The 72,089-nt window shown below is 40.0% G+C and overlaps 2 protein-coding genes and 1 pseudogene across 3 annotated transcripts; 1 reads left to right on the top strand and 2 right to left on the bottom strand.

Annotated features, from left to right (window-relative positions):
- Positions 1–17,272: 17,272 nt before the first annotated feature.
- LOC144616063 (tripartite motif-containing protein 75 pseudogene) lies at positions 17,273–18,685 on the top strand (annotated as a pseudogene).
- Positions 18,686–33,652: 14,967 nt separating this feature from the next.
- Positions 33,653–35,140, bottom strand: TRIM61 (tripartite motif containing 61). The gene has a single exon (XM_060655946.3). It carries the CDS (start codon positions 35,138–35,140, stop codon positions 33,719–33,721), a length of 1,422 nt encoding a protein of 473 aa, XP_060511929.1. The 3' UTR covers positions 33,653–33,718.
- An 11,576-nt stretch (positions 35,141–46,716) lies between these two features.
- On the bottom strand, positions 46,717–71,449 carry APELA (apelin receptor early endogenous ligand). 2 transcript variants are annotated; one of them, XR_009616100.3, is made up of 4 exons: positions 71,085–71,449; positions 69,615–69,704; positions 63,508–63,578; positions 46,717–51,267 (listed from the first exon to the last, which is right to left on the bottom strand). XR_009616100.3 is itself a non-coding variant. In XM_060653833.3 (3 exons), exons 1-2 carry the CDS (start codon positions 71,158–71,160, stop codon positions 69,616–69,618), a joined length of 165 nt encoding a protein of 54 aa, XP_060509816.2. In that variant the 5' UTR covers positions 71,161–71,425; the 3' UTR covers positions 46,717–51,267; position 69,615. The 2 variants fall into 2 exon arrangements, 1 of the variants encoding a protein (XP_060509816.2); XM_060653833.3 differs by lacking the exon at positions 63,508–63,578 and having other exon boundaries at positions 71,085–71,425.
- Between the last annotated feature and the right edge of the window lie 640 nt (positions 71,450–72,089).

Below are 72,089 nucleotides of genomic sequence, written 5' to 3'. Positions count from 1 at the left end.
CACCCAGGTGACCGTAGTGAGACACTGAATCTGAAGCAGCTTCCAGGCTCTGAGCTGCCAGCACAGAGCCCTGTGTGGGGTGCAAACCCACGAAATGTGAGATCATGACCTGAGCCAAAGTCAGATGCTTAAAAAAAAAAAGAAAAGGAAAGGGAAAGAAAGAAAGAAAGAAAGAAAGAAAGAAAGAAAGAAAGAAAGAAAGAAGGGAATGCAAGCTGGTGCAGACACTCTGGAAAACAGTATGGAGGTTCCTCAAAAAACTAAAAATAGAACTACCATACGACCCAGGAATTGCACTACTAGGCATTTATCCAGGGGATACAGGTGTGCTGTTTCAAAGGGACACATGCACCCCCATGTTTATAGCAGAACTATCAACAACAACCAAAGTATTGAAAGAGCCAAATGTCCATCAATGTATGAATGGATAAAGAAGATGTGGTATATATCTTCTCAGCAATCAAAAAGAATGAAATCTTGCCATTTACAACTACGTGGATGGAACTGGAGGGTATTAGGCTAAGTAAAACTAGTCAGTCAGAGAAAGACAAAAATCATATGACTTCACTCATATGAGGACTTTAAGAGACAAAGCAGATGAACATAAGGGAAGGGAAACAAAAATAATATAAAAACAGGCAGGGGGACAAAACAGAAGAGATTCATAAATATAGAGAACAAACTGAGGGTTACTGGAGGGGTTGTGGGAGGGGGGATGGGCTAAAGGGGTAAGGAGCACTAAGGAATCTACCCCTGAAATCATTGTTGCACTATATGCTAATTTGGATGTGAATTTTAAAAAATAAAAAATAAAATAAAATAAAAAAGAATGTGAAAAATTCTTCAGGACAAATGAACCAATATCCTCAATAAATATATAACATTATAAAAGGGTGTTGAGAGGCATATTAACCAAAAACAAAGCATGGCTCTTGATTGGATCTTGATTCAAATAACTAAAAAGACATTTTTTTTTTAGAGAAGAAAATAGAACACAGATTAGTAGATGATATGATTATTTGTAATGTTTTTTCATTATTTGTAACATTATTTGCAATGAAATATTACTAAGTCATGCTTTTTAAAAGTTGTTATCTATTAGAGATTTATATTGGAATACTTATAGGTGAAATGATACAATGTCTGCTATTTGCTTTGTGATAATGTACAGAAACATTACATAGGTTGGAGGGGGAATAGATAAAATAAGAATGGGAAATTGTTGGTAATTATTTGAGCTGGGTAGTGGGTAGGTAGGGATTCATTGTGTTATTTCAATTTTAAAATATGTTCAAATTTTTTCAAAATAAAAAGTTTTAAAAATTAAAAAAAAGAAAGAAAGAAAGAAAAACTGAGTGAAAACAAAAGTAAAATTTGCAGAGCATGTGACCACACTAAAAAGGCTTCTGATTGAAGTAGCAGAAAGGTGAGTTGCTCACAGGTACTGAATGTATCTATAACAGGTGTGAAAACCTAAACACCCCAGCCTTCTTTTCATACAAATTCAAGAAAAAATATATTGGTTCTCCTGAACAATGTTTTAACCTACAGAAAATAACCTGTTTAAGGTCAATTTGACACTAGAGATTGAAGCTGCTCCCCCCAGGCTTATTATCTCAGAAGCTAGAAAAAGTGCAACATTAGGAGAGGTGAGAACAAACTTTCCTTGCAATCCCAGCAACTTTACTGTTTTAGCAGCTGTCTTGAGTCTTCAGAGGATTGTTTCTGGCAGACATTATTTAAGTTTATTTATTTATTTTGAGAGAGAAAGAGATAGAGAGTGGGGAGAGGGCAGTGAGAGAAGGAGAGAGAATTCCAAGCAGACTCCACGCTGTCAGCATAGAGCCCAATGAGGGGCTGGAACTCACAAACCATGAGATCATGGCCTGAGTCAAAATCAAGAGTTGGTCGGTTTACCAGCTGAGCCACCCAGGCACCCCTCATTTTATAATTGAATAATAGGTCTCGTACCTATACTACTGAAACAATTAGAGAAAAATTTAGAGTTTATTTCTATATTGGACCTACTTCAGACCCTCTTACAATCCGTATAGTAACTCATGAATAAAGAACTACCTGAGGGGAGCACCTGGGGTTCAGTCCATTAAGCATCCAACTCCTGATTCCCAGTCAGGTCATGATCTCACGGTTCATGGGTTTGATCCCCAACGTCAGGCTCTATGCTGACAGTGTGGAACCTGCTTGGGATTCTCTCTCAAAAATAAATAAATATTTAAAAAATACATGTTTAAAGAATGACCCGGGGACCTTTGCAGGTTGATATTTTCTATTATTCATGCATGCCACTAGGGATATTAATTATATAATTACTAGTTATTGGGATGATATGATTTCAAGAATTATGGTTATTTGGGCTTTGGTTGTGTGTGTGTTTTTCCTTTTTTAAAAAGTAATTCTATATTCACAGGAAATTGCAAAGATAGTGCGGTTTGTTTTATTAACACCTGGAAGACAGTCATCTTTCACTGAAAAATAGTGCCTCTCTTTTACTAACTATAATGTATTACTTAGCAGGACTATTTCACGGAAACACAGCAGGAAACAAATGCAAAGTGTTTTTGTAATTCCGAAATAAAATTGTAGTTCTTGAGGCACCTGGCTGGCTCAGCTGGTAGGGCTTGAAACTCTTGATCTTGGAGTTGTGCGTTCGAGGCCCACATTGCAGGTAGAGTTTACTTAATGAAAAAAAAAATTTTTTTTAATTGCAAGTGCAGGTCTTTTTCTTACATTATCTTTTCAAATTTTCATAAATGCACTCGCAGCATTTATAATTTCCTATGTATTCTCCTTTTCTAGAAACCCGCCAGTTTATTAAATCATTTATAAATTCTATGTTTTAGAAGAAGAAAAGGGCCTTTTACTTTCGGTGTTGTTAGAGATGGAGAAACCCATTTAATGCCAGGAAGTTTTAGAGCACTTTTGTAGGAACTAGTGTTTGAGAGGGATGGTTAGAGTGGAGGAGTAAGGCGGGAAGGACACAGAGAAGGGAATGTGACCAGTGATGCTGTGACATTAGCTAAGATCCTCCAGCAAGAGCCGTGAACACTTGTCCCACAAGTAACCAGAAGTGGGCAACTCAGCTTAAACTGTCAGACATTCGAAAGGTCGGTGTAATTTGTCTTTCTTTATACAAGGTATTTACGGAAATCTATTCATTTTGCTTTTGCCTTACATTTTTGAAAGCCATGTTCATGGATAACCTCAAAACACCACATACCTGTGTAATATTACATTATGTTAAACTATCATTTTATTATTTTTTTAAACTACTGTCATTTTAGAAAATATTTACATTTATAAGCCTATATGTGTATTGTTTACAATTCTTGGTAAATAAGGGTTTTATTTTGTGCATCTGTAATTTTTGTCTATAATGTGAGGATGATGCTCAGGAGAATTTTTGAGAACCCCTCTCATTGAGGTAAGAGGACCCCTACATTGATCAGGATAATATGTTGTGCAGTGGATGTCTCAACTGCTTTGCAAGACAAAACCTAGTACTTTTTTTTTTAACGTTTATTCACTTTTGAGAAAGAGAGACAGAGCATGAGCTGGGGAGGGGCAGAGAGAGAGGAAGACACAGAATCCAAAGCAGGCTCTAGGCTCTGAGCTGTCAGCACAGAGCCCGATGCAGGTCTCAAACCCATGAACCGGGAGATCATGACCTGAGCCAAAGTCAGAGGCTTAACCGACTGAGCCACCCAGGTGCCCCCAAACCTAGTAGTTTTCATGTAAAGTGCAATGTGGGTCAGCAGGCCACTGCTCAGTTACTCCACCCAGCAATGTAACCCCGTCAGGCATGTGATAACTCAGCACTGGGTTACTGCAACTAGAAAGCGAGAATTAAAATGGCACACTGAGGCTTAAAAGCCAACACCAGGAAGTGACACACATTTTCAATAATTCCATTTTCTAAAATTAATTGCAAGGCCCCACTTATCTGCAAGATGGCTGGAAAGAATACATTAGGGTGAGGTGAAAAGCTACCATTTGCCACAATTCTTGAATCCACTTAGATATTAGTGAAATTCACATGAATGGTGAGTGCTAGAATTAAAATGCTCCAATTAGAATTTGTAAATAGGTTAACATAGAAATTGATAATAGTTTGGGCTTAATTTGACAGCAGTTATTTAATAACTTCCCCCACATCAAAGATATTTCTTTTAAGTAAAATAAGCATAAAAACACTCTTCATTGGGAGAATTATAAAGCACTATTATTTTTTTTTTTATTTTTTTTTTTTAACGTTTATTTATTTTTGAGACAGAGAGAGACAGAGCATGAATGGGGGAGGGTCAGAGAGAGGGAGACACAGAATCTGAAACAGGCTCCGGGCTCTGAGCTGTCAGCACAGGGGCCCGATGCGGGGCTCGAACTCACCGACGGCGAGATCGTGACCTGAGCCGAAGTCAGCACTCAACCGACTGAGCCACCCAGGCGCCCCGTAAAGCATTATTATTATGAAATCCTGGTTAATCATTAGAAGAATTGTTAAGCGGCTCCTGGGTGGCTCAGTAGGTTGAGTGTCCAACTTCGGCTCACGTCATGATCTTGTGGTTCATGAGTTCGAGCCCCGCATCGGGCTCTGTGCTGACAGCTCAGAGTCTGGAGCCTGCTTCAGGTTCTGTGTCTCCCTTTCTCTCTGCCCCTCCCCTGCTCACGCTCTCCTCTGCTTTCTGTCTCAAAATTAAATAACCATTTAAAAAATTGAAAAAAAGAAAAAGAAAAAGAATTGGTAAGAGTAATGTCCAAACACACGGGAACGCAAGCAAAAAAAGTCCTTTAATTGGGCAAGGCTTATGTGGATGAGGAGCCCAGGAGCTACTTAAGTGACGTTTTGCAGGCCAGGGGTAAGGTTGAGGTAAAGTTAGAAAAAAGCACACAGAGCTGGTTTCTCCTTTGCCTGGTTTTGATAGGCACCAAATCCATTCACCGTGGTTAGTGAAGTAACACAAAAACAGTTACCACAGTATATTTGTAAATGTTTATTTTGAGAGAGAGACTGTGCATGTGCAGGGGAGGGGTAGGGAGAGAGATTGAGAATCCCTAGGATGCCCAACCGACTAAGCCACTCAGACGCCCCCAGTTACCACAGTATATTAACTGTGAGTAACTCCATAAAGTCCAATGTATATATATGGACCCAGAAGGCAGAATTTTCAGCCACAGAGGGTTACTCTCAAGTCTTGAAACCTAAAGGCATTCGTTCGCTGGGTTTCAGAATTGCCTGGGACCAGTGACCCCTAATAACTTCAGCACAAATGCGTACAGCCACAACCTTGTGTGCTTCTCCGTAGCACATACTTTCTAACAGTGAAGCTCCCAATTTTAGCTGTTTTTGCAATCTGGATAGGCTGAGGACCTCCCAAATCATCAGGTCCTGGTTCCCTTTTTTCTGCCCTTAGTTCATCTCTTTCCTCTCTGTTTTTCCATAAAGCAGCAAGAAGGAACCAGGTCGCACCTTCAGTACCTTGCTTGGAAATCCTCAGCTAAGTACCCAAGTTCATCACTTCCAAGTCCTGCTTTCCGCACAACTTTAAGACACATTCAGCTGTGTTCTCTCCTGCTGTATGACAAGAGTCAACTTCCCTCCAGTTTCAAATAACGTGTTCTCAAATCTTTCTTTTTAATGTTTTATTTATTTATTTATTTATTTATTTATTTATTTATTTTTGAGACAGAGAGAGACAGAGAATGAGCAAGCAGGGGAGGGGCAGAGAGAGAGGGAGACACAGAATCCAAAGCAGGCTCCAGGCTCTGAGCTGTCAGCACAGAGCCCGAGGCCGGGCTTGAACTCACAGACTGCAAGATTATGACCTGAGCTGAAGTCGGATGCTCAACTGACTGAGCCACCCAGGCGCCCCCCCCTTTTTTTTTTTAAGTAATCTCCACACCCAACGTGGGGCTCGAACTCACAAGTCCGAGATCAAGAGTCACACGCTCTACCAAGTGAGCCAGCCAAGCACCCCTCCTCAAATCCTTCTGAACTCTCACTAAAGCACCTCTAAGTTTTATCTTTCCACTAACATTTCCCTATGACTATGTGTATGTATATGTAAGTATGTATATATATGTGTGTGTGTGTGTGTGTGTGTGTGTGTGTGTGTGTGTGTGTGTATAGAGAGAGAGAGAGAGAGAGTTTAGTTACTCTAAAACTAAACTTGTTTGTCATAGGTTCCTTGTTGGGTTGATTAATCCCATTGTTTGTAAAATGAATTACCATACAGATTTATACCCCAGGGAAAAACAGAATCCTGATGAAACTGACTTAGACAATTGTTCCACATTGAAATTCCTAGAAGAGGTGATTTGAAGAACTGATAGCTTTGTCTCCTCTTCAAACTTCAACTCAAAGCAAGCTGCCACCAGAGTTTATTACTCAGTTAACACTTTTTCAGTAATTTCATAAGTAGTCTGGCAGCAAAGTCACTTGAATACTAATGAGTCTTTATTTACTTTTCTTTGCTCACTCTGTTCCTGGCAATGAGATGGACAGGAATCAACGGTGACTCTACACCAGTTTTTTGCTTGCCAGGACTCACATGAACTTTCCCCATTAAAATTCTGTGGACTTCAAGTGGGAGGCAGAAGAGGAGAAGATACAAGCAGGGGCCCTAAGCAAGGGATGTGAGAAGGCAGTGACACAGTTTCAAACTAATCTCATGGGACTTACTGTTGGATTGATTGCTTGGGGTTAAGGAATTAGAGAATTCAAAGATGCTTCCAGGGATTTCTGCATTTGTCATTAGTCGAATGGAGGGTCCATGACTGAGCCGTGGAGATGGTTTTCCGATGTGCCGGAGGAGGCTAGTGGTAAATCAAGTGACATTTTTTCATGTTTGAGGGAAAATACTTCCAAAGACCCTGAGGCAGGACAGAGTGTGAGTGGCTGGAGCCAATGCAGTGGGGGAATTGCTGTTGTTCAGTCCTGTACTTCCAGCTCCTATAGTGGTGCCTGGTTACTAATAGTTGCTCAATAAATACTTGCGGTATTTTTTTAAAGTAATTTTTATGCCTAACGTGGAGCTCAAACTTATGACCCTGAGATCAAGAGTCACATGCGCTACCCACTGAGCCAGCTAGGAACCCCTATTTGTGGTATCTGTTGAGTAATTTGTTAACTATGGAATATACTAATCTTATACACCAAAACCATGGTACGTTGCATACCTTGCTAATTGATTTTGTCTTTCTGGTGTGGCTTATTAGGCCAACATCCCCTCTTCTTTACTATAAGGGTTAACTCAGCTCTCAGCTGTCATTGCAACAAAGAAACAGTGAAATCATCACTTCTCTGTCAGTCACTGCCACCTTCCATCTCCGATGTAGATCTTATTGATGCAAAGGAGAATGTATTTACCATGTGAGAAAAAAAATTTGCATTCATGGACCCACATAGAAACAAAATTCTTAGGAGTAATATGTAAACCTCATATGATGCACTGAGGAGGACGTGACATCACATATTTAGTATTCCTGCCTCAAATGCTTAACCTGAAACTAAAGAAGAACTAATCAGACAGTCCTGTCTGGGCCGTTGAGATCATTTGCAAAATAAGTGGCTTGGGTTCTGCAAAAATGTCAACATTATGAAAGATCATGAGACAGAAGAACTCCTCCAGATTAAAGGATAATAGAAAGAGCAACTAAATGCAATTTATGAACCTATGTTAGGTCCTGGATCAGGAAGAAAAAAAAAAATCTATACAAGGCATTATTGGGGCAACTCAGGAAATGTGAATAGACACTAAATACTCAATTATAATATAACCTATCATATCTCTGCTAAATTTCCTAATATGGTAACTGAATTGTGGTTAGGTGGGAGCACACCCCCATTCTTATGGCATATCTTTTGAAGTATTTAGCCTCTCAAATGGTTGACAAAAGAAAAATAAAAGTCTGTATAAACAGAGTGATAAAGAAATGGGGCAAAATAAAAAGCAGGCCCCTCTAAATGAAGGGTATACTATGCTCATTATACTCCTAACATTTCTGTGGGGGGAAATCATTGAAAATGAAAAATCTTTTAGGAAGAGTGAAAAAAAATCCGAATCTTTCCTTTAATATGGGAAATGTCCTCTTTCCAAAGACAACTGTAAAGGACAGGTAGGTATTAGGAATTTATAATATCGATGCATTGCTAGCTCTTCTCCTAGAAAACAACATCCAATACATCTTATTTCTTCTGGGTTCATGATTAGGTTTCTGTTTAATGACAAGCAACAGCTTGGTTTCCTTATTACCTAAAATTGTTGGTTTTCCACTTCCACGTCCACATTGGAATATTCTATTGGTGTGCAAAATGGGTAGTTGTTTAGAAAATTGCAGTGAAATAGTTTTTGTGCCAGTTATGCATGAATGCCATAAGTAAGCATGCATAACATTGTAATACTTTATTTTTTTAACTGGCTTGTTCAGTCAGAAGAGCATGTGACTCTTGATCTCAGAGTCATGAGTTCGAGCCCCACGTTGGATGTAGAGATTACTTAAAATAAATAAATAAATAAGCTTAAAGACAAAAGGTACAAACTTCCAGTTATGTGATAAGTAAGTCCTGGGGATGTAATGTATAGTTTGATGACTATAGTTAACAATAGTGTATTGCATATTTGAAAGTTGCTAAATCACTAAATCGTAAAAATTCTCGTCTCACACACACACATTTGTAACTATGTGTACTGACGGATGTTGACTAAAACTTACTATGGTAGGGGCACCTTGGGGGATCAGTGAGTTGAGCATGTGACTCTTGATTTCAGCTCAGGTCATGATCCCAGTGTTATAGGATTGAGCCCTGCATTGGGCTCTGTCCTGAGCATGGAGCCTGCTTAAGATTCTGTCTCTCTGCCCCTCTCCTTGGTTCATGCTCTAATATAAAAAATAAAATAAATAAAATAATAAAATAAAATAAAATAATCTTACTGTGGTGATTACTTTGCAATATTATGTTGTACACCTAAAAAAAATACAATGTTAAATGTCAATTATATCTCCATGAAAAGAATATAAAAAGGATGTCTTATTTAAATTGTAAAAAAAAAAAAAAACATGCAATAATATATATAGGGTCATCTCATCCCATTTATATATATATATGAAAATAATAATATATATAATTATTATATTATATATTATAATTAATATATAGTCATATAATTAATATATTATGTTATAATCATTATATATAACAATATAAGAAAATATAATAAATATATTATATATCATATTAATATTATATAATATATAATATAACATATACATAATAAAATAAAATAATATATAATTATTATATTATGTATTGTATATGTTATAATTAATATATAATTATATGATTGATATATTATATATTATAATTATTATATATAAATATAAGAAAATATAACAAATATAATATATTATTATATTATATATTATATTATATATTATTATATATACATACATATATATTATATGTGTATATAATATATTACAATATTGCATATGCATATACATATGTGTATATATAATAAATTATGTGTATATATTATATCATTATTAATATATGTGTATTATATATTATATACTATATATTAATATGCATGTATTATATGTCATATATAATATTATATATTATACATATAATAATTCTATATATAATATAATGTTATATATTAATTATAATATAATATATTACATATTAGTAATACATTATAATTAATAATATAATCATTAATAATATATTACTATATATTATTATTATAAATATATATAATATAATATTTTATATATATTTTGGAGGGTGAAAAAATATATTTATATATTTAAATGTATAAATACAAAAGATAGGGGCACCTGGCTGACTCAGTAAGAAAAGCATGGGATCTTGATATCTAGTTTGTGAGTTTGGGTTCCACGTGAGGTCTAGAGATTACTTTAAAATAAAATCTTTAAAAATATAATAAAATAAATTTTATTATATTTTTAAATTTATTCTTTTTTAAAAAAATTGTTTTTATTTTTAAATTTCTTTTTTAATGTTTATTTATTTTTGGCAGAGAGAGACACAGAGCATGAGCGGGGGAGGGGCAGAGAGAGAGAGAGACACAGAATCTCAAGCAGGCTCCAGGCCCCCAGCTGTCAGCACAGAGCCTGACTCAAACTCACAGACCGCGAGATCATGACCTGAGCCGAAGTCGGACGCTCAACCGACTGAGCCACCCAGAAGCCCCAAAATACTTCTCTCTCTCTTTTTAATGTTTTATTTATTTTTGAGAAAGAGAGAGAGACAGACTGTGAGCGGGGGAGGGGCAGAGAGAGAGGAAGGCACAGAATCCGAAGCAGCCTCCAGGCTCTGAGCCGAAAAAAAATTATTTTTAATGTTTATTTACTTTTGAGAGAGAGAGAAAGACAGAGTGTGAGTTGGGGAGGGGCAGAGAGAGAGAGGGCGACACAGAATCCCAAGGAGGCTCCAGGCTCTGAGCTGTCAGCACAGAGCCTGAGGCAGGGTTTGAACTCACAAACTGGGAGTTCATGACCTGAGCCAAAGACAGGCTCTTAGCTGACTGAGTCACTCAGGTGCGCCTTTTTAAATTTATTCTTGAGAGACAGAGAGCAGACATGCATGTGTGTGCGTGGGGGAGGGGCAGAGAGCGAGGGAAACAGAATCCCAAGCAGGATCCAAGCAGCCTCCGAGCTTTCAGCACAGAGCCTTAGGTGGGGCTCTAACTCACAAACAGTGAGATCATGACCTGAGCTGAAATCACGAATAAGATGCTTAACCGACTGAGCCCCTCAAGTGCCCCGTTATTATTTTTTAAGGTTTTATTTTTTTTTTCAACGTTTATTTTATTTTTGGGACAGAGAGAGACAGAGCATGAACGGGGGAGGGACAGAGAGAGAGGGAGACACAGAATCGGAAACAGGCTCCAGGCTCCGAGCCATCAGCCCAGAGCCCGACGCGGGGCTCGAACTCACGGACCGTGAGATCGTGACCTGGCTGAAGTCGGACGCTTAACCGACTGCGCCACCCAGGTGCCCCAAGGTTTTATTTTTAAGCAATCTCTACACTGCATAGGGCTGGAACCCACAACCCTGAGATCAAGCGTCGCATGCTCCACTGACTGAGCCAGCCAGACACCCCTAAGCCTGTTACTTGTTTTTATAGTACAAAACGTATAATATACTGGACTTTATTACCCAGAAATCCCCTGTGTTTGGTTGTCTATGATATACCAGTACTTACCAATAACAGCGTTTCATTTGAAGTGACTGATTTAATCATTTTTTCTGGTTTAACAGCAAATATTATCTAACCACAGGCAGTGAATTCCTGCTGATTTATAATGTACAGAATACTGTGTTCGTGTGAATAAAACTATGTATTTTCCCTACAAAATCATTTTACAAGCACTTCCTATTAATTTCCCCTACTAACCCTTGGAACACTGACATGAGAGACCCATTAAAATTGTAATGCCTGTGTGGGGTAGTGATGGAGTGAGTGCTAAGACCTTCAGAGAGGACCCAGGGTCTGGAGGCAAGAGACAGGGGCAGGGTGTAGGCTGTAATGTAACGTCTCACGCTCCTTGGGGAGGAAGTGCGCCAGGGGGCTGCACCCAAAGGCCTCTTCATCGCCCACGTGCGGGGATCAGGATACAGGGTGGCTGTGCTTTTGGGTTCTGAGCAGGACTTGCCTGGGCTGTAACCCCTCTCCATCTCTTAAACTCTCAGGTCCTCAGTTTCCCCATCTCTAAACTGGGGGCCATAACTGCTGTGAGGGTTGTGTGAGATGAAGAAGCATGGTTAGCCTGAGCCGAGGCACACGCCATTTAATTCGCGTCCCAGGCCGCGCCTCTTCGAGCACCAGGAATTCCCAGAGCGGGTCCTTTCCCTGCCTCCGCCTCACGATCACCATGGGGGACCTCAATCGCTGTTTGGAGAAAGCCCCTAAGACTCCATCTACATTAGGTGAGGGCCTGTCACCCAACACGCAGCAGAGACCCATGACCTTCAGGACGTACTCCCCCGGGAACCTGTGACTGACGTGGCGGGTAGAGGCGCTGGCCTCAGAACTCGGCGTGCGGCCCGCAAAAGGAGAGTTTGGTTGTTGACTTCAACAACCTGAGGAATTACAGACAGAGGGACTGATGGGCCTGGCTTTCTCACCGGGGCTCCAGCTAATGAAAAAGGCGGTTTTGGCACCACGAGCTTCCGGGGCATAGGCTCAGCCCCTGAGGGTTCTCAGGAGCTGCAGACCTGAGACCTGCTGCCTGCAGAAAGCTCCACAACCCCTCGTCCTGCACAGCGCTTCACACTGTGAAGGGGCCTCCCCCTGGTCCTGGGGACCCGGCAAGGGAACGAACAGTCCTCATTTAAAGTTTCAGATTTCAGTTTCCTCATCAGCAAAAATGGGATTCAATGGCACTGAGAGGATCAAGGGAGGATTTCAAAGGTACACATGAGATTATGCATATTAACACAGTGCCGCCCATCTGGTCTGACCCAATCACAGAAGATCCCTTCCCCACCAAGCAGGTTTTCTGAATACCCTTATCCCCAGCCTAGCTCTGCCCCGCCCCCCGTGGGGGAGGAGCCACCAGTCTTTGGTGGGCCGGGTCCTAGTAGCTCCACCCTCCTCGTGGGGTATATATGCAGAGGTAACACTCGGATGGCACATTGGCTTCAAGCGTCCCTCAAGCAGACGTCTCTCGACAAGCCTTTACAAACCCTTTACAGACCTGTCCAGAGTCGCCTGCTCCAGGTAAGCGGGGAGTTGAGCCGATATGGGGGCATGGGGACGGGGCTGGAGAATGGTAAGAGCTGGAGTCCCCTGACCTCCTCTGTGCAAGGCCGGAAATCACACCTTGCAAGGGAACCTAATCTCGTTTGGCTTCTCTTAAAACACATCTTGTTTCTTAGGGTTTCCAGTTCTTCATTGAGCCTCATCCTACATCCCCTAAATGCTTGCTAACAATACAGATACTCACTTCCTGTCCTGTCCTATCCCATCCTAGAGGTCAAAAAACAGAGACTAATATCTGTGTGTACAAAGTTCCCAGAGGTGCTGGTCTGAAGTCGTGTGTGGAATCCCTTCCAGGATCTCAGTGAGGGGTGGTTTGTGTGTAGGTGGGGAGTGGAGGGATGAGAGCTATGGGGCCAGGATCTCTGGTATTCAGGTCTTGTATAAACTTGATCTTCCTCAATCTAACCATTTGCTTGCTTACAGATGCTCAGAGAGTATAATCACTCTTGGGTGCCTGTTTGGAGGTTCTAGCAGGTGAGCGCAGCTACTGGTATACCCTTGACTGGAGAATGGTCCTCCTCTATTGGGGAAGGTCATCCTCTTAGACCGAGAGGGCAGCTTCAGGAGGGACACTCATGGAGTGATGAAGGAGGAAGGGGACCCCCACCTAGCCAGCCCGATCAGCCAAATCAACCCCGGCGATCAATGGGGGTGATGAATGTTGCAGCCAGATCACCCTCATATCCAGAGTATAAGTACTCTTCCACTTCAAAGTCATTCAGTTTTTAAGGGAGACCCGGAACCCTGGCCAATTTTAGTCATTCAACAGCTTTAACCAAGGACTGAGGAGATACTTGGAGATACAGTCATGGTGGGGATAACATGGAGGTTATGGTTCTGTGGGGAATGCAGATCTCCAGAATCTGTTTAAATTTACAAGTCACATAGTTAAAGGGTAAATTCATGATGCTGTCTTTACTGTTCTATGACATTGTCTTAGGAGAGATGACCCATGAACAAGTCAGGAAGGTTGGATCACAAGAGGAAGTGACCAATGAATGGAGAGCTGGTGGCAGCACAGCCGACAATTAAGGGATCTGTGTGTACAAAGGTTCTGGGGCCACAAGGAATTCAACCTGCTAGAAAGGGGAGGGCAGGTGACAGCTACAGGAAGTTTGGTGCTAGGAGAAGCTGGAGCTGAGGGAGGAATGTGGCCCTCCAGGTGGCAGCAGCAGTCCTGTAGGACAAGGTATTGATTAGATCCGTGTGCGTGAAGAGCAGATGGGTGGAGGGTCTAGTGGGTGCTGATAGACTCAGCAGTCAGACATGAGTGTGGACATATCCAGAAGGATGAGGTGTAGCTTTGGTGTAGACGGTTAGTGGTGACAACAGAAAGCGTATTCTTTGATAATAGGCTCCTGAGTATGGAAAGATCAGAGTATTATTAATTACCATTGGGCACCCTTTTTTTTTTTAATGTTTATTTATTTTGAGAGAGAGAGACAGAGTGTGAGCAGAGGAGGGATAGAGAGACACATAGAATCCAAAGCAGGCTCCAGGCTCTGAGCTGTCGGCACAGAGCCCAATGTGGGGCTCAAATCCCCAAACCATTAGATCATGACATGAGCCAAAGTCAGACACTCAACTGATTGAGTCACCCAGGTGGCCCTGGGCACCTTCTATGTGCCAGGTCTGCTGCTAGGAATATTTTCTCCTTCTCCATAAATGCTCTCTGACTTGTCAAAGGTTACATGGTCTCGTGGCTCCACTACCCTCTATTTGCAATCTTTCAAATCTCTGCCAATCTCATGAGGCACAAAGAACAGTCTCTTGTTTTTTATGCTGATGTCTATGGATTGTTAAAATGATCTATTTTGATTTCATGAGTGGCCATTTGCATATATCTCCTTTACCTATTTTTATATGTAGATTATTCATTATGTTTGTTTGAATTACTTGATTTAAGAGCTATTTATATGTTTGAAAAATATTATTTTCTGATTTTCTTTTTTTTTATTTAAAAAAAAAAAATTTTTAACGTTTATTTATTTTTGAGACAGAGAACATGAATGGGGGAGGGTCAGAGAGAGAGGGAGACACAGAATCTGAAACAGGCTCCAGGCTCTGAGCAGTCAGCACAGAGCCTGATGCGGGGCTCGAACCCACGGACCGCGAGATCATGACCTGAGCTGAAGTCGGATGCTTAACCAACTGAGCCACCCAGGCGCCCCTATTTTCTGATTTTCAACCATAGAAAGACATCCCCAGCCAAACAAATTGAAAATATGTTTCCATAATTTTCATTGTCTATGGTTTTATTATAATTTTTGCTTTCATTAGACATTCACACAGAAGACTGCATAAGCCTGTAACACCCACATTAAGGATTATTATCAGAACTCCCAGAAACATTTCTAATGTGCTTCCCAATTACTAACTTGTCCCCCCTGCCCAGTTATTTGCACTGTGCTGAGGGCTAACACCATGGAATCATTTTTCCTACACAGGGTCTGTATTATTTTGCACCTGGCTTTTTTTCACACAACATGTCTCTGATATTCATCCAATTTTCAGGGTGAAGAGTCATTACTGCCTTTCCATTGCTGATTAATGATCCATTTGTATGAATACACCACAATTCACTCATGCATTCTAAAGTCAGATTGGAATTATTTCAAGTTTGGACTTGCGAAAAATGTTGTCATGAACCTTCATGTATGTCTTTTGGTGCACATATTTTGAAGACCTTCTGGTTTGTATTTCTGATGGTTACACAGCCTGAGTAGAGTAACTGGGTCCTAAGATACATATATGTTCTAAGTTAGTTGATAATGCAAAAGTTTTATATTTTTTTCTTTTTTTAATGTTTTATTTTTTGAGAGAGAGAGAGTGCACAAGCAGGGAAGGGGCAGAGAGAGAGGGGGACAGAGGATCTGTCAGCACAGAGCCCAATGTGGGGCTCAAACTCATGAACTGTGAGATCAGGACCTGAGCCAAAGTCCAATGCTCAACCAACTGCACCACCCAGGTGTCCCTGCAAAAGTTTTCTAAAGTGGTTGTACCAACTTACAGGCTCACAATTTGTGTATGAATGTTTTTATAATAGCACACATCACCAAGACTGTATACCTTAACACTTTGAAATTCATTTTGGGGTCCCTGGCGATCAAGAAAAGATTGTCTTAAACCTATCAGCACTGGACATGATTAAATCAATGGATGTTTTAAGGGGTATGCCATTCATGACTGTTTTAGTATATAACACTTCACTGATACCAATTTAAAGTTTAGAGTATTTGCCAGGACACATCCTCTATGGGGCGCCCTTAACTCCACATTTCCCCCGGAATCCTGAAGGTTGGCTTCAGCCTGTTAGCCTGCATTTCAATGTTTATTTATTTATTTACTTATTTATTTTGACAGAGAGATAGAGAGAGTAGGGGAGGGGCAGAGAGAGAGGGAGACACAGTCTGAAGCATAACCTGCATTCCAGAATCAGTAGCTGCTTCTAAGGAAAAAAATCCACGCCCTCTTCTGGGGATCTTGTTCCTACCAATCATCACTAGTTGGTAGTTCATCAGTGACTTTGGAGGGTCGTTGTGTATACATGTGTGTGTTTCTTAGTATTTTCTCACATTGATTTCCTGATCTCCAATTTCATTCTGTGCATTTTGTCAAAATCACAGCTTTCTGACTTGGCAGGGTCCTCAGAGTAAATCTAATCCAGTCCAAACCACTTATGTACACAGTTTGTTGTATCCTGCAACTGAGAAGCTTAAGTGAAAAGTAAGTTTTGACATACTATGAGCTCAGTGGTGTGGTTTAAGAAACATCTGTGGTTTAAACCAAAATATACCAGGTTCCTTTATTGTATCTTTGATGATATTGAAATGATTGAAATTGGGATATTTATCCTTATTTACTTGATTCTCTTAGAGATGAGCATGTTATGTACTTCCTCCAGATCCCCCAGATAATGAGTAAGGGGAAATCCCACCCTGGGTGGAGGCTCAATTTTCAAAGCTTTTAACTTTCTGCAGTCCCATGCAGCCCCTCTGTGGTTGATGTGGGTGTAGGTGGAATCCTGGGGGTGGAGAGAAGAATTGATGGCTGCCTCAATGTGGCAGTGGGCAAGGCCACCAAACAAATGGTAATTTTTGTTACATGAAACAATGTTTTCTCATCTCTAGGGACGAATCGGCACTTTAAAGTTGTGTCTGCCTTCTGCCCAAGAGAATTGCTGACCTTGGCTTCACATCCCCTGGGCTGCCGAGGACAGCTGGCTGCCCAGCTCATCTGTGATCACCTGCAGGTGGTGAACAGAGCTCCTCTGGGCATCTACCACTGCACCTGAGGCCAGTGGCCTCCTAGGACAGCAAGGCTGCCCTCCTTTGACAAAAGGACATCCAGGACAGGAAAGGACAGTAAAATCTGAGGGTGTGTCTGCCTCTCACTGGAGGACTCCCGCAGGGCACCACCTCCAGAAGAGCCACGTCGGTCCAGAAAGACGTTTATCTCGGCCCAATGGCAGCGTCGTCAGCCCTGGCAGGACTCCAGGCACAAGCCAACTGCCCCATCTGTCTGGACTACCTGAGAGACCCCGTCACCACCGAATGTGGGCACAACTTCTGTCGCTGCTGCATCCGGCAATCCTGGGCTGATCTCAGCGACAGCTTCCCTTGCCCCATCTGCCGCCACCCAGGCCGAGAGAGGCACTTGAGGAGCAACGCCCAGCTGGGAAGGGTGATCGACGTCGCCAAGCTCCTCCACATCAGCAGGAGCAAGAGGGGGAGGCGGGACGAGAGGCATCTGTGCGAGAAGCACAACCGGGTCCTGACCCTCTTCTGTGAGGAGGACCTACAGGTGTTGTGTCCCGCGTGCGTGCGGCTCCCTGACCACCGGGGCCACCGGGTGAGGCCCGCGGAGGAGGCCGCCTCCCAGCACAGGCAAAGGCTCGGCAGTTACGTGGAGCCCCTGAAGAGGCAGCTGGCAGTCGTGCAGCAGCTGGTAGCCACCCAAGACAGGAGACTCTTAGAGCTGGGAGAGCAGGTGCAATGCCACAGACAGAAGTTAGCCTCTGAGTTTGAGCACCTGAACCGGTCTGTAGACCGGCAGCAAGAGGCAGTTCTGTCAAGGCTGGCCGAAGAGGAGAAGGACATTCAGCAGAAACTCTGTGCAAACATAACGGCGTTTTCAGACCACGTTTCCACCCTCCGAGGTCTCCTGAAGGAGGTGGCCGAGAGGAGTGTGATGTCAGAGGTGAAGCTGCTGACGGGCCTCGGGGGTGTCCGTGCCCGGTGTGAGCACCAGGAGCCCCCAGCTCTCTACTCTTTCCAGTTAAGGAGAGAAGGCTGCAGTCTCCCCCCGCAGTACTTGGCTCTGCAGAAGATCATACAGAGGTTCCGACGAGAAGTTACCCTGGATCCTGAAACAGCACATCCTCATCTGCTTGTGTCTGAGGATAGGACGTCTGTGACACTCGTGAGGGAAAGGCCAAGCGTCCCTCAGCATCCAAAGAGACTTCTGACGGATCCCGTCGTCCTGGGTTCCGAGGGCTTCAACGGGGGCCGACACTACTGGGAGGTGCAGCTGGGTGACAAGAGCGAGTGGGCCGTGGGGGTCTGTGAGGACCCCCTCTCCTGGAAGGGACAGCGGCCCCTGTCAGGACAGAACAGACGCTGGACAGTTCAGCTGCAGGATGGTGCCTATGTGGCACAAGGGGCTGTTCCTGTCACTCTTGTGTTGAAGGAAAAGCCCAGAGGGGTGGGCGTTTATCTGGACTATGAGTTGGGGGAGATTTCCTTTTACAGTTTGAACGACAGGTCTCACATCCATTCGTTCACCGATGCGTTTTCTGAAGTACTAAAGCCTTATTTCTGTGTGGGGCGGGACCCTAAACCTCTTACCATCTGTGCGGTAAGGGATCTTGAAGGATGAATTGAGAGTGGGCTTCATTCTCTTTCTGTAATTTATGGACAGTACTTAGAATATTGGACAAGTATTAGTAAATCTGGTACCAACATTTTTTTTTTAAATACTTTTATGACTTCAACACATTTTTTAATTTTGTTTTCTCTCTCTCTCTCTTTTTTTTTCCACTTTGTTTCAGTAGCAACAGAGATGTGGGAACTAACAGAGATGTGGAGATTAACTGTTTCTGGAATTCTAAGATCAGAGTGTATACATTGTAATTTTACAGCTCCAATAGATTTTTTGTATATGTATATTTACATATATTCCACATTTTGTATACATTTATTATGTGGTGCTATACATAAGTACCTTTTATATTCCAGGCAGGAGAGAAGATAAAATTATAGGGTGATGACACTCAGTGGGTCTGTCTTGTTTCTGCATGGGAATTAGGAACTGATTGCTCCAAATTATACGTTCAAGGATGTTTTTATGGGGAACAGCCTTGGAAGATGGAGATGGTGTCTCTATCCAGACTTTTAGGACTCACTCCTCTCTCCTCCTTTTCCCTATACCTGGGAAAGCTGAAGAGAAAGCCCAAGTGCTCCATCCTTGGGTACAGGTGGGAAGTTCAAACCAAGCAAGCCCCTCATAGTGCCAGAACCTTCACATCAATGCCATCCAGTAACCACCATAAGAAACCCCTAAGCTAATCTCCTTCCATTGCACCCTCAAGTCATATTGGACCTACTCGGGTAACCATCATGCTGTTCTCCCCTAAACCTAATTATATGAGTAATAAACTTCTTCAAATCTTTCTGCTGTGTGTGGCATCATCAGTCCCAACAGTGAACAAAATTTTGGTTGAGGGTTTACTCTGACTATACAACTTGGTGTTAACATTGGGTGTTCTGAGCAGACTTTGGGAGATGTTGAGCGACACCTTCAGGGAATTTTCTCCACTTTTTCTTTGGTGCTGCTGCCAAAGCAATCATGCACTTTGAGCATTTATGCTTTTACTTGCAGATCAGCCCACCTTTAATGTTGTCTCTTCCAAGGAAAGGCTCTAGAATCTAAGTCAAAAAGAAAGAAGGAAGGAAAAACTGGATTTAGGGAAAGGAACCAAAACACTAGAACAGAGGTTCATTCATAATTTGACCTAATTGACAAATCAAGAGTTAGTTACTACAAGAATCTACAGAAGAAAAAGAATAAAAGGGTGAGATTCTATTTTGTGCTTCCTTAACTTAGATGCTGATTTAGTGGGATCCCACTAAATTCAGACATGGTACCCCCTATAACATTAGTGATGTTACCGAACATAAAATAGACATCAAAGAGGTATGTCTCATCTTAGCTGTCAGAACAGTTGCCTGGCCTAAATTCCCTGTGGTCACAGCACACATTTTCCTAAAATGCCCAAGAGGAGGCATAGATGAGATAATCCAGGGAGTAATAAATTAAAATTAAATCAAATCACTGGCACTTACAAATTGGCTTTACAGAATGGACCCTAATAAATGCCCCCACCCATAGTTAAAATAGACAATATAACTAAATGTTAGTTAAAACTGGGCATTCAAGAACTGAAATACATTATTGAAGATCTACGTAGAGTAGATGTTATCCTTACTGCTTCTCTGTTTAACGGGGAAACTGCCTGTCTTAACTTAAAGAATGGATGGCATCTCACTACAACCTTAATGCTGTGGTCCTACCCAGTGTTGTCATAATTGCTGATTCCATCCAATCGACAACTGGTAAATACCTAGCTGTTACACATTTGGCCAATATATTAGGTTCAGGGTTTATTTCAACAGCTTCCCAGCCATAACTTTCACCTCCAAAGGGATTTCATATACCTCTATCCAGCAATTCTAGGTAACTCAACAGCTTTGCCTTGACATACAACTTTGAGGGCAAGATTTTTACTACATTCAACTTTCTCTAAAGTTATGATTTACACTTATGATGTACTCCTCCTGAGATCTGTTGGACTACAACCTTGGTTAATCTCCTGAAAGTTACTTGCAACTGAGGTCATCTCTATCCCTGATGCTGCCAAGACGTAGCTATTGACCCTCTCAAAATGCACAACATGAAAACAAGCCCAACATCTTTTAGGCCTTTTTAGGTTCTGGAGGCAACTTATTCCTCATTTATAAATTTTGCTTAAGGCCATTTTTATTGTTACTTGCAAATCAGCCCACCTTTAAGGAGGCTACTTCCAAAGAAGGCTGTAGAATCTGTCTACATAGGAATATATTAGGCATTCCTATTAGTGCCCCCAGAAACTCCTTTCATGCTTCCTGGAGACTCTGGAGCAGCGTGATAGCCATAAGTTGTCCCTGGGCTCTCGATGCAGGATGCTTAGTTATATGCTGTAAACCACTATTAGGCACATTCAGACGATCTAGCTTTATGATGGTGTGAAAGCAATACACAGTCAATAGAAACTGTAGTTTAAATTTTGAATTTTGATCTTTTCCTGGGCCAGCAACATGTGGTCTGACACTCTCTCCTGATGCTGGGCAGCAGCCACAAGCTGCAGCTCCCAGTCAGCCACGTGACCATGAGGATAAGAAAGCAATACATTTGTAACCATTCTGTTTTTTGGCACGCCTGGGTGTCTCAGTTGGTTAAGCGTCTGATTCCTGATTTTGGCTCTGGTCATGATCTCACTATTCATGGGATCAAGCCAACAGTGCGGAGCCTACTTGGGATTCTCTCTCTCTACCTCCCTCCCTGCTCCTCCTCTGCTCATGCTCTCTTAAAATAAATAAACATTAAAAAAAATTCTGGTTTTCACTTTCAGTACAGTATTCAAGGAGATATTCTTTTTTTAAAGAACTTTTTAAAAAAATTATTTTATTTTATCATTTTTTTAATTGTATTTGGTGAGATAGAGACCATGAGTGAGTGAGGGGCAGAGAGAGAGAATCCCACTAGGGACAGAGAGAAAGAGAAAGAGAGGGGCTTGAGCTCATCACCTGAAGCAGGGCTTGAGCTCACCCAATTCAGGGCTCAAACTCATGAGCCGTGAGATCATGACCTGAGCTGAAGTCTGATGCTTAACTGACTGAGCCACTCAGGTGCCCCTGCAATGAGATATCCAACACTTTATTATAAAATAGGCTTTGTAATCTATAAAAGAGATGATTTTGTCATCTATAAAATAGATGACTTTGCCGAATTGTAGGCTAATATAAGTGTTCTGAGCATATTTAACATAGACTAGACTAAGCTGTGGTGTTTGGTAGGTTATTTTACAGTAGTATTACTTACAATATTTTCCATTTTTGATGGGTTTATTGAAAAATGACCCCATTGTGAGTCAAGGAAGCTTCATGCTGAGACCTCCTGGAAATAGAGGCTCTCACAGGCCCTGAACCTAAGCCTTCAATACCCACCTGCCCAATATGCCTTGAATCATGGGTGCAGCACCCCACTCATCCAGCATAGCTACTGAGGCCTTGATATAGGATGAGCTGGACTTGGGCTCTCCGGCATATGCCCCCTGCCCTCCCCATTCTAAATCTGTTGCCATATGCTATGAAGAAGGTACATGTAAGTGCATGGTTTGTTTATGTTTTTCAACTATCACAAGGCAGTCGGTTTCCATCCCTCTTTTTCTATAATTATCTATGTATTAGTCTGTTTGGGCTACTGTAACAAAATACTATAGACAGGATGGCTGAAACAATAAAACCTTATTCTCTCACAGTTCTTTATTTTCTCACATAACTCTGACCGCAGCAATCCATAACATTTTATCATTCCCATTTCTCATGGGGAACGCGAGGGTATCTATTCTAAAACCTATGAAATTCTAAGTAAAACCTCTTATACAAATAAAAGAGTGCACTACTCGTTCTTCAAAATCTATCATAAATATAATCTATCACATTTGGCTTTGCATTGGAGAAGCAGTAAATGTTTAAAAAAAGAAAAAGTTAACCCAGTCTATGCAGGTGGATGTGAAAAGTCTCTAGATATAAATGTGCAGAACATAGCACATTCATATTGCAAAAATAAATAAGATTTTCTGCTCTTTCATATGTGTATATAAATCGATGTTTCTGCAAAGATATAGGAGAAACTTAAGAATGGTAATACTTGAGATGTGTTAGGAACCCTGGTGGTCTGGGATAAGAGAACAATTTTGCTTTTTAGTTTTTTATTTTATTTAATTTTTTTATTTTAGAAAGAGAGAATGTGTGCAAGTGGGGGAGAAGGGCAGAGGGAGAGAGAAAGAGAGAGAATCTTAAGCAGGCTCCATGCTCAGCACAGAGCATGATATAGGGCTCGATCCCATGACCCTGGATTATGACCTGAGCTGAAATCAAGAGTTGGATGCTCAACTGACTGAGCCCAGGCACCTCTTATTTTATTTTTTTAAGGTAGGCTTCATGCCTAGCACGGAGACTAGTGCAGGGCTTGAACTCACAACCCTGAGATCAAGACCTGAGCTGAGATCAAGAGTCAGATGCTTAACTGACTGAATCGCCTAGGTGCCCTGAGAGCAATTTGTTTTTTGGCATATTCTATTTAACAAGTAATTGTTTTTACTAAATTCATCTATATTTTTCACTTTATTTTTAAAAAAAAATTTTTTTTAACGTTTATTTATTTTTGAGACAGAGAGAGACAGAGCACAAACAGGGGAGGGTCAGAGAGAGAGGGAGACACAGAATCTGAAACAGGCTCCAGGCTCTGAGCTGTCAGCACAGAGCCCGACGCGGGGCTCGAACTCACAGACTGTGAGATCATGACCTGAGCCGAAGTCGGAAGCTTAACCGACTGAGCCACCCAGGCGCCCCTATATTTTTCACTTTAAAAAAGCAGACAACAAATAAATCTATTTGATGTTCATTGGAAAATTGCTGCTTTTAGTTTTGCTGCTTAAAGGAAAACCTTTATCTTATTCCTTGAATAGCCATCCACACTGAGGAAATCTGCAAAACATATACTTTACATTGCTTCCAGTCTCTAGACTTCTTAGTTCTCTGATAGTGGCAGCTTGAGATGGGACCTTTGCATTTAGGGCCTCAAATGTTGTGAGAGTTCATGAAAAGTCTCATGCATGGGTTACTAAAAATGAGATGCCTAGTTGGGATTTATAATATCAGGATTAGAAATGCATATCTGACAGTTTTCAGCCTTTGTGTGCATAAAGTCACCAGGAGCAGTGGGTAGAACATATCAAGAGTTTTCTGTTTATTAAAAACCAAAACATTTTGCTATTAAGCACATAGGAAATCCTGGATCTATTCCCAACTCCATGCTGCTGTCTTGAATATCAATGCAGTATGATAGAGGATGTAACTGTCTAGTGGACCCTGAGCTGCCTGGAGGCCTTGAAATGAAGAACCAGAAAAGAGTCAACTGACAAAAGAGCCAGGGAAAAAGCTTGGGAATCATGCACTTCTGAGAGGACTGAGAGGAGGAAGAGTAACCTGTTAAACAGACTGATAAGCTGCAGTCTGAGACCACAGTGCAGGTTACAAGATCAATGCTCAGATGATCCCTCTCTCTCTGTCCCTCCCCCCCCCAAAAAAAAATAAAAATAAACATTTAAAAATAAATAAGTAGGGGCGCCTTGGTGGCTCAATTGGTTAAGTGTCCCACTTTGGCTCAGATCATGATCTCATGGTTTGTGAGTTCAAGCCCCGCATCGGGCTTTGACAGCTTGGAGCCTCAGCCTGCTTCAGATTCTATTGTTGCCTCTCTCCTGCTTATGCTCTGTCTCCCTCTCTCTCAAAAAATGAATAAACAGGGGCACCTGGGTGGCTCAGTCGGTTAAGCGTCCGACTTCGGCTCAGGTCACGATCTCGCGGTCCGTGAGTTCGGGCCCCGCGTCAGGCTCTGGGCTGATGTTAAGTAACCCGAAACTGACAGGTGCAGGGCAGGGCAGGGATCCTGGAAGCACACTACTAATTTTTCAATCAGAAAAGTATTTTCTCACAGAAGTGATGCTATGTCTTTGAACTGTGGCTGGTTCTCTTGGCTAAGGAAGCCACCGAGCTTGGCTATAGAGACAGCTGTGACTGGCTTTTTAGGCTGAAGGATTCCCCTGATGGCCCACTGCACTTGTTGTTAACGGGAAAAGGCTTCACTGTATCTCAGAAGCTACCACTTGTGGGATGTACCACTGAAAAGAAAAGCACTGAACTGCAAAGCAGTTTTGTTTTTTCGTCTTTTCTGCTTGGAATGAGATAGCAATGTTTTACTCACAAAGAAGAACCTCTATGACAAACCTAATATATGACCACTTCTTACCACCTCCATCACTACCTTCCTGGTTCAAGCACCGTTATCTCTCTTCTGCATTCCAGTATCCTCCTAATCTGTTGTCTTGATTCTAACCTTGCTCCCTCAGTCTATCCTCAACACAGCAGCCAGAGTGATCCTTTTATTTATTTCTTTATTTTTTAAAATTAATTTATTTATTTTGACAAAGAGAGAGAGTGATTATGGGAGAGGCAGAGAGAGAGAGAGGGAGAGAGGGAATCCCAAGCAGACTTCACACCAAGAGTGCTGAACCTGGTGTGGGGCTCGAACCCACAAACTGGAGACCATGACCTGAGCTGAGACCAAGAGTCGGACCTTTAACAGACTGAGCCACCCAGACGCCCCAGAGTGATCCTTCTGAAATATGAATGTGCCACTTTTCTGCTCAATGACTTCCCTTCTCATTCAGTGGCCCTTAGAGTCATATCCCAGACAGCATACTATTTGTGCCCCTGCTGCTTCGGGATCTTACTTCCTGTTACTCTCCCAACTATTTACTGAACTCCTTGCTATTCCTACAGACTAGATCCCATCTTTCCTTATGACTTTGCACCTGTTACTCCTTCTGCCTGACACATTCTATAGCAGATTTCTGCACAACTTCTTCAATGCTTGCTTCACAGGCCAGTTTCTCAATAGGGCCTTCTCAACAACCCTGTTTAAAATTGCTATCCCCACCCCAACACTGTCTATCACAGTACCCTGTTTTGTTTTCCTGTACAGCAATTACTACTTATTTTTTCAATTAAGAAATTCCTTGCTAATTAGCTTGGTTGTAGTTGACAATTAGAAAAAGATGTTCCTTGGGGTGCCTGGGTGGCTCAGTTGGTTGAAGGGAACTGGCTCAGGTCATGATTGCACGGTTGGGGGTGAGATCAAACTCCCGACTCGAGTGTGGAGCCTCATTAAGATTCTCTCCCTCTTCCTCTGCCCCTCCCCAACATGTGCACATGCACTCACTCTCTCTCAAAAATAAAATAAATAAAATAAAATACACCCATTTCAAAAAAGAAACAAAAATACTTCCTTTCTGGTAAAGGAAAATGTCATATAGATCTTATTAACTGTGGAAATTACAGAATGGACAAATTGTGTTACAATCATACAATAAATACCATGCAGCAATGAAGAAAAAGCACCAGGGGAGCCTGGGTGGCTCAATTGGTTGAGTCACCCACTCGATTTCAGCTCAGGTCATGATCCCAGGGTTGTGGGATTGAGCCCTCTTTGGGCTCCGTGGTGAGGGTGAAGCCTGCTTGAGATTCTTTCTCTGTCTCCCTTTGCGCCTCTCCCCTGCTTGCACGCAACCTCTAAAAAAAAAAAAAAAAAAAAAAAAAGACAAAGTTGCATGTATCAGTATGTATTTTTAAGATATCTCTACACCAAAGGTGATACTCGAACTTACAACCCCAAGATAAAGAGTGGCACTCTCTACTGACTAAGCCAGCCAAGAGTCCTAGTATGGATGAATCTTAACAATGTTCAGAGAAAACAGCAAGTCATATAGAAATCTCTACTGTATGTTCTATTTATAAAGCTCAAATCAGACAAAATTAAACAATTTATTACAGATATGTAAGATAAAAACTACAAAGAAAAGCAAACAAGTGCTTCGATACAAAATTCAGGGTAGTGATTAGCCTTGGTTCCAGGGAGGAGATAGAATGCAATTGAGGAGGGGCTTTTAAGTTACAGGTATATTTTTTAAATTGAATGGTAGACACTTGAGTATATTACTCTTTTCCTTTAAACATATAAAGGAATACATCTACATTATTTACACAGATTTATTATCTACCACACGTTATGAAAGGAGCTAAGCCAATTTGGTTTTGCACAATTATTACTCTTCTCAACAGATAACAGTATAACTGTCAATAGTGCTGGGTGTGTAAAGGCTAATAATAATAAAAGCAAGTATCAATCAAAATTTTGTCCCACCTGTAGACACTTTTTGAAATAGTTATTTACTTAGCAGGTACACACTGGGCGTTGATATGGCCTTGCTGGTAAACTCAGTATTCCCAGCACTCCATCTGCTTAAGTGTTCTGATCTTGCACCAAAGGTTCACTTGAAGCAAACACAATTCCATAAAGGCAAGAATTCATCTAACATTATACTTATTGTGAGGACAAGGCTCGTTTTTATCAGGTAGAGGCTACAGGGTTTCCTAGACCTTAGTGTCCTATAAATGCAACAGTGTGGAGTGAGTGACTCAAATATTTCAGTCAATTCATATATATACACATATATGTTCAAAACCACTAATTTCACCAATATCACTCCATCCTTTATGTCCATTATAATCCATTCGTTTAAGTACAGCCTCAGAACTTAAGGGACATTAAGATAATTGAAGCTGGGGTGCCTGGGTGACTCGGTTGAGTGTCCAACTTTGGCTCAGGTCATGATCTTGTGTTCGTGGGTTCGAGCCACGCATCGGGCTCTGTGCCGACAGTTCAGAGCCTGGATCCTGCTTTGGATTCTGTGTCTCCCTCCTCTCTCTGCTCCTCCCCTGCTTGAGCTCTATCTCTCTCTGTCTCTCAAAAAATAAAATTAAAAAATAGTTAAAAAAAAAAAAAGATAACTGAAGCAATGTTGTAGCATTTGGAGTTTGAGTTTCCCATTAGATTGCCAGCCGACCATCCCTAGATGTGAATTCTTGATTAAGGAAACTGGCGAATTCTGTATACAGTATTGATTAAAAATCATGCTTATACAGAAACACTGTTCCTGCCGGTGTATTTTAAAACACATTTCATACATCATAACAATATATTTCACAACAAAAAATGCTAAAAGTATGTAACGGTAGATTATTTCAAAATTAGAAACTGAGAAACTTTTGGTTAAATATCAGGATACACTATAGATACTTTCAGACTTGAAAGTCTCAAAAAATGTATTTCCGAAGCACCACTATTAGGAAGCTATTGAAGGACCTCTCCAATGAAACAAGAAACCAAGCTTCTCATGGAAAATCATATGGAAACAGAAAAAGCAACTCAAGAGATCCCGAGGGCATCCCCAAGATGCTATATGAGCAGCTGGCTTCGTGAACCTGCCTGCATTGGAGCAGGTTACAGGGCTCCTTGAGAGTAGTTGGCAAGATCAAAGTGATAGAAAGCTAAATATGTTTACATTGGGAAATTTAGACAACTGCAGGGGCAGTTGGGGGATGAACTAAGGATAAGGACATGGGAAACAAAGGAAATGAGAAATATAAAACAACTATTAACTACAGAAAAACAAAGTTGTGGAAAAACAAAATGCGATCATTGCATAATACATGGCTCAGAGGTGAATGGTATTGACATAGCCAAAATACCATAAACATCAGAAAATAGTCTATACGAAAATGAAGAATTCTATTAGGAGAAGACCACAGAGTGAAAACCGCCGTAAATTCTCATCTTCCAAAGTAGGACGTTAAATGAAACTACCAAAAATGGAAAAATCCATAAGAATTACTATCAGCTTGTTATTTAGTAAGTATAAACACCCAAAGAACAAGAGTTGAGAGTGGTTGCCCCCTAAGAAGCTGACAACAATGGTTGTAAAGCAATCTTGTAAACAATGAATAATTGAAACATTAAAACTAGATTAAGCACCCAACTTTTGATTTCAGCTCAGGTCATGTCACAGTTACTGAGACTGAGCCCTGCATTGGGCTCTGTGCTGACAGCACGGAGCTTGCTTGGGACTCTCTCTCTCTCCCTCTCTGTCCCTTCTTTGCACACACTCTCTCTTTCTCTCAAAATAAACCAAAAAAAAAAAAAAAAAAAACCCCACAAAAATTATATTTAAAAATGTCTGAGTTAAAACCCCCTCCCTAGAAGAAATCAAATGAGCTATTTTTTTTATTTATTTATTTATCTTGAGAGAGAGTGAGCAGGGGAGGGGCAGAGAGGGAGAGAATCCCAGCAAGTTCTGTGCTGTCAGCATGGAGCCTGACATGGGGCTCAAACGTACAAACCGTGAGATCATCACCTGAGCCAAAATCGAGTCAGATACTTAACCAACTGAGCCACCCAGGTGCCCCTACATGAGCTATTGTTAACGTACAAAATGCTTAGCTGCATTAAGTTTAATTCATATGAGCAAGGGCTGACTAAGCCTGTAGTCTTGGTATTATTGAGGCTGGCAGCTAGGAGCATTGTCTTTAATCAATCCTATAAGGTAGATTATTTTTCAGTTTTAATTTTTTTTTTTTTTTTTAATTTTTTTTAACGTTTATTTATTTTTGAGACAGAGAGAGACAGAGCATGAACAGGGGAGGGGCAGAGAGAGAGGGAGACACAGAATCTGAAACAGGCTGCAGGCTCTGAGCGGTCAGCACAGAGCCCGACGCGGGGCTCGAACTCACAGGCCGTGAGATCATGACCTGAGCCGAAGTCAGACGCTTAACTTGACCAAGCCACCCAGGCGCCCCTATTTTTCAGTTTTAAAGGTAAGGAAACTGGTTCCCAAACCTGTCAAGTTCAAACAACCTCAAAACCCTTTTGCTGTATCTTGTACATGTGCTTCCTCCAGAGACTTATCAACTCTTCAGTGATATTTCGGAAGGTCCCTTCCAGTCCATGAATCCCACTTGTCAGGTAACTTACAAAATGTAATGGCCTCCTGGAACATGAAGCTTTTAAACCAGTGCAGGCCCCTCATTTTCCCAATGTCTTTACTCCCACCTGAACGATGTCGCAGAGAACCCAAAAGTGCCCTGAGGCAGCTATGTTGACTACAGTGAGGGCTCCCATGGAAATAAATGAAGCTACTTGCGGCAAACCTGCTTATTAATATTCATTATTCTTCTGAGTAATCTTGATGTCAAGCGTGCCCTATGGAAGTCATGTGAGTTAGAATGTTTAGTTTTACCTAAGGCACCCCACTGGTGGGTATTGTATGGCTTTTAAAGAAGAGTTAAATTGATGTAAAGGCATACATGGATTGGGCAACTCAATATAGGTATCAATTCTCTCCAACTTGATGTTTAGTGTCAATGCAATTTCAAATAAAATCTCCAAGTTACAATGTTTAATTTGGCAAGCTGACTCTAAAATTTATATGAAAGAGGCCATGAGTTGTCAAGGTAAGCCTGAACAGATGATGAAAATTGTCACCAGATATCAAGAATGAGAGAGCTGTAAGACGTATGGTATTGATCCAAGGACAGACCAATAGACCAGTAGATCATATTAGATGTCAGATACAGGTGGCATTGCAAATCGGCTGGGTAAATGACAGACCTCTCAATAAATGGTGTGTGTCCATTGGTCATTCATACATTATGAATGAATGTATTGGTCATTCATACAGTATGTACAACTATATAGGCAAGCCCCATCCTATTCCCAAACACAGAATCAGCTTCTAAGTAGATGATTAAAAGCACACATAGAATATTTTAATGTTTCTGGAGTAGAAACATTTTTTAAATTTATTTATATTCAAGTTAGTTAAGATACAGTGTAGTGTTGGCTTCAGGAGTAGAATCCAGTGATTCCTCTTCTTACATAGGACACCCAGTGCTCATCCCACCAAGGACCCTCCTTAATGCCCATCACTCATTTAGTCCATCCCCCCAACCCTTCCAGCAAGTTTGTACTTAAGAGCCTCTTCTGGTTTGCCTCCTGGAATAGAGGATTTCTTAAAGAATCCAAACCTCAAAAGGAAAGAATGATAAAATCAAATATATCAAACTTACCTTCTGTTCAAGACACCACAGTAAGAGTGAGATAAACTTTGAAGAACATACAGTGAACATAAATGCTACAGGACTAAAACCCAGAAAATATAAAGAACTCTTATAAATCAATGAGACAGACTAATAGAAAAATGGGAGTGGAGGGGTAACACCAGGTATTTTATAGGATAAACAGAAGCGATTATTAAGCTATAAAAATATGGTCTATTATTAGAGATCATGGGAATTAAAACTGGAGATATTTAACATTTACAATTAGTGAAAATAAATAAATGTAGTACTGTTGAAGCAGAGCAATGAAAACATTTATACACTGTAGTGTGAGTATAAATCGGCACAGCACTTTGGAAATTATGCATCTGGTTTCTCTGGGGAGGGACTTGCTAAACCTTCATCTTTATTGGATAATGTCAAATTATTTTCCATAGCAGCTGTTTGTGAAAGTTTCAAACTGAATGTCCGTCAGAAGTAGAATGAAGTTCAACTTTAAGCAAAAAATGTGAATCTCATGAACATAATGTTGAATGAAAAAAATTCAACATGATCAGGGGGCCTGGGTGGCTCAGTCAGTTAAGCGTCCAATTTCAGCTCAGGTCGTGATCTCACGGTTTATGTGTTCGAGCCCCGCGTCAGGCTCTGTGTTGACAGCTCAGAGCCTGGGGCTTGCTTTGGATTCTGTGTCTCCCTCTCTCTCTGCCCCTCCCGTGCTCATGCTCTGTCTCTGAGTAATAAACGTTAAAAAAAAAATTTTTTTTTAAGAAATTCAACATGATGCATCATCAACTTTATGAAAAATTCAAAAACATTTGGAACTAAAGACTAAAGAATATACCTATCATGATGAGCACTGAGTAATGTATGGAATTACTGAATCACCTGAAACCTAACACTGTATGTTAACTATGTTAACTGAAAAAACATGTGGAACTAAACATTTTGTTTATAGATACATACACAGGAAAAAGTCCAGAAAACAATGGAATATCAAACTAAGAATAGTGGAGGGAACTAGATAGGACCAGGAAGTGAAGAGGCTGGGGTTGAGAAGGGGCACAGGGGGAACCTCATAGGTGATGCTAATGTTCTATTAAATTGGGTCACGGATACATGAGTGTTTTAGTTTCCATTATGGTGTATCGTCTATTTTGTTAAAAGTATCTACATAAACTAAATTATTTCAAAAGATATGACCTAAGTAAACATCTACCAGTGGGTAAATGATTAGATAATACTGAATTGACAGTATTTTTACTATTTAATACTGAATTGAAATTATTTTATGTAAATACTAGGAAGTATCAAAGTTAGGTTTTAAAAAAAGTATAAAAATCAAGTGAGGAAATATGAGCAGTAAAATGATGGGTAATACCAATCACGAAATGTTAAGAATTACCATTCTGCTTGAGGTCTTACTCAGTGCAATCAGGCAAGAAAAAGGAAAAGGACCTAGACTGTCAAGGAAGAAATAAAAATGTTTCTTTGAATATGACAAAATCATCTTTGTAGAAAACCCAATGGACTCTATTTAGGGATAAATCTGACAAAAAGATGTTAAAAGTCATACACGGTATGGGGCGCCTGGGTGGCTCAGTCGGTTAAGCGTCTGACTTCAGTTCTGGTCAGGATCTCACGGTTTGAGTTTGAGCCCCGCATCAGGCTCTGTGCTGACCATTCAGAGACTGGAGCCTGTTTTGGGATTCTGTGTCTCCCTCTCTCTATCCCTTCCCGACTAGTGCTCTGTCTTTCTCCATCTCTCAACAATTAATAAATGTAAAAAAAAAACAATTTTTTAAGTCATATATGCTTAAAACTACAAACGTTGCAGAGAGAAGTAAAAGAGCCAAATAAATTAGTTCATGGATTAGAAGCCTCAATATTGTGAAGATGTGAATTTTATCCAACTTGATCTAGATTCAACACAAATCCAAAGGCTCAGCAGTATTTTTTGTTGTTGTTGATACAAGCTCCAAATTTTACATATATTATCTACTTAAAGGTGTAATCTCCAGACTAGAAAAAGCCTAAGAAAGAAAACATAGAACTAAATAAAAGGGATTCTGAGAAAAGAGGTCAGTTTCCAAAATGAAGTAAAGGATGGTAGTTGAACAGAGCTACAGGGTACATTGTCCAAATGGAAAGAGGGAAATGATTTATTGTGTGTATATGCAATTTAATAAGTATATGAGGTATATGAGATATGTATATGGTGGGGGCATCACCTCATTTTCCATAGTACTAAGTCAAGACTAACACACACACACACACACAACAAAACATGTTACAAAGAAATACTGAGGTAAACAGATGAAAGTTCAAAGTGGCTACCTTTATAGAGTACATGGTCCTGGCATGGTAATGGATGCTTTTCATAAAGGCTTATGTATTTTTTTATGGCAAAACATGTAGGCAACACAAAAAAATTTATTGGACTTTTAATGACAATTACTAGACTTCTAAAGTAACATATTTTATAGGTATTTTATTAGAATTTCCAAACCATTCTCCAATTTGATCCCACAATTTATCTGTAAAGTAGGCATAACCAGACTTTTCCCTGTTTGTTTATTTATCGAGACAGAGAGAGAGAGAGAGAGAGAGAGAGAGAGAGAGAGAGAGAATCCCAAGCAGCCAAGCAGGCTCCATGCTGTCGGCTCAGAGCCCAATGTGGGGTTCGATTCCACAAACTGCGAAATCATGACCTGAGCCAAAATCAAGAGTCAGATGCCCAATTGAATGAGCCACCCAGGTGTCCCATAACCATATTTAAAAAAAGTAAACTCTACCCCTAACGTGGGGCTCAGACTTGATCCTGGGATCAAGAGTTGCCATGTTCTACACACTGAGCCAACCAGGTGCCCCTATAACTATATTTTCTAGAAGCTGCTGAAACAGAGATAAAAACCATTCTGGTTGTTTAAAGGAAAAACTAAAACTGCAACAAAACAAAGCAAACAAAAAACCAACAACAAAAACAACAGAATTGTTGAGACTAGATTAATTGGCTTAGTTCTGTGCACTGCCTCAATAGAAAAAAAAAAACAATTAAGAATTTTACAATAGTTCATCATTCAGAATCTGTTACTGTACAGATTTTAAGAGGTTTTGAGTCAGTTCCAGTGTAGAAATAAGGCCAGAGTGTTTCTGTAAAATAGTAGTTAAAAATATAGAGAAGAGATCTATCACTCAAGTTGTAAAAAGAAATCTCACACAATTCACAGTCTAAAAAAATGCCAATCTTTCTGGGTATTACTTTTGGCAGCAGATTAATTTTTTTAGGACCCAATGCAATATAATTACTCTGACTACATCGCCCAATACCCCATAATCCATCCTGCACTAAAATTGGTTGATTCTGATTCTTTCTCCTTCTGGGAAGAGAGTCTCTGCAGACACCAACAATCCATTCAGGCTTATCTTTCACATCCACCTCCCAATACTGCCTGCCAGAATTGTAGCCCCCAGAACCCAGAACAGCTGGGCAGAGATAAAACCTCCTTGGGTTATGAGGTAAGCTATGCATCTTATTTCCATATTGCACAGTTTTTCTATCTTCCGAGATAATAAGCCTACGATGTGCTGTTTCAGGATCTAGAATTAGATCTACTTGAAATCGCTTGATAATTTTGTTTAGGCCAGAATATTGTGGAGGAAGATGGTAACCATATTCCTTTAATTGGAATGAAAAAGGTTCAGGGGACTTTAAGGTTTTATGTCTATGGTAGATACTTTTAACATCTGTTAGAAATTCCAGCCCTGACTTCATGTATTTGCCCTCAATCTCCTTTAGTAGATATTTTAACGTGGAAAGATGACTTGAAAATGTTGTCAGGTTTTCATTTAGTTTTGTTAAAATGTCCACTTCGTCATCTTGTAATTGCCGAAGAACAGTCTCTTGCTCATTTTTGAGAAACAACAAAAGTTGCTCAAATTCAGACTTTATTTCTTCCCTCCTATATTCTACCTTCTTCTTCAGTTCCAATGATTTTCTGGTTTGCATCATTATCACCTTTTCCACTTGTTCAATTCTCTCCTTCCATGGTTCAATGCAATTCTCTAATCTTTTCCTATGATGAGGAGCAGCCTTCTCTATGGGCCAAATGTAGTGATTCCGGTGATCAGTGGAGAAACTACACTGTGGACATAAAACTTCTAGGTCCTTCTGACAGAAAAAGGTCAAAACCTGATTATGCTTTTCACATATAAGCTTCTCTTCTTTCCTCTTCCTCTTGCTTCTTCTTACCTGTAGTAGCTTAGCAATTTCAATCAAATTGCCCAGCTGGGGATTGCTTGTGAACTTCCTTTCTGGAAAGCAATGACGGCAAAAGGGACAGGGGAAAGTATCATTTAGATCCTTCCAGGAGATACTGATGCAAGAGAGACAGAAGTTATGCCCACAGTTGATGGTCACTGGGTCTTTCAAGTAGTCCAGACAGATGGGGCAGCTAGCCCCTGTTTGGAGGTCTTCTAGGGCTGTCACAAACTCCATTGAGCTGTGAACAAAGGTGGTGGGTAAGGTTATAAGTCCTTTAGTAAAGCACTCAGGACCCAGTGAGCAGTGGATATCCTCCCACAGACCTTGAAAACTAACCAGCTTTCAGTTTCACTGGATTGGCATGTTGATGATCTCCTGTATAAATGTGTTTATCCCCCTCCCTTTAGCTTTAGAGTCTATTGCCAAGAGTACCCAACAGGCTGCAGTCTATTGCATACTAGAATGTATTAGATGGGCTGCTGTTCTTCCCACTCAATGATGTAAAGACAGGCTTAATGACTTTCCTGTTCAAGAAAGCAGCTTTAGGTCCAAGCCTAGGAATCTTTCCTATGGGTGAGAAAAGACATTAAGTTAAAAATATGAAACCACAATCACCAATGTATGAAAACATTCACCTAAGACTCATTAATAAATGCTAAAAGTTTAACATCTGTTAGTAATTCCAGCTCTGACTGGAATTACTAGGTGGAGGTTTGGGAAAAAAACAAGAATCCGTAGTTATAGATTCATTTATCTCCTACATTTCAAAAACAACAATAAAACCTATAAAAAATATCCTTCCAAAAAATACTCCATCTCAATCCAATCATGAAAAACAAGTACTCTAACTTAAATCGCGGAACATTCTACAAGACAATCGGTATGTGTTATTCAAAATGTAAATGCCATGAAAAACAAACACAAAAGAAGTTTCAGATTTAAGACTAAACAAATACGACAGCCAAATACAACATGCAATTCCTGACTGAATCTGGGATCGCAAAATTAAAGATAAAACAACTAGGGGCGCCTGGGTAGCTCAGTCTGTTAAGCATCCAACTCTTGACTTTGGCTTGGGTCATGATCTCAGGGTTCCTGGGTTAGAGACCCACGTTGTGCTCCATGCTGACAGTGTGTGGCTTGCTTGGAATTCTCTCTCCCCATCTCTCAAAATAAATAAATAAACTCAAAAAAATAAATAAAAGATAAACAACCAAAAGAACCCTTTTGGGACAAATGGGAAACTTTCAATATGGACTACATATCATATTCTATCAGTATTGTGCTTATCATATTAATTTATCATAGGTGAGAAGACAAATGTCCTTGTCCTTAGGCAATATATATTGACACATGGTGGGGGAGGCCATCTTGATGGCTGCAACGCACTTTCAGAAGGTTCAATAATTTTATTTTTTTTTATTTATTTATTTTTAACATTTATTTATTTTTGAGACAGAGAGAGACAGAGCATGAACGGGGGAAGGTCAGAGAGAGAGGGAGACACAGAATCTGAAACAGGCTCCAGGCTCTGAGCAGTCAGCACAGAGCCCGACGCGGGGCTCGAACTCACATACCGCGAGGTCGTGACCTGAGCCGAAGTCGGACGCTTAACCGACTGAGCCACCCAGGCGCCCCAGAAGGTCCAATAATTTTAAATGTGTAGCAAAAGGTTAAAAACTAGTGCATCCAGGCAAAAGGTTTACCTATGTATATTGCACATCCTTTCAAGTTTTCTATAGGTTTGAAATCATCAAAATAAAAAAGTTAGGGAGAAAATTTCCGGGCTGGTTTTTAAGGTACCCACCACACCCAATTTTAAACTAATAAAACTCCCCCAAGTTTGTAAGCCATTTTACCATCAATACAATATTCTCTCTTTCTCCCACTAACAAACACTTTCTCAACTTTTGCTCTTCCTCTCTCTCCCTCATGACCCAAAGACAGTAAGAACAGTAATTATGGGCAGGGTTTTGACATTTGAAATTAGCTTTGTCATGGTCACCTAGCAACTTCTTTTACTACACAGACTTACTCTTTCTATAAGCAAAATAGGAAAAATGCAGTAATTCTAGAGAGCCTCCATTTCTAAATTATTCCCAATGTCAAGGATTGACGCAGCATCTTGGGCCTGCACAAGCAAAAGCCATCACAGCCACATGCTATGGGAGGGAATGTTTCATAATGTAAGGACTAACATTAAAAGGCCATTCGGTTTGAATCCTGGTTCAGCTACTTAGTGTGTAACTTTAGGAAAACCCATGCAACTTTTTCGAAGAATCCCTTTCTTTGACCTGAAAGATGAGGATTACAACTTTTTTTATTTTTATTTTTTTAAAATATTTTTATTTATTTTTGAGAGAGAGACAGAGCTCAAGTGGGAAAGGGGCAGAGAGAGAGAGGGAGAAACAGGATCCGAAGCAGGCTCCAGGCTCTGAGCTGTCAGCACAGAGCCTGACACAGGGTTTGAACTCTGGAACCTCGAGATCATGACCTGAGCTAAAGTCGGACGCTTACCCGACTGAGCCACCCAGGCGCCCCTCAACCTTTTTTTAAATAAGAATATCACATAAATGGCAGCCACCATGCCCATTGTTCTTGGCAAATAAGCTTTCTATTTCTTTTTTTTTTTTTTTTAAGATTTTATTTTTTTAAGTAATCTCCACACCCAGTGTGGAGGTCAAACCTACAACCTGGAGATTAAGAGTTGCGTGCTCCACCAACTGAGCTAGCCAGGTGCCCCAGCTTTCTATTTTAGATTTGAATCTGGATCCAAACACTGACCACACATTACACTTGCTTATTAGTACTCTTAAATATCGCTCAATCTAGAATACTGTCTTCTGTCTCTACCTTTAGTCCTGTGGACTATCCCAAGTTCTACATTTTGCCTACTGCTTTTATTATTTTTTTTAAAGTTTATTTACTTATGAGAGAGAGAGAGAGAATGAGTAGGGGAGGGGCAGAGGGAGAGGGAGACACAGAATTTGAAGCAGGCTCCAAGCTGAGTTGTTAGCACAGAGCCCAATGCGGGGCCCTAACTAACTGCGAGATCATAACCTGGGCCAAAGTTGGACGCTTAACCAACTGAGCCACCTAGGTGCCCCTACTGCTTCTTGATATAATTTAACTTATCTCTCATACCTTCACTTTTCAAACCGATTCAAGTTGTTCCTCTCAGTTAAACTTGTCAGTAACTCTCCAGAAGTCAGGAGAAAGTACTCCACCCTTAGCTTACCATTCTGAACCCTTGATACATTATCTTGATCTTCACCTGGCTGTGGTCCCTTAAAGCAGTTGGCCTTTATTTTTTTAAAACACAGACGTTATGTCCTCCTTCCTGCACAACCTACTCACTGCTTAGATCACCTTTTCCTCCTTTCTTTCCTCGGGACTAAGTTCTGCTCCTCTGGGAGACTCAGGCCAAGATAAATGTTCTCTAGGATAATTTATTATGTGTCAGGCACTAAGCTAAGGATCTTTCATGTAGTCACTGGTGCAATTAAGCTCTCCAAGCAACTCTATAAATCAGGAGCTATTATCCTGAATTAGAGCTGTAAAAGATGAGTCTATAGTAATTGAGTACACTCATACAACATTGCATTAATTGGCATGAGACTCAATGACTAAGCTGTACTGTCCCTTCTTCATACTCCCGTGGCATCCTACGCATCCCTCTACACCTTATATTTTTCATATTTGATATAGTCGCATTTTTTCCAAATTTGATAACGTATTCCAAATTCTTGAAAAAAATTTTTTTTAACATTTATTTATTTTTGAGAGAAAGACAGAGTGTGAGCAGGGGGAGGGACAGAGAAGGAGACAGAATCTGAAGCAGACTCCAGGCTCCGAGCTGTCAGCACAGAGCCCGATGTGGGCTCAAACCCATGAACCGTGAGATCATGACCTGAGCCGCAGTCAGACGCTTAACCGACTGAGCCACTCGGGCGCCCCTATTCCAAAATTTTTTAAGGGGAAAAGAGGAGTTTATTGATTCCAGCACTGTAACAGAAAAACATATAACACAAATTGAGAGGTAGCAACACCTGACAGAACTGGGTTTTCATCCAACACTGCCACTTAACTAGTTACCTGTCCTTGGTCAAGTTAATTTTTCTGAGCTTCAGTTTTCTTTTCATAAAGTGAGGATAATACTATCTCATATCACAATTATTAACCAAGAAAACAAAATTAAGGCACATATCACAGTGCCTGCCATTTAACACATGTAGGTTTAAGGCTTCAGTGACGGAAATAACTGCAGGTGTGGTGAGAATAGCAAAAGAACTAGAGTCAGAAGTGGATCCTGAAGATGGGACGGAAATGCTGCAATCTCATAATCAAACTTGAACAGATGAAGAGTTCATTGCTGCTTATGGATGAGGACAAGAGTGGTTTCTTGAGATGGAATGTCCTCCTGGTAAAGATGTTGTGATGTTTAGGGGCACCTGGGTTGCTCAGTTGGTTAAGCGGCTCAGGTCATGACCTCAAAGTTCGTGAGTGGAACCTGGTGTTGGGCTCTGTGTGGACAGCTCAGAGCCTGGAGTCTGCTTCGGATTCTGTGTCTCCCTCTCTCTGCCCCTTCCCTGCTCCTGCTGTCTCTCTCTCTCAAAAATAAATAAACATTACCAAAAAAAAATTTTTTTAAAAGGGTGTTGTGACGTTTGTTGACATGATAACAAGGATTGAGAATATTACATAACAAGGATTGAGAATATTACATGATAAAGGAACAGCAAGATTTGAGAGAATAGACTCCCAATTTTGAAAGAGGTTCTACTGTGGCTAAAATGCTATCAAACGGCATCATCTGCAATAGAGAAATTATTCACGAAAGGAAGAGTCAATTGAAGTGGCTATCTTCATCATCTCATTTTAAGAAACTGCCACAGCCACCCCAACCTTCGGCAACCACCACCCTGATCGGTCAGCAGCCATCAATAGAAGCAAGATCCTCCATCAGCAAAAAAGATAACAACTCAGTGAAAACTCAGATGATGCTTAGCATCTTTAGCATTAAATTATTTTTTAATTAAAGTATGTACATTGATTTTTTCTTTTTAGACAAAGGCTATTGCACACTTAATAGACCACAGTAGAGTGCAAACATAACTTTTTGTATGCACTGAGAAACAAAATTCATTTGACTTACTTTACTGCAGTGGTCTGGAACCAATCCCACAGTATCGCTGAGCTATGTATGTGTGTGTGTGTGTGTGTTTTGTGTGTGTATGCACTTACATATAAAAAGTACTGATATTTAACCTAAAAGTTGCTATGTCTTGTATGGTTGCTAAGTCCCCTGTGACTGGTAAAGGCATTAACTTCTACCAGGCTCACAGTAATAACGTGATGTAGGACATTTTCTTACATTAATTTTGAAGGTGCAGGGAAGGAGTTTCAGAATTTTCAAATACATCTTTAATTTTGTTAAAATACAGTGAATTTGTAATAAATTCCAACAACACAGAACTACATAAAATAAAACATACAGTCTCTTCCAAGCCACTCTGCCTACCTGCTGACTCTAGGTGTTATTATAGCTACTAAGGCTTTAGTGACTTCCAATGGTCACTTAATACTTTCAAAATGGTACTTCTGAGTAAGCTAAGAAAGATGAGAGCATAGCTTTGGGGGTAAGACTGCACAGAATGATCACAGATTAGAAAACTGAGGGCCTAAAGAAAGTTTTAAGAATCTTGCCCAATGTAACAGTAAATTGCAAAGCATAATGGACAAACTAAAATCAAGGAAAAAAATAGAATACTTTTAAGAAAGTATGTACAAGAAAAGGACTCAGGGGGACGCCTGGGTGGCTCAGTTGGTTAAGCATCCGACTTCGGCTCAGGTCATGATCTCATGGTTTGTGGGTTCGAGCCCCGCGTCAGGCTCTGTGCTGACACCTCAAAGCCTGAAGCCTGCTTCCAATTCGTGTCTCCTCTCTCTGACCCCCACCCCCCACTCACGCTCTGTTTCTCTCTCTCTTTAAAAAATAAATAAGCATTAAAAAAAAAAAAAAAAAAAAAAACTCAGTACAGTGCAAGGAACATAATAGGTATTCACTCCAAGTATCATTGTGCCCCACTTTTCCAAGTGCACACACAGATCAGTCTTCCCTACTTTTCAGAATAAAGCCGCTAACAGACTGTAAAGTTAACAGAAGCAGCTTTGTAGGCACTGCTACCACTCTAGGTCAACTACCCATTTCTCTCCCCCCATTATAGTATGAACCCCTTTTCTACTCCAAAACATAACGGTGCCTCCTATCAATTCCTTTAATTCTGTAGCTACATTGATCTTTTCAAACACAAATATAATCCTTTTATTTACCACTTAACATTCCATTAGTCCTTTATTACTTTAAGAAAGTAGCTCTGGGGCGCCTGGGTGGCTCAGTCGGTTAGGCGTCCAAGCGACTTCTGCTCAAGTCACGATCTCACAGTCTGTAGGCTCCAGCCCCACTTCGGGCTCTGTGCTGACCACTCAGAGCCTGGAGCCTGCTTCGAATTCTGTGTCTCGCTCTCTCTCTGACCCTCCCCTGCTCACGCTCTGTCTCTCTCTGTCTCAAAAATAAATAAAACATTTAAAAAAAAAAAAAAGAAGAAGAAGAAAGTAGCTCTCAAACCTTAGAACGCATCATGAACACCTATACATCTTGGTAAAAATACTGGGCCAAATTCCCAGTTGGTGATTCAGTGGGTGTGTTGTATTTCTAAGTTCCCAGATGATATTGCTGGTCTAGGGACCATAGTTTGTGAACCACTGCTTTAAGGAAAATTTAAAGCTTCAAAGACCCATCAAGATCCGGTCCTAGCCTCTTCACCTAGCTCCCCATCGAATCATACCTCATAGTTGTGATTTGATTTTACAGTTATTTTTGTAATTCCTTAAGTGAGGGTCCAGCTCCTCTGCCAGACTGTAAGCTTCTTGGTGGGAATGTATCTCCAGCTTATTCAAGTCCTTGGGCATATAATGGGTGCTCAAAAAGTAATGAATAAATGGAACCTGTGGTAGACGCCTAGCTCTCAGTTTCAACTGCTGTCATACTGAATGATTCTTTTTTTTTTAATATTTATTTATTGGGAAAGCACAAATGGGGGAGGGGCAGACAGAGGGAGAAAGAGGATCTGAGGCAGGCTCTGTGCTGACAGGCTTCCAGCAGTGAGCCAAATGTGGGGCTCAAATTCCCCAACCCCGAGATCATGACCGGAGCCAGTCAGATGCTCAACGTATTGAGCCACCTGGTGCCCTCACACTGAATGATTCTTGACATGCCTGAGCCTAAGCTGGCTCATCTGCAAAGTTGTAATGATAGTTCTTAACTGTAAGGTCTTTGTGAAGGTTAATGGATGTTTCAATTGACCAGAAGGTGTGGGCAATGGAAAGTAGTGGGTTCTCAAACGATGGCTACCGCTCCATTCACTTAACTTGTCACCTCTCCTCCGTCCTCTCTTCCACCAAACGCAGACAGCAGCTCTTTGGAGATAACCCAGCAACTCCTCAATTCTCATTCACACCAAAATCTCTTAAAACTTAATGAAAGCAGGCCCACCACTCCTATTCTGATGCTACAGGTCTGAGACCAGGCAGCTGCAGTTTTCACGAGATCGTCGCCACGGTCTGAGGAGACCCAGTCTTGCACACGCTGCGGCCCCAAGGTCTGGCGCCCACTAGATGCTGAGGGAGCCCCTGCTCAGCTGAGCCTCACGACAGCCCACCCAGCTTACCTGGCACCGCTCAGCCCTTCCCTGGCCGGAGATCGCTGTGGCCCCAGAGCCTGGTGCAGCGTAGGCCCGAAACCCCAAAGAGCTTGCAAAGTCTGGCTCCTCGCCAGAGGCGCACCCTTAGCCCCTGCAGTGATTGGCGGTGCCTCCGGAAGTGGGTTGGCGAGGGCCTGCGCATGCTCAATGACCCAGGGTGGCTTGGGAGAGGGGGGAAGAGACCTTGAACACAGATAAAGGCGTCTCCTTCAGCAATCAAGCCATTATTGTCATTAAGTGCTCTTTTGATTCCCAGTGGCAACCTTTTACATATTCTTGCTATTTGTATTTTTATGAGCAATTTGAGGATCAAAGTAAGGCTGCAGGTTGGTTTTAAAAGCTTCACCACCACCCCTACGTGTCGTCTCTGACACTAAGGGAATGGAGAGCTCTGCTGTGGACCTGGTTCACGTAGTCTAGAATCCTAGGTCAGGAGGTAGTAAGCCTTGAAAGGAAAGAGAAACAGTCACCTTAATGGATCAATTTGCATCTCAGTGGGGGAGTGGGTGGGTCAGTCCCACCCTGTAGAATTATTTCCCACCTCAACTCAGGCTTACCCGAGGTCTCTCCTGAGGCAGTGATATGTAAGGTAAAATTTGAGGAATGAATTTGAGTTCATTGTGGATAAGTCTTCTAAATAAGTCCTCACCGTAGAAGTCTTCACCGGTGAAGGAAGAGGCAAGTGAGGAGGCTCGTAACTCTAAAGAACTTGGTAAATGAAGGATCATGTGCCCTTGGCTGGCACCTCAAGGGGAAGCAGGGAGGTGTATGAAATAGAAAAGATGGGAAGTGGACTTTGTGAAGCTGGTAAGATGGGCCAGAGTTGCTGCTGCAATACTTTTCAGGCAAAATTGAGGATTTTGATCTTTATCAAGTGCAAAGAAATGCCAGTGAAGCCTTTTTTTTTTTTTTTTTTTTTTTTAAATGTAATCCCTACATACAATGTGAGGCCTGAACTCAGGACCCAGAGATCAGGGGGCACATGGTCTACCCACTGAGCCAGCCAGCTGCCCCTGCCGGTAAAGCATTTTAAAGCCTTAACATGATATAATAAAATTTGAATTTTGGAAGGATGATTGGCTGGAATTCAGTGGCTTTAAGAGATCCAAGAAGTGGCAAGTGGTGGGAATAAAATACAGGTGTGATTTAGAGAATCCTCACCACATACTGCTACGTGGTTCCTAAACCTTTGCTGGTGGCAGCTGCTTCCCCTCTTTTTCTTTGTTCTTTTACTGTGGAGTGAGTGTATGGTTTTAATTTAAATGCTGTGAGATACAAAATTTGAGTCCTTTCCTATCACAGTTCATGACATAAAAGCCATTTATGACAGGAAACCCCATCTGTATACACTGAATCCTGAAAGGCTGGCCATGTTTCGTAGGGAACAGCATAATCCAACCAGATGGGGCCAGCCAACCTGCTATATGCTAACTAAGGGGTCGATTGTTAGGCATTGGATTCTTTTGAACTCATTGCTTTTAAGAATTATTATCATTTCACATCCTATAAGACTAGTTCAGAGGCAATCTGGCCTTCACCCTTAGTCCCCCTGTGTAAGAACTGAAGCTCTTCCTAGCTTATCAGGGATCTAGTTTCTCAGCCAAGGAATATTTTTCATGCCTGTTACTCTCTGAGATGCTGTGTAGTCCTCTGGCTCCTCCATCTTGTTTTAGCAAGATGCTAAATTGCTCCTCCTCTCCCTATCCTTCATGCACATAGGTAAAGGCCTCGAGGGCACATGACAAGCCTTTAATATGTAGGAGGAAACACATATATGTATGGTTATGTGTGTAGGTGCACACACATGTACTTATGTGCTTCTGCACGCATAGAGGGAAAAGAGTGACAGTTAAGGTCTGGTTTTGGGACCGGGCTCCCAGGAATTCAAATCCAAGTGCTACTTTGGGTAACCTTTGGCAGGTGATCTTTACACTTGATCTTAGCCAAAAGGCCAGGAAGCAATTGGCGGGTTATCCTTTTGTACCCGTTTCTCATCCAGTAAACAAAAAATGGGGATGGGGAAGTAACAGTATGTGGAGAGCAAGATGGAGTCACTCATGGCAAGTAGGGGCCTGTGTGTCAAGCAATGACGCAAGCAGTTAAGGGTACTGCAGCTACCAGATATTGCTAAGACTAACACCAGCTGACGACACCCCAGAACTGATAAGCAGACGCAGAGGAGGTCTGCAAGGGCTCAAGACTGATTAAATCCCCTTAAAGAGGGAGGATTTTTGCAACAAACTGTCAGACTCTTCAGACAGTGACCCCTCTATGTCTGACCACTCGAAAAAAGGCAGCTGTCGCCAAAGGCTGTGCCCCACTGATTTCTGAACAGAACTGAGCTCCTTCACTGCTTGAACATAATAAGCAGTAAGTGCTGAGAGCTGACCCAGACCAGACCCACATACTGCGTGCCTACAGACTGACTTCCCGTCTGGTTCATTAACTTTCTTCCCTCTGTGTTATCTCGTTTGTTGCGTGGTTTGCCTTATGTTCTTCTTTGTGTGCCCTGTAAGAAGCCAAGCTAATCATGTAGTGAAATGTCACTGAGTTTGAAATCCTGAACCTGCTTTATAATTATGTTAACTTTGCTTTATGACTGAATAATGCTGACACTGTGGAAAGAAATAACGTGTGTGTGCCTTCGTAGTGTGCTCATGACATAGTACAACTTAACCTCTTAGAGTATTGAGTTTTTAGGAGTGAAAGCTCTAGTGCCTGGCATGGAAAACGTGGTGTCAAAGCACATACGCACTATCTATAAATTCACTTGATAATGCCTATTTCTGTTTCCCTGAGAGCAGAAGTGAGATTTAGAAGTAACAGGTATAAGTGTTCCATTTTGTTTTGTATCTCTTGTAAAGCTTGTTAAAAAAAATAAAATCTGTAAGTTTTTCTTCATTTGAAAATAATTTTTTAAAGAGAAAAGCCAAGCCCCTTTATACAACTATGTTTAGAATAGTTTCAAATATTCTGCTTAAACATAAAAGGAAGAATTTTATTTTTACTTTATGCTGTTTTTCTCTTTAAAAAATAGTTAAAGCACGCAGAATAATTTCCAAGTTTCCTTGAAAGTAGAGAAGGAAAGTTGAGAGGGAATGAATCCAAACTTTGTTGAATTCAGTATGAGGCACACATACCTAATTCAACAAAGATACAGAAGTCTCTGGCCAAGGTGCAGGAGTGGTGATCACTCCAGCGGTCTGCCTCCAAGAGGAGGCATAAATCTACACACCAGAAAATTTGATCCATTTTTCAGCTACAGGTCAGGAAATGATTCTTTATGCCATATTTTATTATAAAAGATGTGTCTGTAATAATTTAAAATTCCTCTTATATCCTAGTACCTTTTGGAAAGCACTTGGATTTATATTCCAACTGTGTCAGTTTACTAGCTGTGTGATTTTAGTTTATTCTTATTTTCAGAGTTTCAGTTTCCTCATCTAAAAATGGGCAAACTAATGCTTAATCCAACAGGATTATGGGGAAACTACTTTGCAAAAGGCTGAGCCCCTTTCCTCCCTCCCTCCTCTCCCGTCCTTTATAACAAGTGCACTTTTTAAATTAAACAAACACAGAACCTAAAGAATAATTTTTAAAAATGTTCATTTTTTTTTGAGAGAGAGAGAGACTCGGGGGAGAGGGCAAAGAGAGAGAATCCCAAGCAGGATTTGCACCATCAGCACAGAGCCCAAAGTGGGGCTCAAACCCGCAAACCGTGAGATCGTGATTGGAGCCAAAACCGAGTTGGAATCTTAACCGACTGAGCCACCCAGGTGCCCCAATAATGATTTTTAAAGAGGCTCAGACACCCAAAAAACAGAAAGAACTCCAAAAATTACAGTATGGGGCGCCTGGGTGGCGCAGTCGGTTAAGCGTCCGACTTCAGCCAGGTCACGATCTCGCGGTCCGTGAGTTCGAGCCCCGCGTCAGGCTCTGGGCTGATGGCTCGGAGGCTGGAGCCTGTTTCCGATTCTGTGTCTCCCTCTCTCTCTGTCCCTCCCCCGTTCATGCTCTGTCTCTCTCTGTCCCAAAAAAAAAAAAAAAAAACAAAAACAAAAATTACAGTATGGACAATAACCATCACCCACAATCTCATTACAGGAAAGAGTATCTTAACAGAAAACATGTTGGTGTTTTGTCAAATTGCAAGTTTGGAACTTTTTTATTTTTCAAAGCTAATATTATTTAAAGATGTTACAAGAAAGGGGGAGGGTGCCTGGGTGGCTCAGTCGGTTAAGCAGCCATTGAGCATCTGACTCTTGATTTCAGCTCAGGTCATGATTCCAGGATTGTGAGACTGAGCCCTGTGTCAGGCTCCATGAAAACACGGCAGAGCCTCCTTAAGATTTTCTCTGTCTCCATCTGTCCCTCTTCTCTGCTTGCACTCTGTCTCTTACCAAAAGTTAAAGAATTAGAAACATTTTGGTTTTGGCTTACTTACTGTATTTGAAATTTTCATGATACTTACAGCTCAGTGTATACAAGTCATATTTAGTTAAGCATAACTATTTGAGTTATGAAACACAAAAATTTTGTGAACACCTCACTGGAAGAGAAAACAGTGTGGAAACTGACATATTAACCCATTCTCCCAGGAGACGTTACATTAAAAATAGAAAAAGTGTGGGGCACCTGGCTGGCTCAGTTGGTGGAGCATGGATTTCATGATCTTGGGGTTGTGGGTTCAAGCCTCACCCTCAATTAAGTATAGTGATTACTTAAGAAATACAAATCTTTAAAAAAGAATAGAAAAATTGAGAAATGTATACATACCAAAATATTTTTTACTTTTATCCATTACCAAGTTAAAAAACTTTAGAGAATTTTCTATAGTTACTTACTACTCCTAGCAAGTGACACAAAACAGTTGATACTAGATATTTTGAAGACTTCCAAAAATTGAGTTTGTAATACTTCTTAATATGTAGTCGGGAGATGGAATAGGTAGTTGTTTTTTTTTTTTTTTTTTTGTAACATTTATTCATTTTTTGAGAGACAGAGACAGAGCATGAGTAGGGGAGGGGCAGAGAGAGAGGGAGACACAGAATCCAAAGCAGACCAGAGCTGTCAGCACAGAGCCCAACGTGGGGCTTGAACTCACGGACCATGAGATCATGACCTGAGCCGAAGTAAGATACTTAACCAGCTGAACCACCCAGGCGCCCCCACATAGATAGTTCTTATGGATTAGTAGTGTACAATTAAATAGCAAACTTCCAGATGAGGTTGAGAATTCTTCTGCAAAGCAGTTGACGGGGACTGGAGCCTGAAATCAGCAACCTCACTACCACTTACCAAGACTCCTTGGAATCCAATTATGATTTTATAGAAGAATGAGAGCTTAAATGTGAAAAGAAACCAGGGCTAGAATCCAGTGTTCTTTCCATGAACATTCTGGCACAGTGGAAGCCAAGAACAGAAAATGGGATACAGATCTAGAGTTTAGGGAGTGAAGTCATTTTGGGAAGGGAGAATGAGGAGAAGAAACAAAGCCTGGAACTCAGGCTCCAATGTGCTAAAACAAGGTTCTTGTTACCAGATTAAATTTACTAATTTTTTCCCTTTGCCTCAGGCTCTAACAGGGCTCAGTCAGTTCTGTCTTTATCTAAAAGTTTGATATTTTGTTCATTATGCATTTTTGGTGGTGCTAATTTTTTTTTTTTTCCAAAAATGGTGCTAAAATGTTACTTATCTTGATCAGTGAGGTTTTGAGCACACCCTTAAATTTTGTGTCCACATATTCTAGTCCTGGCCCTTTGAAGGAGTAAAAATAGTGCAGAAATGAGACCAAAGACTGCACTGACTTCAGAGTTTGGAAGGAACTGAACCGAGAGAGAGGGATCAGCATTTCCAATTCTTATTTGGTTCATCACTCTCCATCTGCTCCCTTCATTGACTTACTTCATGGTTCCAAATTGGGCTGGCACCATTACTTCTGATCCCCTTAACTATTTTTGTTTTTTTTTTTTTTTTTTTTTTTAACGTTTATTTATTTTTGAGAGAGCATGATGGAGCGAGTGGGGGAGGGGCAGAGGAAGGAGACGGAGGATCCGAGGCAGAGTCCAATGTAGGGCTTGAACTGGTCAACTGTGAGATAATGACCTGAGCTGAAGTTGGCCACTTAACTGCCTGAGCCACCCAAACACCCCAACCCTTAACCATCTTGATTAAACTATGTAAAATCCGTTTTCCTTCAGGTTCTGAAAAGATTAGAAATTACAAAAAACAAAACTTTTAATAGAAAGATAATAAAACACGAAATCATAGGGAAAGTTAAAGCCTACATCTTTGGGGCACCTGGGTGGCTCAGTTGGTTAAGCGGCTAACTCTTGACTTTGGCTCAGGTCGTGTTTCCAGTTTTGAGATCAAGATTGAGATTCCCCTCCCCCCAACTTCCCCCATCAGGCTCTGTGCTGGGCGTGGAGACTGCTTAAGATTCGTGCTCCCTCTGCCCCTCCCCCACTCATAACCACGTGCACACTCCCTCTCACTTTCTCTAGAAACAACAAAAAAACCGGTATACATCTTTGACATTCCTCTGTTTCCCCTTCCATCTCACCAGTGAATACATTTGGTTCCATTGTCATGGATTCGTTCTTGTATGCCACTTTCAGCATACCTGATTTTTTTCAGATTTTATTGCTGGGTTTTTGTAGATGTTGAGAGAATCTTTGCCCTTACTTTGATAATCCTGAATTAAGTAAAAAACTGTAGTGGCAAGGTATATATCAAGGAACAAACAATGGAAATAAAGAAAAGTATCAGAACGATTTCTACCATGCTGTGCTCAACACTTTGAACATTTCTTATACAGAATAAGGACAAGTAGACACTCGATTGTTTTATTGAAAACTCACGACAGTTGTGTGAGCAGTTATCTACAACCATTTAATTACATTACAATGGTATGGTTGGTTTTTAACTTTGTGAATGTCAGTCTGTACTTGAAATAGTATTGGCTTGTATTCAATGAGACGTATTTTAACTGTATAAAGTATTGCTTTTCTTTATTTGCACAAAGTATATGAACAAGCATATGTTTTAAAAATAAATATAACTGATAATAGCTTATGTTCTATCAAAATGCACTTGTGTAAAGGAATTACGATTTATCCAGAAAAGCATTTATAATTTCCCCAAAATTAGGGGCGCTTGGCTGGCTAAGTTGGTGGCACATGTGACTTTGGGTTGTGAGTTCCAGCCCCACGTTGGGGGTAGAGATTAATTAATTAAAAAGAATTTTTAAAAATTTTGTATTTATTAAAAAAAATTTTTTTAATGTTTATTTATTTTTGAGAGAGAGAGAAACAGAGTGTGAGCAAGGGAGGAACAAAAAGAGAGGGAGACACAGAATCTGAAGCAGGCTCTAGGCTCTGAGCTGTCAGTACAAAGTCTCACGCAGGGCTGGAACTCACAGACAGCAAGATTATGACCTGAGCTGAAGTTGGACCCTTAACTGACTGAACCACCCAGGCTCCCCCAAAAGAAATTTTTTAAAAAAAGAATTTCCCCAAAATATCCAATTTAAATGAGGTAACACATTTCATAAAACATCTTTAGTGTTTAAAGTTAATTACAGTTCTTTCTATAAACACTTTTCATCCCAAAAGATGCCATTAATAAGCTGTGAAAGGGAGACAAACTGTGATTTCAGAATTTCTGTCTCAAATTCTTTAGAGTATACCAATCCCAAATTTATTTTAGCAAAATAAGGGTTAATGGCTTATGGCTTCTCCTACTCTATAATGTTTACAAAGCAAAATTTCTAATCAAGAAAAGAATTTGTAAATTTCATACCTGGAATTAACTTACAATAAAATAAAAACCTTATGCCATTGAGTGATCTTTTCAATGAATACAAATTAAGAGTGTATCTAACAACTTGGAAAGATCTAACAGAACTTCGAAGGAAATCAAACATTGGCTTCTTATAATTACATAATGAGAAATAGATTCAGAAATGATCATTTCAGTTAGTTTTTAAAACTTTCTTTACGACTTTATGAATATTATTTAAAATAAAAAAATACTTTCATAAACATTAAAGCCTATAATTTAAAATTGGTAGCAGTCAGTAGCTTCTTTCTTAGTCTCTCTCTATAAAGAATCGATGAACCAATTAATTTATCCCTATTCTGTAAAGCCAAATGACCAATGCATTTTATTTCAGATTTAGCATTTTTGGAAAAAAAATCACTCAAACATATAAACACTTATTTTAATTTTGGAGAATTATAGGACTATGAAAGAAAAATTTTAATTCTTGTACTTTTTATTATTACAGAGTTCTAAGACATTAAAAAGTATATTTCTTTTTAACTCATCTAAGAATAGTAATATACAGAAAAAGATGAGAGATTTTGTTATATAAGCAAATAACTGTGCTTCGGATTGGAATTGTTTTTGAATTTATATTATTTTACCCTCTAAAGAGAAACCAGGAAAAAGAGAATCCTGTAAAACTAAGAAACCATCGCAGGGTGCTTTCAAATGATTCCTTTTTGTACAGGAACTTCTAAGCAATCACACGATGGTGTGGGTGGGTATCTTTTATTCACTCCTCTTCTGGCAGACCAGGTGAAGTTAGCTTAAGATCTATATCGGGGAGACAAACAAGAAAGAAACACATTATAAAAAGAAATGCTATCCAGGGGCGCCTGGGTGGCTCAGTCGGTTAAGCGTCCGACTTCAGCCAGGTCACCATCTCGCGGTCCGTGAGTTCGAGCCCCGCGTCGGGCTCTGGGCTGATGGCTCGGAGCCTGGAGCCTGTTTCCGATTCTGAGTCTCCCTCTCTCTCTGCCCCTCCCCCGTTCATGCTCTGTCTCTCTCTGTCCCAAAAATAAATTAAAAATGTTGAAAAAAAAATTAAAAAAAAAAAAAAAAGAAATGCTATCCAGCAGACTAATTTACCCATGCTTAATTTTTTTAATAGATAATGAGTTTTAAAAACTTACCAAGGTTTTTCAGTGCTGAAAGCAACTTTGTATTTTCTTACCTTTCAATATGAAAATAGCACCCATATTTCTTCAAAGGCCTGAATTCATGTTATTAAAGAGATTTTTTTCACTAAATTATTTTTCGCCTATTTGCTCAATTTTCTTAATATTTTTGGATTTTGATTCCTGATATTTATACCAGCTAAGATAGTTTATTTTCCTTAATATTTTGGATTTTGATTCCTGATATTTATACCGGCTAAGATAGTTTAATTTGGAGGTCAACAAAAACATACCAGAGCCAATATCTTTTATCAAGTAGGCTCCACGCCCCACCTGGGGCTTGAACTCACAACCCCAAGACCAAGAGTCACACGCTCCACCAACTGAACCAGCCAGGCGCCCCCAGAACCAATATCTTAATTTGAGGTATTTTAACAAATAAAATGGTCCCTAGGAATCCTTTAATGTTGTGAAACTATTTAATAATTAGTACTTAGCAATAAGTTTTAACTATATGGTAGAGCAACATATTAACTTTTTTTTTTTTAAGAGAAAATGGATCTTTTACAAGAAGACAAATCACTGGTATCAAGGTTTCCTAAGCAATTTGTTTTGTCTGCCTCCCGAAGACATGAAGGCAGCCCTTTGCTTCATTTTTGGAAGCTTCCATCTACTTAACATTTCCCTTTCCTGACAGTCATGATGGGATGGCAAAAATAATTCAGCAGTGAAAAGATGCACGTATGCTTCTTCTAGAAATCACTGCAGACTGCCTAAATTTTGAACATAAAAATAAGATGGGTATTTTGCTTATCAGATTAGCAAAGATTAAAAACATTAATAACACCCAGTGTTGGCAAAAGTGTGGGGAATAAGCATTCTCACAACCTGCTATTGAAAATGTAAGGTGGTGTAGCTTTTCTTTTTCTTTTTTTAAAATTCTTTTTAATGCTTATTTATTTTTGCGAGAGAGAGACAGAGAGACAGAGAGACAGATACAGAGACAGAGTGCAAGCAGGAGAGGGGCAGAGAGAGAGGGAGACAACAGATTCCGAAGCAGGCTCCAGGCTCCGAGCTGTCAGCACAGACCCCGGTGCAGGGCTCAAACTCACACCATGAGATCGTGACCTGAGCCAAAGTGAGATGCTTAACCAACTGAGCCACCCCCGTGCCCCCCTCCATTTTTTTAAATGTTTATTTATTTTTGAGAGAGAGAGAGTGAGAGTGAGAGAAAGAGAGAGAGAGAGAGAGACAGAATCCAAAACAGGCTCCAGGCTCTGAGCTGTCAGCACAGAGCCCGATGTGGGGCTTGAACCCACCAACTGAGATCATGACCTGAGCTGAACCAGCTGAGCCACCCAGGTGCCCCAGTGGTGTAGCTTTTCTAGAGAGCAATTAACCACTAGGTATCCATGTTTAAAATATGCATAGATCAGAAGTGCTTGGCTGGCTCAGTCAGTAAATCCAGCAACTACTGATTTCGGGGGTGGTGAATTCAAGCCTCACGCTGGATGTAGAGCTCAGTTAAAAGAAAAGAAATGCATAACCTTGAGGGTTCTTAAACAATAATATAAGGAGCTCTTCTTCCCAGTGAACCAACCTTAGCTGGTGAAAATTTTCTTTAAAACGAAAAGTCTCTAGGGGCACCTGGGTGGCTCAGTCGGTTGAGTGTCTGACTTTGGCTTGGGTCATGATCTCACGGTTTGTGAGTTCGAGCCCCGCGTCAGGCTCTGGGCTGATGGCTCGGAGCCTGGAGCCTGCTTCAGACTCTGTGTGTGTGTCTCTCTCTCTCTCTGCCCTCACCTGCTTGCTCTCTGTCTCTCTCTCAAAAACAAATAAACATTAAAAAAACTTTTTTTTTTAATTAAAAAAAAAAAGAAAAGTCTCTGGAAATTTAAAGTCTCTAGAAATTGTCTGAGGGAATAGAGCAAATGGGGCAATACTAATTCAACTGCTCTAAAGGCAATGTTTGTGTGCCCCCAAAATTCATATGTTGAAACCTAACTGCCAATGTAACGGAGGTGGAGCCTTTGGGAGGTAAGCCACAAGAGTAGAGCCTTCATGATTGGGATTAGTGGGTGCCCTTATAAAGTAGAACCCAGATGGCTCCTTAGCCCCTTACATTATGTGAGAAGATGGACATCTATGAACCAGCCCCCACGACTGTGAGTAATAAATTTCTGTTGTTTACAAGCCCCTAGTCTATGGTATTTTGTTATAGCAGCCTGAACAGACTAAGACCCCAGAAAAATCTACTAATGACAAGAACTGGAAATGGTAAATAAGAAGGCTAATATAACAGCAACTGTATAAATAGACATTTCCTCTCCTTTCTTCTCTCAGGCTTAAAAGACCTAAAATTGTAGAAAGTAAAAATTTTAACAAAGTTGTATGTGTAATGTATGTAGATGTAATACGTATAACTGTGCTGAAATTAAAAGAGGGAAGAGAGAATATAGCTATCTAGGTATTTCTATATCTCACTGGACTTAGAATAGTATAATCTGAAGTAGATTCTGATAAATTCAGATATATATTATTTAAGTCCTAGGGCAACCACTAAGAAAGTAAAATAGATATATAGTTGATCCTTGAACAACACAGATTTTAATTGCACAGGTCCACTTATACACAGATTCTTTTCTGATATGGTGCTATAAATGTATTTTGTTTTCCTTATGATTTTCTTTGTAACATCTTTCCCTCTACCTCATTTTACTGTAAAAAAATACATTAGATGATACATATAACATGAAAAATATACATTAATCATCTGTTTATGTTATCAGTAAGGCTTCCCATCAACAGTAGGCTATTAGTTAAGTTTTGGGGGAGTCAAAAGTTATACATGAATTTTTGACTGCCCATGGGGTCAGTGCTACTAACCTCTATGTTGTTCAAGTGTCAACTGTACATCCAATCATGTCAATAACATTAAATGTGAATCTGGGGCAACTGGCTGGCTTAGGCGGTAAAGCATGCAACTCTTGACCTCAGGGTCCTGAGTTCAAGTCCCATGTTGGGCATGAAGCCCACTTAAAAAAAATGTGGATCTACTAAACAAGCCATCTAAAAGGCAGATCTTGTCAGCCTGAATAAAAAAACAAGCAAACAAACAGAAACAAAACAGATAAACATAGGGGAAGGGAAGCAAAAATAAGATAAAAACAAAGAGGGAGGCAAACTGAGGGTTGCTGGAGGGGTGATGGGCATTAAGGAGGGTGTTTGTTGGGTGAGCCCTGGGTGTTATATGTAAAGTGATGAATGACTAAACTCTATTCCTGAAACCAATACTACATTATATGTTAACTAACTTGAATTTAAAACAAACAAACATGATCCAACTCTATGCTCTGTGTCAGAGACACACAGATTCAAAGTCACAAATAGGTTGAAAGTGAAAGGATAGAAAAAGATAGGCAAACAGCAACCATAAGACAGCTGCAGTAGATATCTAATGTCAGACAAAATAAACCGTAAGACAAAAAATGTTGTTAGAGACAAAGACATTTTATAATGATAAAAGGGTCAATTGAGGAAGATAAGAATTATGAAGATACATGCACCAAAAAACAGAGCCCCCAAAATACATGAAGCAAAAACTGACACAATTAGGAGAAATAGATGATTCAGCAACAGGATGAAGTTAGAAATCAACAGCAAATAAATACGAAAAATTCACAAATATGTGGAAATAAACAACACATTGCTAAACAACCATTAAAGAAGAAATCACAAAGGAAATAAGAAAATACTTTGAGATGAACATGAAAACATGGGATGTAGCTAAAGTAATGCTTAGAGGGAAATTTATAACTAAACATCTGTATGAAAAGAGAAGACAGAGCACTTGGGTGGCTCAGTTAGTTAAGCATCTGACTTTGGCTCAGGTCATGATCTCACAGTTCCGCGTCCTGCATTGGGTGAACACGAGCCCCGCTTTGGGTGAGTTCAAGCCCCACTTCAGGCGAACACAAGCCCTGCTTCGGGTGAGCTCTACTTCTCTCTCTCTCTCCCCCTCCCTCTCTTTCTGCCCCTCACTCACTTGTGCCCTCCCTTTCTGTCAAAAAAAAAAAAAAAAAAATCTCATCACCTTAACACACTAGAAAAAAGAGCAAATGAAATGTAAAGCAAGCAGAATAAAGAAAAAAGTAAGGATGAGAGCAGAAATAAATGAAAAACTATAAAGAAAAAGAACATACCCAAAGTTTGTCCCTTGAAAAGATCAACAAAATTGATAAACCTTACCTAGACTGACCAAGAATAAAGACTGAAAATCCTAAACTCAGAAATGAAATAGGAAGCATTACTATTGATTGACATTACAGAAAATGTTTTAAAAGATTATAAGGAAATATTCTGAACGACTGTGTGCCAAAAAATTAGATATCTTAGATGAAACGAACAAATTCCTAGAAAGATACAAGCTACCAAAATTGCTCAAGAAGAAATTAAAAAAAAATTTTTTTTTAAGTAAGCTCTATACCCAACATGGGGCTCGAGCTTACAACCCTAAAATCAAGAGTCACAGGCTCTACTGACTGAGCCAGCCAGGCACCCCAGAAATAAAAGACCTGAATAGGCTTATAACAAATAAAAATTACATCAGCAATTTTTTAAAAATTTCCCACAAAGAAAAGCCCTAGGCCAGATGGCTTTGCTGGTGAATTTTACCAAACATTTAATATGTTTTCTTCCAAACATTTAATATTTAATATGACACATGATTTCAATAGAATAAAGGACAAAAATGCACAATAATCTCAACAAATACAGTCCTCCTTCACCATAAAAACTCTCAGCAAACTAAGAATAAAAGGGAACTTCTTCAACCTAATAAAGGACATATACAAAGACCCACAGTTAACATACTTAATGGTAAAAGAATGAATGCTTTCCATCTACAATCAGGATTAAGACAAAGATGTCTGTTCTCACCACTTCTATACGACATTGTACTAGAGATTCTAATTAGGGCAATTAGGCAAGGAAAAGAAATAAAAGACATCCAGATTAGCAAAGAAGAAGTAGGGGTGCCTGGATGGCTTCAGTCGGTAGAGCCTGTGACTCTTGATCTCGGAGTTGTGAGTTCAAGCCCCATGTTGGGTGTAGAGATTACTTAAAAATAAAACCTTAAGGGGCGCCTGGGTGGCTCAGTCGGTTGGGCGGCCGACTTCGGCTCAGGTCATGATCTCATGGTCTGTGAGTTCGAGCCCCGCATCGGGCTCTGTGCTGACAGCTCAGAGCCTGGAGCCTGTTTCGGATTCTGTGTCTCCTTCTCTTTGACCCTCCCCCGTTCATGCTCTGTCTCTCTCTGTCTCAAAAATAAATAAAGCGTTAAAAAATAAAAATGAAAAAAAAAAATAAAACCTTAAGAAAAAAAATGAAAAAGAAAGAAGTAAAAGTATCTATTTGCTGATGACATGAGCTTATACATAGCACATCTACTAAAAACTATGAGAATGAATAAAAAAAAAAACCTATGAGAATTAATAATTTCACTAAGTTTACAAGAGATAGGATCAATACACAAAAATTAAATTGTATTTCTATACATTAGCAATGAACAATTCAAAAATAAAATTAAAATTCCATTCACAATAGCATCAAAAGAAGAAAATACTTAGGAATAAATTAAACTAAGTAAGTGTAAAACTATATTCTAAAAACTACAAAACATTGCTGAAAAAAACCTGACTAAATGGAAATACTCCCCATGTTCTTGCATTGGAAAAGTTCGTTGTCAAATGGCAATATTTCCCATATTGATTAACAGATTCAACACAGTCCCTATGCAAATTCCAAATTCCAGCTAGCTCTTTGCAGAAATTGACAAACAGATCTTAAAATTCATATAGAAATTCAAGGGAATCAGCATGACCAAAAATCTTAAAGAACTACAAATTTGGAGGGCTCACACATGCCTTTTAAAAACTTGCCATAATACTACAATAATCAGGACAGTACAGTATTAGCACAAGAAATGGCATTTAGATCAATGAAATAGAACTCAGAGTCCAAAAATAAACCTTGGCATTTATGGACAATTAATTTTCAACAACAGTGTCCACATAATTAAATAGGGGAAAAGAACAGTGTTTTCAACAAATGGTGCTAGATTTGGATAGCTACACAAAAAGGAGGCTGGAACTCCTGTCCTCACACTATGAATAAAATTTAACTCAAAATGCACCATAAGAGACACATGGCTGGGCCAGTCCATAAAGCATGCAACTCTTGATCTTGGAACAGTGAGTTTGAGCCCCACGTTGGGGTAGAGTTTACTTAAATAAATAAAAATAAGAATTAAAAAAAAAATAAAGGGATCAGAGCCATAAATGTAAGTGTAAAACTAGATAACTTACAGAAAATATATGTGTAAATTATATTTGTAACCTTGGATTAGCCAATTTGATGCCTAAAGTACAAGCAACCAAAGGAAAAATAGACAAACTGGATTGTAACAAAACTAACAATTTTTGTGTTCAAGGAGAACACCCAGAAAGTGAAAAGACAACCCATAGAACGGAAGAAAATAATTGCAAATCACATCTCTAATATGGGCCTTGTATTCAAAATATAAAGAATTCCTACAACTCAACAATAAAAAATACAAGCCAATTGAAAAACGGGCGATGGATTTAAAGAGACATTTCTCCAAAGATAGACAAGTGGCCAGTAAGCACATGAAAAGATTCTCAACATCATTAGTCATTAGGGAAATGCAAACCAAAATCACCATGAGATAGATACAGTACTCTCCTCTTATCCCAAAGAATACATTCCAAGACCCCCCAGTGAGTACCAAATCCTATATATACGATGTTTTTTCCTATTCACACATATCTGTGATAAAATTTAGTTTATAAATTAGGCACAGTAAGAGATTAACAAGAACTAGTAACAAAAGAGAACAATTACAATAATAAGCTGTAATAAAAGTTATGTGAATGTGGTCTTTCTCTCAAAATATCTAATTATACTATACTCACCCTTTCTTGTGGCAACGTGGGATGATAAAATGTCTACGTGATGAGATGAAGTGTGGTGAATGATGTAGGCATTAGGATATCGTGTTACGCAACTGTTGACCTGAGGATAGGTCAGAAGGAGGATCATCTGCTTCTGAAACACAGCTGACTACAAGTAACTGAAACCACGGGCAACAAAATCGTGGACAAGGGGGGACTACCGTACCAACCTCTAGGAAGGTTATAATAAAAAGTGTTGATGAGGATGCAGAGAAATTGGAACACTTATATACTCCTGGTAGGAATGTAAAATGCAAAATGCTGCAGCCACTATGGAAAACAGTTTGGCAGTTCTTCAATAAGTTAAACATAGAATAACCATATAACCAGCAATTTCACTCTTAAGTATATACTCTAGAGAATCGAAAGCATATGTTCAAACAAAATTTTTTTAATGTTTTATTTATTTTTAAATGCTTATTTATTTATTTTTGGAAGAATGAGATAGAGAGCGAGCAGGGAAGGGGAAGAGAGAGAGAGGGAGACAGAATCCCAAGCAGGTTCTGTGCTGTCAGCACAGAGCCCTGTATGGGGCTTGAACTCCCCATCCGTGAGATCATGACCTGATTTGAAACCAAGAGCTGGACGCTTAATCCACTGAGCCACCCAGGCACCCTTGTTTTATATAGTTTTGAACAGGGGAAGGGCAGAGAAAGAGGGAGACAGAGAATCCCAATCTGCATTAAAAGTGCAGAGCCCAACATGGGGCTCAAACATGGGGCTCAGACTCATGAACCATGAGATCATGACCTGAGTCAAAATCAAGAGTTGGATGCTTAACTGACTGAGCCACCCAGGTGCCTCTCAAACAACAACAACAATTTTAATGTTTATTAATTTTTGAGAGAGAGAAAGCATGAGCAGGGGAGGGGGAGAGAAAGAGACAGAGGATCTGAAGCAGGCTCTGTACTAACAGTAGAGAGCCTGTTTGAGATTCTCTCTCCCCGTCCCTCTCTCTGCTTCTCCCCTGCTTGTGCTCTGTCTCAAACTAAATAAACAAACTTAAAAAAAAAAATTATAAACAAATGTTCAGAACAGAATTATTCCTAATAACCACATAGTGAAAATAAACAAAATGTGATTTTTCTATAGAATGGAATTTTATTTAATCATTAAAAAAGAATGGAGTACTGATACCTGATACTATATGGATGGGTCTTGAAAACATTAGGCTAAATGAAATAAGCCAATCACAAAAGAAAAAATTATATATATAAAAGTATATAAAATGTCCAGACTAAGCAAATCTGTAAGATGAAAGTAGGTTAGGGGTGCCTGGGTGGCTCAGTCGGTTAAGCATCCAACTTTGGCTCAGGTCATGATCTCACAGTTCGTGAGTTCAAGCCCCGTGTCAGGCTCTGTGTTGGGCTCTGTGCTGACAGCTCAGAGCCTGGAGCCTGCTTCAGATTCTGTGTCTCCCTCTCTCCCTGCATCCCCCACACTCTATCTCTGTCTCTCAAAACTAAATAAACGTTAAAAAAAAATTTTTTTAAAAAAGAAGAAAAAACAGGTTAGTAGCTGTGTGGGATTAGAAAGCTGGGGAGAAACAGGGAGTACTTGCTAAGATGTATGAGTCCATTTTTATGGGGTGGTGAGCATGGAGCCTGCTTAAGATTCTTTCTCCCTCTGTCTTTGCCCCACCCCTACTTGCTCTCTCTCTCTCTCTCTCTCAAATAAATATTAAAAAATACTATTTAAAAAAATTGCTAAAGGATCTTGAGTGGTATGAAGCGATAATATGAAGAATGGATAAAAGAGAAGCAAAAGTAGATATGAGGAGGCTGGTGCAAGGCAGACAGTAATACACTTGGGTGGTGTGAACTGGAGATGAAATAAGTTTGGAACCGAGAGACTGAACACACAAATGGACAATGGCCATATGTTAAAATAGAACTCTGAACCACAAACTCTACAGCAACCAAAGCAGGAAGTCAAACCATAACCTCTGTAGCAACTGGGCTCAAATGGCTTGAACTCACAAACCATGAGATCATGACCTGAGCCAAAATCAAGAGTCGGACACTTAACCAACTGAGCCATCCAGGCGCCTCAATGCACCACTATAAAAAAAAAAAAAAAAAAGTAAAAAAAAATACATCCAAGGATGAAATGTATTGCAATAGTTAACAGTTAACAGTAAGTGATTTTGTTCTTCTCGTCACCCAAATAGCAACAAATACTCACTTGCTGTTATCCAAGAATAATATTTTTCAAATGTTACTGGTATGTAATAATAAAGTTCACCAGGTATCAGTAGATCACTAATTGAATACATCTCTGAGAACAAATTAAGGCAAAAGATGTGTTACAAAGATATTTTAGATGTCTGAACATGATAGAGTACTTTAAGTACATATCTGCAGAAATAATTATTATACACTTTGTAACAATAAATCGGTTCCCAAAGTGGAAAAAAAAACTCTGAAATTAGGCTTTAGTCTATCATATACACATTTTGGTAGGGGAATATTTATTATAATACATCATCTATAACATAACTACAGTTTCTAGATTTATATGTTCAATATGTATTATATTTTTTTAATATATTATCATTAAGGCATGATTTTTACAGAAAAGTTTTATTTTATCACTAAGCAACATTAGGGATTTTCTCGGAGCATGGTTTCTGGACAATGGACTATAATTAACTGAGAAAACAGTAATTTTCTATATTTCATTTAGGTTTAAAAAAATTTTTTTTTAAGATTTTCATTTAGTTTCAAGTAAGAGATCCTACATATGTCATCATCCATGCAGAAATCCCCTACATTTAGGGCCATTCACACATTATAAAGGTTTATACTCTAAGGTTTAGGGGCCAGATCTTGCCTTTCAAGGAGCTGACATTCCAATACTGATAAAAATCTGGCAAAATACAGAGGAATATGATAGCTTTAAAAATAATACTTATAAAAATGCTGTAATTGTTGAGAGAGTGGAAGGTAATTTTAAGCTAAGTGGATGAGGGTGTGGGCCTCATTTTAAAGAAAATGGAATTTGTGGGGCGTCTGGGTGGCTCAGTTGGTTGAGCGTTCAACCCCGGCTCAGGTCGTGATCTGGCGGTCTGTGAGTTCCAGCCCCACATCAGGCTCTGTGCCGACAGCTCAGAGCCTGGAGACTGTTTCGGATTCTGTGTCTCCCTATCTCTCTGACCCTCCCCTGTTCATGCTCTGTCTCTCTCTGTCTCAAAAAAATAAACAAACGTTAAAAAAAAATTAAAAGAAAAAAAAAAGAAAATGGAATTTGGAAGAGATTCCTTTGGGAGGGGGAAGGTTTTGAACTTAATGAGATGAGGGAAACAATTCCTAGGAGTAGAAACACTTCCAGCACAGAGACAGAAAATCAGAATTCAGTCTGGCAGTTACTGTTCAGTTATTTCCTGAAAATGTGTGTTGGGGTCTCATTATAGGTAAGTCTTAAATGCTAAGATAATAACTAAAAGTTTCATTTCATTTCTCTTAGCAACATTTATGGAGTGCCTGCTGTATTCGGGACACTTTTTTCATCAGCTAATGTTACAAAGATCAATACAACCCACTGTTGAGAGGTTAACCGAGCCACTCCCTGGTACTGCTTCTTGGCATCCATTTTGTGTGGCCAAGTGGCCTGAGGGGGCCTTGCAGGGACACTTAAGCCCCTCCTGCAGGCTCATATGGATAGCAGCCACAGAGTCACAAGCAAATACAAGCTTCTGATATCACTTCCCCAACAGCCCTTGTGATCAAATCTCCCTTGCCTCCCAGGGCCTGTATTATCTTAAGTACCCCTTAGATAAGAACCTCGTGGGGCCACCCTCCACCTCCATCCCCCATCCAACCCCCCCTGCTTTTTTGGTTTGAATTGATCAATGAGACCCCAGCCCAGGAACCCAAAAGCACTCCACCCACAGTCCATAATAAGGCATGTGCTCTAGGTCTGCATTCTCCCTTGACCCCCCCGCCCCGCCCGCCCCATGTGGCCCCTCTGGCAGTCTGTGTACTTCCTCCAGGACCCAGGAGTGATAAACATCTCTATTTCAATTTATCTTAGGTCAGCTTTTGAACTAAGGCTTACCTGGCTCATTGTTCTGTACTAGGTGCTCCACTTTAACAAATGTTAATTTAACAACGTCAGAACACCCACATTCTGCCTTCAGGGAATTTACACCATGTGGAGGAAGGAAGGGAGGGGTCTGCCAGTTAACAAGGTGCAGTGAGTCAAGTACTTTGACGGAATTACTCAAATAGGTTGAGAGCAAAATGTAGACATCTAATACAATTTGTATTACACTCAGGAAAGGTTTCTTGAAGGATGAATAGTGAAGAAAAGGGGTGCCTGGCTGGCTTAGTAGAGCATGCAAATCTTGATCTCAGGGCTGTGAGTTTGAGCCCCACATTGAGGGTAGAGATTATTTAAATAAATAAATCTTAAAAAAAATTAGCGAGTAAAAGAGTAAAGAAAGGCCATTGCAGGCAGACGTATACCTTGAGAGTTCACCAAGAGGTGAAGAACAGACTAATTTTAAAGTAACGTTAATAATAATAATTCTAGGGGCACCTGGGTGGCTCAGTCAATTATGCATCTGAACAGTTCAGGTCATGATCTCTCGGTTTGGTTTGTGAGCTGGAGATTTGCATCAGGCTCTCTGTTAGCACAGAGCCTGCTTCGGATCTTCTGTCTCCCTGTGTCTCTGCCCCTCCCTCCCTTGCGCTCTCTCTCTTTCTCAAAAATAAATAAACATTAAAATAATAATAGTAACTCTAGCTACTGTCGATTTAGCAGTTACCATGTGCGAGGTATGGTAGGGCAAAGTTAATACCATTACTAGCTCCATCTTAAATGTCTGGAAGTGGAGGGAGGCTTAGAGGGGACAAGTGACTTACCAATGACCACTGAACGAGCTTGTGGCCAGAGCTTGAATCCATGCAAGCCAGTCTTGATTCTTTCTTATCCCCTTTAGAAGAGGGAAGGAGAGAGGAGATGACAGATGATGCTGGAGAGGTATATTTTGTAAAGTGTTGTTTGTTAAACTATGGGAGTTCTCACCATCCTGAAGGCTACAGGGATAGTTAAGAATTTTAATCAAGATGTGACATGATGGGATTTACACTTTAGAAAGATCAGGTGATAAAAGAAAAAATGGATGTTCCAGAATCAGAACTGGAGCAGTGATTAGTTAAGGAGTTGAAGTCATGCTGGATAGACGTAACAGGTACTAAGATAATGGTAACAGAGATGAAAAGGAGGGAGCAGATTTTTAAAAATATTTCAAGGTAGAAATGACTGACCTGGGAAACCAAATAGAACTGAATATAGGGCACCAGCTCAAAAATCTACAGTGAGACTGTAAATTGTGTATTTCATAGCACAGTGCTTGATACATAACAAACATCTAATATATGATAGCTCTACAATTCTCCAAATTCTCAGAACACAGGAGAAATATCTGAGTGGGAAGAATTGAAGAGTTTACTTTTAAGTATGCATTCATTCATCAGATATTTCTGTGGAGCTTATTAGAATCACTGGGCATATAGCTGTGATCAAAACAAAGTCCCTGTTTTTTATGGAAATTACGTTCTAATGAAGAGAGTCAGATACTAACTAAACAATAACAAGGTAAATATATGTTATGTCAGATGGCACTAGGTGTTACGGAGTGAAACAAACCAGGAAAAGGGAAATAGAAGTATCTTGGGTAGAATGAGGTACTGCTTTTTTATAATCAGAGTTTACTTTGGTATTGCTCTTTAAAATAAAGGATCAGGGAAGTTCTTCTTGATGACAACCATGATATTGGAACAGAGAACTGAGTTACAGTGATAAGCTGTGCAGAACCCATGCTAGAGATTTGCAAATGCACTGCAGACATGAACTTGAAGTGACTTAGAACAGCTAAGGTGATTCCAAGTAGGCAACTGGACACCCTATACACGTCCTGAAAGGAATAGTGATTTGTTTCAGAGATTAATAATCAAAAAGGAGCATTGAAACCAGGGAAAATCCATTCACTATTTGACCTATAGCAAGATAGCTGAGACCAGACCAAAATGTGTTCACTGGATTGAAAAGAAAGTCACTGGGGATCTTTCCCTGAATGTAGTGGGAGCACTGTATTGAAGTAGATGGGAGGAAAGGAAATAGCCACCTTTTTAAGAAATTTGGCTATGTAGAGAAGAACATGGGCTAGTCACTAAAGACCACCATGGAGTCAGTGGTGCACCTGTTTTCCTCATTTTAAAAGGTGAAATAGATCAGCTTTGATATATTGAACAATCTGTAGAAAGCGAGTAACGGTTAGATCAGTTTCTTGAGATGTAGAGAGATTAAGCATACCCAGGAGAGGAACCTCTTAATAAAAGACTCCAAAGGGAAGATAGAAGTATAGCAGATGTAAATGTTTGTAGCTTGAGGGCAGAGTCTGATTTTCTCTGGGAAGAGGAATCTCTTGTTGTTAGTTGGAAAAGGTTAAGAAGTTCAAGGAAACTAGAGGTTTAAATAGAGCTGAACGGGAGTCAGAGGTACCTAAGAGTAATCTGAAGAGTTTTTCCCAGGGGCGCCTGGCTGGCTCAGTTGGAAGAGTGACTCTTGATCTTGGGGTCGTGAGTTTAAGCCCCAAGTTGGGTGTACGCATTACTAAGAAAATTAAGTTGAAAACTTAAAAAAAGGAAGCTTTTCCCAGCAAGTCTTGCTAACATTGTAGATAAAGTGCTCCACAAAAGTAGAGATTCTGTGCTGAAGAGAGTTGGCTTTCAGTTCAGCCCAAGAGGCAGCACGGAGTGAGGAGGGCCAAGACAATAAACAGGACAATTGCAGAAAGAGTTGGCAGGCACGGCTAGAGATTTGGTCAAAGGAGTCAGAAGCCCGTAACTTTGAGGGGGTAAGAATAAGGCAGGAAATGGAGAACTAGAAGTACTTAACATTTTGAATGGTCACCAAGAGTGATACGAGAGTATTAGCTTGTCTCAACTTAAAATAATGTATTAGAATGTACCTTTACCAGGGTGCCTGGGTGGCTCAGTCGGTTAAGTGTCTGACTGTTGATCTCGGCTCAGGTCATGATCTCACAGTTCATGAGATCAAGACCCCCGTCAGGCTCTGTGCTGTCAGCGCAGATTCTCTTTCTCCCTATCTGTTTGGGATTCTCTCTCTCCCTCTCTCTCTTTGTCCCTCCCCTGCTTGCGTTTTCTCTCTCTCTCAAAATAAATAAATATTTTTAAAATGTACCTTTACCAAAACCTTTTCATAGCCATTGCTTCTGAGAAATGACTGGGAGACTCACCTCTGACTTTACATTCTTTCATACTGTTAGGAAAAGATTTTACACCATGAACACATGTCACAATTATTACTAAAAAGCTAGATAGGAGCACCTCGCTGGCTCAGTGGAGCATCTAACTCTTGATCTTGGGGTTGTGAGTTTGAGCCCCATGTTGGGCTAGAGATTATTATTATTTTTTTAAAAGTTTATTTATTTATTTTGAGAGAGAGAGACAGAAAGAGAGACAGACTGAGTGGGGGAGGAACAGAGAGAGAGAGAAAGAGAGAAACCCAAACAGGTTCCATGCTGCCAGAACATAGGCGGATGTGGGGCTCGAACTCAGGAACCATGAGATCACAACCTGAGCTGAAACCAAGTCGCTTAACTGACTGAGCCAACCAGGCTCCCAGGGATTACTTTAAAAAAAAAAAAAAAAGCTAGAGTATGTATGTATGTAGATTTTATGCTTGGAAGAGGAAAATCGTTAGAATCTAAAGGTCCTACCTACCTCATTTTCCACTCTAAAGCTCTCACATTAACCTGCAAAGTTGATTTCCTGACACCCTTTCTCTTGTTTTCCTCAACTCTGATTCACTTAGGACTGAATGTGATGCCAACATACTTCAGCAAGAAAAAATAATTCTCAAGAGAATGAATTTTACACAGCACAGATTTTTCTATTTAATTAACTCAATTGGGGGCGCCTAGGTGGCTCAGTCGGTTAAGCGTCTGACTTTGGCTCAGGTCATGATCTCAGTTTGTGGGTTCGACCCCCGCATCGGGCCCTGTGCTGACAGCTCAGAGCCTGGAACCTGCTTCGGATTCTGTGTGTGTGTGTCTCTCTCTGTCCCTCCCCTGCTCATGGTCTGTTTGTCTCTCTCTCTCAAAAATTAAATAATAGGGGCGCCTGGGTGGCTCAGTGGGTTGAGCAGCCGACTTCGGCTCAGGTCATGATCTCGCGGTCTGTGAGTTCAAGCCCCGCGTCGGGCTCTGTGCTGACAGCTCGGAGCCTGGAGCCTGTTTCAGATTCTGTATCTCCTTCTCTCTCTGACCCTCCCCCGTTCATGCTCTGTCTCTCTCTGTCCCAAAAATAAATAAACTTAAAAAAAAAAATTAAATAATAAAACATTAAAAAAATTTAATTACTCAATTGTGCTAGTTATGAAATGTCACTGAGGATCACTGAGAGGACTCCAGGAGCTGGTGAAATTGACAAAGTAAAGATAATAATAGTGCATTCCGATTATAGGAGCTAAAAGTCTAAACTACTTTAAAAGGTTAATCTGGAAAATTTCCAAAGTTAACTGCTTACTTTACCTATCCTTTTACAGTCGTATATGTCCCTAACTGAATCAAATCAAATGTGTGATTTTTATCTAAAACATACAGAAAACAGGGACGCCTGGCTGGCTCAGTCAGTAGAGCAGGCAACTCTTGATCTCGGGGTCGTGAATTCAAGCCCCACGTTGGGCATAGAGCTTACACAAAATATAAAAAATAGTAAGTAAATAAAGAAATAATAAACAACACATGCAGAAAACAGAGGGGGATAAATAAAAGGGAGGTTCTGCCTTAAAGTTCTGCTACTTAAGTCTATAGTGATTTACTTGGTTCTCAAGTTGTGTTGCAGGACATAGTAAAAAATATGCAAACTTTAGGACAATGAGAACAATGCTTTCATATTTGAAGGTAGCATTTGTTATAATAGCACTCATTTTTTAAAGTTTTTTTTTTTTTTTTTTTTTTTTTACATTTTTGTTTATTTTTAAGAGACAGAGAGAGACAGGGCACAAGTTGGGGAGGGGCAGAGAGAGAATGAGACACAGAATCCGAAGCAGGCTCCATGCTCCGATCTGTCAGCACAGAGCCCAACGCAGGGCTCGAACCCACAAACCGTGAGATCATGACCTGAGCCGAATTCGGACGCTCAACCAACTGAGCCGCCCAGGCACCCCATTATTATAGTACTCATTAAGCAAGATCTTGAAAAATTATCTTAATATTTATCCTGCATTGGCTCTTACGCTATCTCTGGATTAAAAAATGGGAGTTTTATACATTCTTCAAAGAACATGTAACTGGAATGTAGGACTAGTCTAAACACGGACAAAATGGATGCCGTAACCTAAGCAGTTCTTTACAGCTATCAGCCAAATTTTGTAAAGGATTGCTGTTAGTAAATGGTTTACGTGGCTTGTATTTAAATTTCCCTTTGGTTTATAAATTTGGTTTATAGATCAAAATTTTCCTTAACTTTGAGAATTCAAATTTCATTACTCTATCTTGTTTACTTGCAACCCTGGCTTTTATGGCAGGTGGTTTGTGGAGAAAGCTGATACAACCTGTGGCTAACTGAGGGCTTTTATTTGCGTTATGCAAGGTATCTTTCCCTATATATGCAGGAATTCTCTTGCTACTGTGAACCTCCTCCTCTCCTCTTTGTTATTTGTGGGGGAGTACTGGGAAAGTCTTGAACTTCTCCACTCCTAAGCACAGATTTTACCACTATTTGTATATGAGACTGAAATGCATTAGTGACACACGCCAAAGGATTTGTTAGCATAGAAAATCCTTTTAAAGCATGTTTTAGTCCCTATTAATTGGCTTCTCGGGAATTTCTTACTGTATCTTTCTGGATTTCTCCACCAAAGCTATTTTTCATATTTTGATAGCAAAGGTTCATTTGTTACAGATACAGGTGTAGAGAATTTGGCTTTTTGTCTTAGTCTGCTTGACAAGTGATTACTGAATTGCTCTTCCTTCATTTACTGTGTTACTACAGGACGTTCACCAGGTCTGAAAAGCATGTATTAAACAATAGGCATGGCAACCATTCTTTCCTCTGAATGAATGAATAGTGCCATAAACACTACAGTCTACAGACCAACTGAATAAGCTAATTTAACAATTGCCTGTGTATGTTAACCAGCTGAGGGATATTTCTACGGCATTTTTTTCAAAGATGAGATGTTTTACAAGAATTAAAGAGCTTAAAATAATTACAACGCCAAGTCATTTATTTTCTAGTATGAAGAAATACAAACTTGGGCAGTGTTTGAAGTTAATTGATTCAAGCAGTGTTAATGGTGGTGGTGGTGGTAGAATATCACTGGCCTTTCAGTGAATGTGGAAAAAAAAAAGAGGGGAGAGGAGCAAAATTCTATTCAGAATTTATCCTTAAAGATGCAACAACTATCAAGACCAATTCTATGAGTAAGACTGGAAAACTGCCATGCTATTAATATTAAATTGATTTTATGCATTAAAAGATATATTGTCAAGAAAAATAAACTATTTTAATACATTATTAGAGTATCAAGGATAGGATGTCATTTGCATGGTGTCGTTGGACAAATATGTCCAAATGCTTTCAAGGATTCAGTGGTCTTGGTGGGAAATGTGCTTGTTCTGGAGAACATTCAGTGTTTTTCAAAACACATGTTTAAAGATACTCTCAAAATTATGTTTTCCTGGTATGTGATTTTTTAATTATGAAAGTGTTAAACACAAACAGTAGTATTAATACCCATACAACTATCTCTCAGAATCAAAAATTATCAAGATTTTCCTACAATATTATTCACTGTTTCATTTGTTAGTATGCATCCCTCGAACTGATATCACCTTAAAAGTATTATCACATATTACAAAATATAAATAAACTTTCTTTGATATATCTCATCTGGAACATTGCCTAAATTCAGTAAAACACTTTCCTATCAGAAATACCTCAGGGGAAGGGCACCCGTGAATGGAGTGGCATACATCTCCTCTGAAGGCAGTTGTGTCTATGCAATTTTCTTCTCAACGCCAAATTAGCTGAGGGGGGGGAAGAAAAAAGGAAATATTAGGAGCATTTTTCAGAAAATGAACTGTTATTTAATCTGGAGAACGTAAGGGAATATTTTGGATCCAAACTAAATTGTGAGTATTTGCTACTTGTTCCGATGTGATTGTGACGTACAAATTAACGTGATGCAAAAACCAAAAGCATTTTCCTAACAGTTCATGTTAATAGCAGGATGTAGCAGTCATAACCTCCTCCTTCTACAGGACTTCTTCCTAAATGCTTCTGGATCTTTCATCTTATGTAGTGAGTTAATCACAGGTATTTTACAAGAACATTGTCCAAGGTATTCTGTGGTTAACAGTTTGATTAGCAATTGCTATAAATTGGAAGAAGGGGTCAACTGCTTTCTGAATTGCTGATTTGGAAATTTTCTCTTATTTATGTAAAAGGGCAAACCAGGGGACGTCATCCGAAATAACCTCAGTGATCAAACTTCTGTTTAACTAAAAGGCAGAGACTGAATTTTTAACCAGTTATGCACCATTGTCTGCTCTAAATGGAGAACTACATTACCACCCAAACAATCTAACATATTTGGAATGGATATTACCACCTTTCTATTTAAATTTGGGTTTGCTCTTTCCTGAATAAGAAAACTTTTTTTTTTTTTTTTTTACACATGTCAGTGCTTTGAAATCTTAGATATTTGGTTTTGAAGTAAAAGCACATTAGAATAACTCTACTTACTAAATTCCTGTTGGTTAAAACCACAACAGATACTATCTTTGAAAAATGTGTCAAGTAAATTAATATTACCTTGACCATAAATATTTTTCACTTTTTTGGCTCTATAAGCACAATAATACTAAAACTTTTATTTTTTAAGCGAGACATCGAATTATATAACCAAAAATAAAAGCTATAATAACCTGTTATAAGATTTTATCTGTATTTTGTCACATGGTGTTCATGTTGTTAAATCAAGTTGTTAACAATGCCCCACTCTAGTCAGCAATATGTTCTTCCAATAAACTCCTTTGGAGTTTGTATTTTACCCAAAAATCTGTAAGTTTGTTAACCTCTGTCATCAATAGAACAAACGGTTCTATTTCTTTTTACTTGTAAGGACAACATATCTAAAATAACTTAGGAATCAATTTTCCCTGAATTTAGAAAAACAGTGGCAAAATATTTATCATCATTTTAAAATCCATCAACTTTTAAAAATATACACATAATAGTATTATCTAAAAGGATAGATGACATACTTCCGAAAGCCAACCAACCCATTTACCCCCAATACCTCTAAGCACACCTAAGGGATTTTCAACAGGACGTAATCATGCTCAGACCCACGAACCCAAAGAGGCATAAACAAGTTACTCGGTACAAATGTACCAAAGTCCTACCTGGTCTCTGTCCGTTGATAAGAAGAAGACTCATCACAAAAATAAAAAATACACAAAAGAATTGTTGCAACCTCATTTTTCTGCCGCACGGAAGCGGAGCAATAGCTCTCAGTGTAAACCAAACAATCTTTGAATAGTCTGGGCAATATCTGTGTGGCTTTCCTCACATTCTAATGACGAGCCTCAGAGAACTGCCAGCTGCATTTTCCAGAAAGGTTAATGATCACATCAGACAAGGTTACTGGTGCTGTGGTCGAGCCTCCCTCGGTCTCAAACCCCTCCTCCACTCCTCTCCTTCCCCCTCCCCCGTCACTCCCCTTTATTTCCATAAGCAAATATTGGTGAAATAAACCATTCAAGCGTGCTGTAATTTAGTGGAAGTCCGCCGTGGAAGTTCCTAGGAGAGACTGACTTCGATCTGGATGTGGAGAAATATGTAAAACAAGGCAAGGCTTTGCCGCCACCCCTCACCATTTGCATCTGTTTAAACTTTGCATTGCCCATATTGGTCCCACATGCAGAAACCAATCAAAATGACAGGAAGTCTCTCTTTTGTCCTTTTCAGAAGGAATTCTGAAGCTCGGACTTAAGACTCCCAAATACTTTGTGGCAGAACATGTGCTGAAATGCTTTCTCTTTACCAAACCCACCGCCGAGTGGTGCCTATTTACTCCAAATCTCTAAATTGCTTAATCCATATAGGTTTCTATCACCAAACATTCCTGGGGTTTTAGAATGTTTCAAAATAAAAATGTTTGCATTTTTATTTTGCAAAGTGATATTTAAAAAGTAATGGGGATCACTTTCATCTGCGATACCATCCAGGATTTTTTTTTAAAAAGCCACAAACTCATGAAATCTGTGCTCTGTTAAAAAAAAAAAATTATATGTGGTGGAATACCAGGCTAACATAGCACAGACACAGAAATGAAACACGGAGAAAAAAGTTCTCACTTCATCTCCCACTGAATTCAGAAGACAGAAACAGTTTAGTGTTGTCTCTTG

Source organism: Panthera onca, chromosome B1 (assembly GCF_046562875.1).
Source record: "Panthera onca isolate mPanOnc1 chromosome B1, mPanOnc1 haplotype 2, whole genome shotgun sequence".
Taxonomy (NCBI): Eukaryota; Metazoa; Chordata; class Mammalia; order Carnivora; family Felidae; genus Panthera; species Panthera onca.
Note: the sequence above shows the minus strand (reverse complement) of the source record. Positions and strands in the feature narration are given on the sequence as shown.

Excerpts from the sequence above, each read along its gene's own strand:
- TRIM61 (XM_060655946.3), bottom strand. The coding sequence starts at position 35,140 with ATGGAGTTTGTGACAGCCCTAGAAGACCTCCAAACAGGGGCTAGCTGC.
- APELA (XM_060653833.3), bottom strand. The coding sequence starts at position 71,160 with ATGAGGTTGCAACAATTCTTTTGTGTATTTTTTATTTTTGTGATGAGT. Across the intron at positions 69,705-71,084 it reads TATCAACGGACAGAGACCAG|CTAATTTGGCGTTGAGAAGA; the intron begins GTAGGACTTTGG and ends CCCCCCCCTCAG.